Consider the following 72089-nt stretch of genomic DNA (forward strand, 5'->3'; position numbering starts at 1 on the left):
GGATTAAAATGAAAACATATTAATATTTAAATTACAAAAGAGAAAGTATTATTGTTTTCATTGTAAAGATAAATGTTTACATTAGCTTACCAAAAAAAAAAAAGATAAATGTTTACATTGGATCGAGATTAAAATTTTATTTAAAAGCATAATAGTATTTAAATCTTGAAAATAAATATTTATATCTTATACTGATGATGAATGTATGTGAATATCAAAATCACATATAAACACATATTAGTATGTAATCAGCATTGCTTTAATCATTTCCTATATAAATCTTTAAAAATATGAAACAAAGTGAAAATCATATAACGTTTACTAGTGAAAATAAAAAATATATAAACAAAAAATATTTCCTTAAATCAAACCTATCTTATGCCTATGAAACACCGACACTTCAAAAATCCTGATGTGTTGTGTCCGACACTCTCCGACACTCCAACACACGTTATAAAAATTCTAAAGAAGGTTTAAAGGTTGCACTGCGTTGAGTTTTTAGTTTCAACTATTAGATTTGGTGGATTACGATTACCATTTTATTGAGTTTAATATAAATATTTGGAATATCTTATGTTTCTTTACAAAATTGATAAATATTATAAGTTTAGTTTCATTTTTTTTGTTAAATTATTGAATATTAAATACAATATACACTACATAAATTAAAATATTATTTAATATCAAAACGTGTCCTAACGTGTCAAAATCTAACATTTTTTAAAATTAACGTGTCGGAGTGTCGTGTCACGTGTCCCGTGTCGGTATCGGTGCTACATAGCCCTATGCTAACCCGCGTAATCATTTTATGCATCAAAAATAAAATAGATTTAACCATCGTATATGACTATAGTGTTGATATCTTGTTCCTTTAATATGTGCCGGTATCTTTTAGAGATGTGCATGGGTCGAACCGAACCAGATTTTTTGAAAAACCGAACCGAATTGATTTAAATGGTTCGGTTCGGAAGTGGTTCGATTCGAAAGTAGTTCGGTTCGGTTGGAAATAGTTCGATTCGGAACCGGTTCAGAAACGGTTCGGAACAGGTTCGGGTCGACCTTCTTTTGAATAGAAAAAAAATTAAAAATTTAAAAAATAAAGTTATAAAATTCAATTTGATTCAGTTTGAAAACGGTTCGGTTCGATTCAAAATGGTTCGGTTCTTAAACTGATTCTAAAAACCGGTTCGGTTCATGAACTGGTCCTTTAAAAACCGGTTCGGTTCATGAATTGATTTTTAAAAACCGGTTATTTTAAGAGCGGTTCAGGTTCGGTTCATGGTTCGGTTCGATTTTTTGGTTATTCTGCACATCTTAGTATCTTTGAGCTTCCTCATTGCATGCTTGTGTTGTAATACGATAAGTTATTATAATTTTAGAAATAATAAACCATTCACAATATGTAAACAAAAATGTCTGCTATAACTTTCCCCGTTTGTATGGAACAACTTAGATTTAGAGATTCAAATTTATTCTTCACATTTCATTGCAATAAACTACATTTTTAATTGCAATCTATTTCCTTCCCTTCCATGATACATTATCCGCAGCAATGCTAAAAAAGAATATTATGTATCCAATTTAATCATAAAAAAAATGAAACTAGTAATTTTCTAGTTGGAAAATTTTCCATATGTAGTATATCCAGCAATTGTTTTCAGAATAATCTGTTAGAATAGCTTTATACTGCATAAAGTTTAACCCTTAAGTCAAGACTGATAAATGTGGAACAGCAACTCCAGTGCTGAAGGTACAGGATTACAAGCCTTTGTGTGTTTATCCAACTCCATCACCCAAATCTTGGCTAATCAATGAATAAAAGACAAGCTTGCGGACCAGTTGCATCTATTCATCTTTTGAACATAAGCGTTCTGAGCAAAGAAAAAAATTGAAATGCTTTTAGACTAAGCAATATATATATGCATAGAGAAAAGGCACTATGACACATGGGGATTCAAAGTTTGCATATTTATCAAATTTACTAGCCAATAACATTCAAGCAAAAGCCCCATCGGAAAAAGCAAGTCTATAATATTTGCATAAACATGCAAATAAAAAAAATAAAATTGAAAAAGGAAAGCAAAAAAGAAAATTACATTTAATAGGACATTAAAAACAGTTTGTGTACATAGATTGTCACACCACTAGAAAAAAGTGAGATACTCTATAAAGGGAGGTTATACTTACAACCTCTTACTATTATTTTCTTTATCATTGGATCAAAATCAAATCAATGGTTATAAAATGACATTGAATGTGACCGTTAATTTGATTTTTGCTTGCACTAAACCAGAATATACAAACAAATCATCAACATAATCACAAGTGCAGATACACATGAAGAGAATGTAATCAGAGAGGAAGAGTTCTTACTCAGATACTCGTAAGTCAATATCATTGAAGTACCCCACGCTGACATGCTAAAAAATCTTGGACCGAACCCTCTATATAAGCCTTTCCAACCATCTTCAGTGATTAAATCTTTAGCAACTTGTTTTATAGAGCTTCTATTTTCATGTCCCATAACCTGGAAAGCAGAACTATCCAGTCAGAAAAATTAAACGAAATAATAAGGAAAAATAAATAATATAATAATTAAGCAAGTAAAATGCAACTACATAACGTTCATGAAATGCTCTTTTCATACTTTCCTTTCCCTTTTAGTCTTCTTTTGGAGAATGAGGTGAAAATCTATCATCGCCATATTACTCAATGAACTAATGCTGTGTATATACTGAAGCAACAACTGTATTAATATCTCTTCATCTTTACAATCTAGGGCTACAGTTTGAATGATAGCTAGCAAGAACATGCACAGGAAGGGAAGAGAGATGATAGGAGTGGAAAGAAAGAAGATTTATGAACAGAGCTACACATAGAAGGGGAGCCTTGGCATAACGGTTGATGTTATCGCCGTGTGATCCGGAGGTCAGAGGTTCGATTCATGTAATCATCCTCTTGCTAATACAAGATAAGGTTCCCTACCATAGACCCTGCCCACACGGAAAGAGCTTTATAACACTAGGTTTCCCTTTTGTTAAATATAGTAAATTGGTAATTTAAAAATAAAGAATCTTCTTTTAGGAAAGGAGAAACAGAAAAAGAAAGCAGCTTACAATAGCAAACTTCTCATTTATAAGCATCCCTTAGAAGGCACCAGCAATTGTTAAAAGGAAATTGCTTGAAATTTTTCCAAAAACCTAAAATTACTATTTCGAAAACTTAAAGATATAAGAAATACAAGAAATAGCATATACAGTATTGATAAAGAGAAGAATGAACTAAACAAGACAATAAAACATTGTCAACAAAGTTATGCAAACCTGTAACCGTGTCTTGATAGTATCCAACGGGGTTGTAATGCAGGATGAAGTTGCACCAGCAATAATCCCTCCAGAAGCCTGCACTAACATAATCTTCTGCAAACTAGGAGTGCCTTCTTCGTATTCGGCACCATGGTTCAAGAATCTGCCCATGAAACCAGGAGCTAATTGTCTTTAATGGGCAGGCACATGTACTAACAGTTCATTAACCTATTACATAGAAAACTCACCCCTTCAAAAATTAAACTTGAAAAAAAAAAAAAAAAATCCTCACAAACTTGCTGCAAAATCAACTCATCCTTTTCATAGGCTCTCTCAACCAAGAAAAAATTGTAGCTTTCCTGACTTAATACAAACCATACTCTGCATGCAGATGCAGTTACACCATCACATATTTCAACTATTGTAATTCAATCCTATGAGATGGAATTCACTACATTGATTTGACTGAGCAAACATTAAACTTTAAGAACATTTATCAGATTTGAGCAATGCAATATGCCAGTGCTTTTGCAGTTTTTCCATTTCCTTGGAACACAACAAATGTCCATAACTTTAATTTAGATGGAAAAAATTCATGCATACATCATAATTAACAGTTGTGTAGAAGATACCATATATTTTTAATAAAGACTAACTTGATTAATGGATTAATAAGATACATGAACCCTTTCAGCACACTCATACTAATCATGGCATATTAGCCAAACAGTACTGGTCTAAGTTTAAAAGGAGAAGTTGCAAGGTTTCAGTTGATGAATCTCTAAAGTATTGAAATATTCATGTTTAGAGTAAAGAAAGTAGACACCAATTTAGTGTATCAATCATGAAAATTTACATCAAAGTCGTCTAACTCTTTGAAAAAAATAATAATATATATATATATATATATATATATATATATATATATATATATATCAATTGCAAGGTCTAATATTAAATATTAACAATGCTCTAAATAAGACAGAAGGTAAAAGGAGACAAAGTCCTCCCCTGCTATTGAAAACTGAGCAAAGAGAGAGAGAGAGAGAGGCCCTTTAGTTTGATCGGGATAATTTCATTTCTTATCATTTGACAATTGATTGCAGAATAAAAAAAACTGAAAAGGAGGTTACAAAAAAAAAAAAAAAAAACTGAAAAGGTAATGGAACGATAATTCAATATTAAGACATACAAAACAGGCTTTACCATGCCTTACCTCCAAATGTAGCGTTGGCTTGAGCCATAAGTTGCCCACCATACTGCACTAGAAGGTGAATAAGTAATAACAGATAGACCAAAACCTCGATACAATCCCCTGATGCCATCAGACCTTAAAATTTTACGAGCAACATCCAGACCCCCACTATACTGGGCATGGCCTGAGGATCCTTGCACCATCAACTTTTGGCTAACCTGAATATTATTCAATGTGAATTAGACATTAGAATTATCCATATTGTGGTAAGCCAGAAAAGAAACCAGAACAAATCAACAGGATAAAGAACTTCCTCACTGCAACAAAAACAACAAAAAACGAACAAATGGCAAAAACAAAAATAATAAAAAATTAAAAATAACTTTCCTAATTTATCTGAGTATTTGTCATTAACACCATTAAAAAGAAGCATCAGCAGAGCACCATCACAAAGACAAAAGACATTTATAGCACAAATAAACTGAAAATTTTGCTACTTGTAAAATCTTGCAGCATGCTGCAATGGTATACACCATAAGTCTGCAGACAAAACATATCAGTGCAAAACCTTGCTTTGCATCCTTCTTACAAATAAAATTTTCGGATATTTAAGCTTTATAGAACCAACCATTGCATTTTAATTATGTGTCCTACGTCCTAACTATAAAAAACAGAAGCATTAACCACCAAGTGAGAGTTTGATTTAGAATAAATAAGAGTATAGAATAGTGTATAAAATAAACACCGAATATTGCTTTAAAAAACATAAATAAATATGAGTAAATAAACACTTATTTTGAATTTCAGCAGACATGGGATAGAACATCAGCAAACAAACAAGTTCCATTACTTGCATTGCATCAGTAAAAGATAAGCATAATAGATTGCTGAGCTCTCTAAAGAGCTTGTTTAACAGCAGAGCAGATGTATTTGACTGTACCACCATATCCATATGTATATGTAAGGCTGTCAGTTAATCCAGAATAATGTATTATGAAGTTCAAGGATAAAAACACATGCAGTCAGTCTCCTGTTACATGAATTAGATTATCGTACCACATCAATTGGTACAAACACAGATTGAGCAAAAAGCGATGATGTCATGCCTGCAACTCCATTTGCTATGGCAGCCTGGGTAGTTTCAGATAATCTAAATGGTTCAAGCATTCTGAAGGCAGCCACCTTTGTGGTCTCTAGAGTTGAGAGGAAAATGATTCTGGCAGGAATTGCACCAGTGATAACTGTGCCGAAACCTCTATACAAACCGGGGATGCCATCTGTTTTAAGCAATCCTTTTGCAACAGAAAATGCATTTCTCTCTACAGCATCTTTTGTAGCAACCTGCAGCCTAGTTTTCACTACAGAAACTGGGTAAAGTGCAACAGTAACACCTGTAAAGAGTCCAGCTCCTACGACATAGAACTTAGTTTTATCTAGCCTGCAGAATTGAGTGAACTTAATTAGGATTCAGAGTTTGTAGATGCAAAGTTCATTTTGATATCATGAGCTCAAAGAATCACAATATCAGTAAGATACATTTATATTAAATCAATGCAAGGGCAAGATGGCCTCAATCTTCATGAAGAATTAGAATCCACGGAATAGAAGATAGAACAGCCACAATGCAATCACCTTGAACTTTTATATATAAACTCAACATTGACGTCTTATGGAGTAAATCAACCATATGAATATGAACATAACCCGTTGCAGTGAACTAAAAAATGTCCTATATGTACAGATGGTAGCTTGTATACATTATCAAACAATCTTCACTCTTCAATAGTTCCTATCACATTTCCTATCAAATTGGGAAATTTATGAGCTTTTTCTTTTATTTTATTTTTTTTCCGTTTCTTTTGGAGAGAATTAGTGTACCATCTTAAGGCCTTCGCTTGATTCTCAAGACACAAACAAACCAGAAACAATAATTCTCCAACCCCCAATAAAATTATTAAAAAAAAAAAAAACTTTAGGTGCCAAACATGAACAGAAATAAATCAATCAACAGCATCATTCAGAAAAATAAAGTAAAAATTAAAAAAAAAATTGAAAAAAGGAGGAAAAGATGAGGAATGAAGAGCATAATACTTGTCCCAGTTAATCTCGGTCTGACCGAAAGACTGGGCCATTTGGGGGATCCAAAATTATCCAAAACTCAAAACAAAATCCAACAACACAACATCATCGTCCCTGGCTTTGCCTTGTTTTGTTGATGAAAAAGGAACAACCTTGAATTGAAGAGAGGAAAGGGGAATTATTGTAATTCCAAGTTTCTAACGAAACAACATCTGCTTCAATTTGCAATTGGGGTTGGTTCTTAACAACGTTGTTGTTGTTGTTGTTGGTGTTTTGGATTTGTTGGTGGGAAAGGCTGCGCGTACGCGGAGTTGTGGGAGAACGCACGCCTTCGATGTCAACCTTGACCATTTTTCTATTTTCAATTATATTAATATATTGTATGCAATATGCATCTTCCATTCCGTGCCATTTCGAATGTTCACACTTCGGTGGATGCATCATGCATCCCCCCATTCCTCTCTGTCCATTTCCGTTTTCAGTTATATTTTTTTACACTTACCCAAATATATATTTTCAATTATCTTAACATAGTTGATTTTTGTCAATCAACAGTTATTATTTATTGTGAATTAATAATTAATTAATAAATTTAATTTGCGAAAATCATAACAGTTGATTGATGAAAATCAACGGTGTTAAGATATGTTTGTAAGAGGTTGTAAAAAAAAATGTTAGAAGTATAACCTTCTTCATATAAATTAGGTAATAAAATTTGGGAGAAGATATATTTCCTATTTTTTTTTTTACTACATGTTGTTGTCAAATCTTAAGAGTTAATTTTCGTCAATTTAATGAATATAATTTATTATAAATTAATAATTAATTAACAAGTATGATCCCATAAATTACAATCTTTAAATTGACGAAAATCAATGGTTAAAATTTAAGAATAACATGCAATAAAAAAATAATAAATATAACCTTTTTCATAAAATTTACAAAATTTTATGAATTTTAATTTTTATTATTTTGTCCGTAACATTTATTACGTAATTTCTTAACATTCAACATAAAATTTATTTTTTCAAAAATAATATAATGTTATTTAAAAAATAAATTAATATTTCATATAAAATTATCTCCCCTAATTTCAAAACGATATTATTTTGAAATTTAAAAAAAAATATATAATATTTTAATAAAATTTATTATATAAAGAGAGGTAAAAATTCTAAACTATGCTTTCTTTCTTTTTACTCAAAATGATTTTGAAGTTACTAAAGATAATTTTATCTTTTATGACAAGAAAGATATTTTTCTCTTAAAAAAAAATCTGAACCGATCTCTCCTTCAATAATATATATTTATATAACTCATAATTTAATAAAATAAATGTACAAAAATTTAAGCTTGTTCATTTAAGAGAAATCAATATTTTTAATTTAGACTTGTTCATTAGAGGTGAGTCTAACTTATTAAATTATGAATAAATTAAGTCATCAGTAGCTTTCGAATCAAGAACTAGTAAAGTAACCCATTTTTCACGTGTGATTATTCTTCATGGAAAAGTGTTTGTCCTTTAAAATGATACAATTTGTGTCATTTCACTCTTATAAAGAAATGAGACTTATACTTTTATATTTTTTTGTTCATTTTCCCTCCTCTTTTATCTATCTCTTTTTTTCACTTAAAATAACACAACTTTATATCCTTTAAAATTATACACATTTTTCCCATTCTTTTTTTTTTTTGGTAAAAGATTTTTCCCATTCTTTATTAGTACTAATGAATGCGTCTTCAATTGATTTATAAACAGAATTTCTAGCACCGACATAAATTACATAGGTTTTATATGGGGAAGGCTACTTTACTTTGCATTTGTCATGTGTTTTGACATATTGAATATGTGGATTTAAAAATTATGAATTGTGATTCAAAACATAGTTATGCTATCTAGTTATTGATTTGGTAGTTGATAAATATAAAAGATTAGCCTATTTTCAAGAATGTATGATTCATGTATTTACTAAACTACTTAGATTCGAACCTGAGCTAAAACCTTCCTTGAAAAACCAAAACCTGGTTGATATCATCAGGGGATCATTTATAATATCTTTTGAAGGAGTATATTTTGAATGCAACAGTAGTAGATAATACCTTATTAAAAAGAAAGAAAAAAAGATATAGAAAAAAATAACTATAGAGATAAAGATAATGTAAATTTATTGCTTTTTTCATATTTAATAAAAAAAATATACGAGTGGTCAGAACATCCTAGTGATAATATTTTGGCTTTGGAGAAGGATGCAATATAGTTTCTAACCCAATCTCTGATGCCATGAGAAGTTAGCTTGACGTAATGATGCAAAGCAACTTCAAAATCAGTCTTATGCAGGCCTGGATCAAATTAGGAGGTTGGGTCATGAAGTCTGGTGCGCATATTCCTGGCATTGGGCCTTGCCCAAGTCCCGTATGGTCGTCCAAGTATCAATTGACAAAAAATGTATACTTGTTAGAAATTATGGAAATTAATTTGTCACTTATTATTATTAAAGTGACAGTAAATTAATAATAATAATAATAAAATGATAACAATAATAACACTTTTCTTATAGGGTTTAACTTTTCTTACGTTGTAGGATTGTAGGAGAAAAAAAAAGTAGAGAGAAGTTAAATGTGGGTCCCATATTTTATATTAAAAAAGAAAAGAAAAATTAATTGGCACGGAAAACGAATTTGTGTAGGAAAATAGGAGTATCTCATGTGGCATGAGAGTATTATTTCCCTTTCTTATATACCTTTTTGTTATATTTGACCAAGAAGAACCGACTTTGACAAATAAGGCCCTGTTTGTATTCACTTTTTAAAAAAGTCCTTTTTATCACTTCCTTATTTTAAAAGTACTTTTTATAAAAGTTACGGCTATTTAGATTTTTAGAAAAATATCTGATTTTTGAAAAAAAAATTTGGCTTATGACTTCTGCTTTTTGTAGAAGCTAAAATTTTTAGCTTTCGAAAAAAGTAAGTTTTTGACTTTTTTTATGACTTCTGCTTTTTTTAAAAAACAAGCATACAAACAGACTTTTTTCGAAGAGTGCTTTTTTTTCTTAAAAAAGACAGCTTTTGAAGAAAAAAAAAAGATCATCCAAACGGACGGTAAGACTGTTAGCTTCTGCGGCATATTTTCCACTCTCTCTCTTCCTTTTTCCACACTTTCTCTCTCTTCTTTTTTTCTTTATTTTCTAGTCTTCGCTTCTCTGTCACAGATGTTGAGCCAGCCATTCAGGCAATAACTGAAGCACCAGAATCGCCACAGCACAAACATTTCTTCATCAAGAAAAAATGGGCTTGTCTTTGTTATCAAAAGCAAGTCCTTGCATTTTGTTCTTGTTACTACTCTCTTGCACGTGCTTCCCTTCAACAGGTTCACCCCATTATTATTGTTCTCTTTTTTCTATTCAAATTCTTGATATTTTCATTGATTCTGTGTTTATGTTTCATGGGTTGTCCAGTTTTTCCTTAGCTGCAAAATCTTTTCTATTGTTTGTGTTCTATTACTAGTGGTAGTGGTTATTTTACTTGTGATAACTTTATCAGTTATTTTAGTAGCTATAGCCTTTATGCCTTAAGCTTTAGTAGCTACAGCCTCAGATATAGAAATTAGTTTTCTGTTATAACAAATAGCTTTCGGTTATTTCTTCCGCGCCTTTTTCCCTTTGATTAGATACAAGTACAGTGTGTGTATATAAACATCTGATCTGTATCAGATGTTTATTCCTGTTATAACAGTGTCTGATTGATCGATAGTATGGATGGAGATTGCCTCTGACTTATGGAAGGATCTTAAGTAGCGATCCTTGGCGCCGTTGACGAACTCGGCAAGTGCAAGTGATAAAGTAGAGTTGTCGATCCCACGAGGACTGATGACCAAGCAATAATTTATTTATTTAATCAAAGTTGGATCGATCATTAAAGGGTTTTTTTTTTAGGATATTGTGATTATATTAAAAGCAGAATTTATAAACTTATTTTGGCTTTTAATATTTTAGAAATTTAATTCAGAATTAATTAAAGCTAAAAGAAATTGATTTAAGTTTTCAATAAAAAGGCGTAGTTAGGATTCAACTTCTCCAATGGTTTCTTAACGTGTTTGTCTATTCTTACGATTACGTTCAAGATTGAATTATTAACAATTCTTTCTACTATTGATTAAATCTCAATCCCTTGGTAATCTAATCCAAAGCCTAATCCCTTAGTACTTTCTCATAAAATAAGCATTAACGCAAGAACTCAAGTTATAAAATTCACAAGTCTATCCCTAGATCATGCAAATTCCAGCAATCAACCAATCAGAATCACATACCAATATTCCTATTGTCATATGTGACTCATATGTTTATCTACGAGTGATCAAGTCATAAATAAAACTAATCGTAAATATCAAATTGATTGCATAATTCAAAGACAAGAATATAATTCATAAGAAATAAACAAACACTAACTAAGAACCCTCAGTTCTGTATCTTCCTAACTACTAAAATAATTTAGCTACTCATAATTATAAAGGCAGAATTGAAATAAACAGTAAAAGAAACTGAGTTCATGATAAACTTGTCTAAAAGTGATGATCAATGATGCAGAAGTGCTTCCTTCCTTCTCCTCTGCAACGATCCAGTGTTTTCTTTCGCTTCTTCCTTTGCTTCGTCTCGGTCTCTGACTCTTCCTTCGCGTTCCAGAATACTCTTCACGGCTTCCTTCTCGTTGTATTTAAAGGGTGAAATCTGGGCTTCTGAAATTTGGACCCGCTCGCTGAGGAGCTCGCTGAAGCGAGCACTTTTTGCTAGTCGCTCCATCGGTCGCTTGTGCGAAGACCTTAGCGAGCGTTACAATTTTTTTTATTTATTATTTAATTTCTGATTTTCCCATTGCTCCGCGGATTTCACTGTTGTCTCGTCTTTATCATATTGGCACTTTGTTATTCTAGTTTGAACAACCTGAAACAACAACAAATATTCAAAATCTTCTATTTGTTGACAATTCATTTTGTTTTACTGTTTTATTGTCTATATTTTTAATTATTTTAATAATTATTTGAACTCTTTTTAACCATAAAAACATAGTGTCTTGGACACTTATCAATTCTCACAAACAGATGTCTTTCAAATTGCCAATATTTAGGAAGATATGTATCGATCAACTCAAGGTGATAACACTGTCACTCAGTTCTTCACTAAACTCAAAACCTTTTGGGATGAACTTGATATGTTGCAGCCGTTGCCAAAGTGTAAATGTACTCCAAATTGTGCCTGTGGAGTGATAATGCAAACACACGCAAAAGAAACTAGGGAGAAAGATCGTGTGATTCGGTTCTTGCGAGGACTGAATGATCAATTTGCTCACGTGCGATCTCAAGTCATGCTGATGGAGCCACTCCCAAATATTAATCGAGCATTCTCCCTGGTGACTCAGCAAGAAAGACGAATCAATGTTGAATCAAACACTGAGGCAAAGGCATTCTTGAATATGAATAATCAAAATCAATTTTGTGGTCAAAATTCTTATAGAGGAAGGGGTAGATCAAGCTATGGAAGGGGAAGATCCAATCCTGGGAAGGTGTGCACACATTGTGGTCGCACCAATCACACAATCGAGACATGTTTTGAAAAGCATGGCTTCCCCTAGGCTATAAGATGAACCGAAAAGCCAATCTTGCTACTCATGATGTTGATGATTCCTTCGTATGTGCAGAAGAGACAAAGAATGTAATGGAAGATCAATTCCACTTCACAAAAGACCAATACCAAAACTTGCTGCGATTGATTCAAGGTCCCAGAGAAAATGTGGTACATTCAACTATGTTTCAAACTAATGTTGTATCTTCAAATTCAGGTAAAACGAATTTTCAGTGGATTGTTGATACTGGTGCCACTGACCATATCACCCACTCTCTTGTTTCTCTTTTTTGTCCTAACCAAATTAACCTTATCCCAATCAAACTACCTGATGGTGCTCAGGTTTATGCCACTCATTCTGGATACGTTTATCTGTCATCTTCACTCGCTTTGCTAAACATTTTATATGTTTCAGAATTCCATGTCAATCTTATTTCCATTACTAAATTGATCAGTGATTCAAATTGCCAAGTAGTTTTTCGTTCACTCACTTGTTCCATTATGCAGAACATTACCAGGAGGATGATTGGTACTGCTAGCTAGCAAAATGGTTTGTTCATTCTTGTAGCACAGCCTGAAAGTCTTGTCAAGAACAAACAAGCAGATTCAAATAAGTGTTGCAACAGCATCACAGCTGATCTTAGAATTTGGCATCAATGGCTGGGTCATTGTTCATCATCAATATTAAACACCATGTCAAGAGTTTTCCCTTTCATTTCTTGTAATAATCATGTTGATATATGTGATGTATGCCATTATTCAAAACAAAAACTTCTTTCTTTTGCTTTAACTGTCTCAGAATCTTTGCATTCTTTTGACCTTATACACGCAGACATATGGGGTCCTTATGCACTAACATCCATTCGTGGCCATTCGTGACCACTCACGTTTCACTTGGATTATGCCAATGCAAACCACGTGTAAAGGATTGCATGCATGCATAATGGCATACATCAAACTCTGCCCATGAGTGCTTGCATGCATGGTATGTCCCAAGCCAAGATAAAGGAGGAGGGTTGGCGTCAGGTGTAGCGAACCGGCCATAAAAAACAGCTATATTTTTATGTGATTCGTTCAAATAATGGCCCAGAATTTAACTTGAAAGAATTCTATAGTTCAAAGGGTACAACACATCAAACTTCATGCGTTGAGTGCCCACAACAGAATAGTGTTGTGGAACGCAAATACCAGCACTTGCTAAATACAGCTCGTGCACTATTTTTCCAGTTCAACCTTCACAGAATCTACTGGTGCTATTGTGTAAGCCATGTTACTTATATCATAAATAGACTTGTCACTCCTATACTCAAGAATAAATCACCACATGATTTACACTTTGACACTCCACCATCCTTCACTCATCTCAAGGTCTTTGGTTCTTCACGCCCTGTTGATTTTTGCAATGAATGCTCCTGAAAGATGCATCCTTTGTTCTTTGAATTTGATAAAGGAAGTGGGTTTTCTCCAAACATTGAAACATAGAATACTTTATTAGCTTCTGGCGGCTTTTCCTGTTGATGTCAATTGTTTCAGTTAGAAAATTTGGCGTTTGGCTTCCTTTGTTGCTGTAAAGATTTAGATGTGGAACCAAAAAATAGATGAAATTCGTGTTCTGATTATGTTTTAGCAAGAATTGATTTAGCATTTGAATTTTCATTGAGTCAAGTGAGAAGTATGTAAATGATTTTTTTTTTCATTAATATGTTTAAAGTGGAAATTATGATTGCCTACACGGGATTTGTGCTTAAGAACTCCAAGAATTAGGGACATCATACATGGGTGGGTGCTTACCGATAGTGATCAGTTTTGGCTGTAAATGGAATAATTCATATATAAAGGTCCTCACAGTGTTTAGAATCTGGATATCTTCCAGTTCTTTATCATTAGTATTTAGTATAGGATGTGATTATATTCAAATGGAAGGAGATTATCAGATATCTTGGGTGTAAAGGAAGAAGTTATGAATCATTAATCCCATAGGAATTTAATATGTAAAAATGAAGAATTATAATTTCAGAAACCAGCATTTACTAGAACAATATGTTTGCTTGTTTACTTTCTTTGGTCATATTATTACTTAATCAAGACTAGCAATCGTGTTTGTCTCATAATTTCCATCACAGTTTTCATATGTCTCACCACTTTCTTTCTTGTTTTATGTGTAGAATGTAGTAGGAATATTTTAAATGTTCAACAATTAATTTGTTTTCTTTCCTTTTAATTACTTTCCACTTGCGGCTGGCTGTTTATCTTTCAGATGCTCATGATGCACTTGACCCTAATGGGAATATCACAATCAAATGGGATATTATGAGCTGGATACCTGATGGATATATTGTAAGTATATTCTTTTACATCTTTTGTGATGGATCTGCGTGTTCAGTCAGCTGCATCTCATGTGGTATATCAGTTTTTACTTGGACGGCATAACTACCTGAAAATTTTGTGAAAACAAAATCATTTTGTTCCAATTAGAAATGTGACAGGGTTTGAATTTCTTATCACACTTCTGATCCGCCTTACAAAGGATTTTTAAGTGTCCATTTACTATTTTAAGTTTTTAAATTATTGAATAAAGTTGATAAACTCAAGTATACAAACGAGTTTATTTATATTAGTGGCTATAGCGATCTAAAATGAATTGAGTTTATATTTGTTCTATGGGTCAAGATCATTTTACACCAGTGTAAGTTACACTGTTAATCTTGTTCGTTGATCCCACTTATATCTAAGGGCTCTAATTTTTTAGTAATGTGAGACATTGGATACAAGTGGATCCATGATTAAAATTGAGTTTAAGACTTCTAACTCTTAGACCGGTGTAAGAATATTCTGCCCCTTGTTCCATTAATTGTTTGTATCTCTAAGAAACAATTGAATGGACAGGCTGTTGTTACAATGAACAACTTCCAACAATATCGTCATATCGCAGCACCTGGCTGGTCACTAGGATGGACATGGGCAAAGGAGGAGGTAATATGGAACATGATAGGAGGGCAGACCACTGAACAAGGGGATTGTTCAAAATTTAAGGGAAATGCCCCACATTGCTGTAAAAAGAATCCATTAGTTGTGGATTTACTTCCTGGAACACCTTATAATCAGCAAATTGCAAAATGCTGCAAAGGTGGGGTACTTAGCTCATGGGCTCAGGATCCATCCAATGCAGTTTCATCATTTCAAGTCAGCGTTGGTAGAGCTGGAACCACAAACAAAACTGTCAAACTCCCAGAAAACTTCACCTTGGATGCACCGGGACCAGGTTATACTTGCGGACCAGCAAAACTTGTGAGACCCACTCAATTCATTCAACCAGACAAAAGGAGAGTGACCCAATCACTTAGTAAGTTAAAGGACTCTTTATGTTAATTTTTACAGTTAACAATATGGTTATCTAATTTTCCAGTGCCTCGTACCATCCTCGTACTCTTTCTTCAACAAATCTTCATCCACTAGTTGTAGCTTTTATTGGTGACTAAAATCTGGCACTGGTGTTACTAATTCTATGGCTAAATTTAACACTGATCTATGTTTACAGTTTTTACCAGTAACTATCAACAAACTCCAGCAATTTACTTAAGACCTTAACATTACTCTCATTTATTGCAGTGACATGGAATGTGACATGCACATATTCTTTCTACAATGTGATACGAACCCAATTCAGAAGGTATATATACACGTCAGAGGCATAAGGCCCAAGTTAGCCTTGTTGACTGAGGAGTCGGTTACGGAGGGACAACGGAATGCAGTAACTATCACTGTTATTGTCTAGTTTCTATTGTTGTTATTGTTCTTCCATAATTATATTGTCTCTATTATTGTAATCGTTGCTCAACATTGTATTGTTGGTTCATATTAATACTGTTGGTTCGTATTGTAATTGTTATTTGTTATATGATATGAGATTATAACTAAGGGAAAAGTATTTAACACAACTTATATCCTTTCACTCTCACAAAGAGGTGGGACCCACATCTTTATTTTTTTTGTCAATTTTCTCTCCTTCTTTATCTATCTCTTTCTCTCTCTTAAAATGACACAACTTTACATCCTTTAAAATGACACACACTTTACCCTATAACTAAATACAATGAATCCTGTAGTAGAGGTAACTTTTTCCTCATAAATACTTTCTATTAAAATTTTAAGGCGCTGTTTTTATGAAATATATATTCTAGATAATTGTTTATACATTTTTTATGACTCAATTGATCGTGGATATCATTTAAAGAATCCATACTTTATAAACACATTTCCTCTTTAATCTTTACAAAAACAAATTTTCGGAGAACCAAATAAGTTTGTGACTATTTCAAAAATCACACTCCTAAACTAAAAGTGGGATATATCTAATAATTATTTCGCAACAATAAAAAAGTGAAATACCAAACAGTCTTACATGTGACTGACTTACACGCACACTCTCACAATAGCTGGCGCTCATGTTTCTTTACTCTCACAGACAACATTACAATTTGTCCAAGTTGTGTGGCACTGGCATATGCTTATCACCGTCCAAGTAACTGTTTGGCTGCTTTTCATTGACTTGCACTGAATAATACTTGTACACCATAAAATTTATCTTTTTATTTTATTTTTTAGTTTGAAAAGGAAAAAACATATAAAATATGTTAAATTATGTCTTTTATTTTATTATTTAAGATAAAGTGATGTAAAAATAATATAAAAAATAGCGTGTAAATATTATTATTGTTTAGATATTTTTTACACTTAAAATTTCACATCCAACTAATAAGATTTCAATTATTTTTAAAATAATTATTAATCTATTAATAATAAATTAATAAATAGTTATTGGTTAAAAAATTAAATTAATTAACCTATCAATATATATTATTAGTTAATAAGTGAATGATTGTGCAAGTATATATACCTAAAAAAAAAAAAGCGAATAACACATAACATTTTTTGGGATACTAAGGGAATGAATAAAAACACATAACATTTCAATAACGAAAGTATTTTGCTTGTCAGTTAATGAACCATTGATTTATTTAATTTTTTTTAAATATCTCTGACTTTAATAATCATATTTTATTCTAATTTCACAAAAATAAAATAAAATAAAGAGGAACTGTTTCACTGCGCTTGAAGTGCTTGTACTTTAGGAGAGTCTATTTCTGTCGGTGAGGTGCAATCCCCTAAAGCGAGGGTTCACGATGCATTGCCAGAAGCGAGAGCGATGGTGTAGGAGACCAATGAAACTTTGACACGTGTAATTATGCTAGAATCATTATTCAGAAAACGACAATTTCTTTAATAATTTTGCAAATAAATAAAGAGATATATTTTTCTTATGTTGTAGGAAAAACATTACCTTATGTTGTAGAAATAAAAGTATAAGTGGGACCTACATGTAAGAGGAGAGAGGAAAAAAAAGTGGTGGGACCCAACCTTTTTTGTGTGTGTAGGAGAGATGTTTATCTCGTGTAAAATGAGATAAACATAACCCATAAATAAAACAAGAGAAATTATGGAAGAGTTGACGGATTGGCACGGGTCGCTTTCATTAATCTTCAGACTTAGTTGGTTAGATAATGAAAGGTATTATTAAATTAATACTTAATTTGAATTCGTCTAGTTGTATTGTTTTATATGTAATTGAAAACGATGAGATAAAATCATTGATATGGTAGGTGTAACTAAACTTTTTTTTTAAAAAATGTTGGATTTCTTTGATTAATTTTATAAATAGTTTATATTTCAAAGAAAATGATTGCAAAAGTATATAAACTTGTAAAGTTACAACATATATAGAAAATTACTAAAAATATAAGAATATTTTTGTAAAATGACTTACAATAAGGAAAAACTAATTACTTTTGTAAAAAACTTTGGTACCAGATACGAGTCGCTTGTATTATAATATATTAGTCATAAACTGAGCTTAACTACTCAGCTCGCCACATCTTGCAAAAGGTAAAAGGAAAAATTCAATAAGATACTATTGTCATTCAAATAGTAATATATTTATTTTCTTTAATTGAATATTTTGAGTTTAATTCGAGTAAACAATATTAAAGAAATATTACTATAGTATATAGATCCGAACATGTTTGAACTGAATTAATTAAATTCCTAAATCCTAACGAGTTGGAGAAAAAATCACACATTATTATATTTCAGCCAACACGTTATATTTTTTTAAAGTTTTATCCTCATTCATTTTCTTTTCTATCTAGAATTTTGAATTTTTCACCACTTCAAGGTAAAATATTGGTTTTTGCTCTTTCATGATCTGAAACTCTAATTAAATCAATTCAAAAGGTTGATAGTGTATTTTACTAGCATTTAGCTCTATCTTTTTCTTTTTTTTGATACATGCATTTAGCTCTTTCTACTATTATAGTTTTGCATTTTTTTAATTAATTTATTCAAAATTTGATAATATAATCAAAGGCACTTAATAATGTGTCATAATAAAGAAAAAGATACGGAAGAAGAGGAATTAGTGACGTCTATACTATACAACTTTAGAAGCTTAAAATTTTAAAAATATCTTTCACAAAAAAAAAATGATCTGGTAATTTAACTGGGATCTCGGATTGAAAAATCATGAGTTTGAGAACTGAATAATGGTAATTGTTTTTGATAATATTTAACGCAAAATAAACTAAGTATCCAAATCAATTTAGTTTATTTGATTGAAATTATCTGATTTATCGAATCAGATTGACCCGATAAAAGCGATCTGCTAAATCAAAATAATACAAGCAATTTTGTGCTGAATAACTTTTTTTTTCCCCTGATGCTCATAAAATATTCTTCTTTTGCCTTTTAGAAGGGTAGGCTCTATAAAAACTAATTTTAGACATAATCTTTAATTCTAACTTTTATGTATAGGTAAATGGGAATTATGATAAAAAATAAATATTAAATTGGGAATGAGAAAATTTTATTTCTTAATTTTATTTTATTTTTTTACTATGTCCATAACATTAAGTTCTTTCTCCAAGTTTTTGAAATAAACTCGTGTTGTGCAATCGAATCATGAATGCAATAAGATTCGTTTCATGAGGAAACATATGGTGAGTAGGAAAATCAGGCACACAAAAGTGGTAAACTACATGACAAGTTATATGCATGCATTATCATATTATTATATGTAGGAAAGGTGTGCTATAATTCATTGTACCATATTTTTATCATTTTGGGCTTAAAGAAATCATGCACATTACAAAAGATATTTTTAATTAATTTGATGCAAACAAAAAAATGCAACTTTTCATCCTACCATTTCTTGTTATACCAAACTAAATATTTATAAAGCAAGTGGGAGTCACCTTATTTTTATTAGTTATATAATTCTATGAGATACAAATATTTTTAATCATACAACCAATCATATGCCACTTTCATGGTAATTTTTGCCGGCCACCTCCCCCCTGTTCTTCTTCTTCTTTGTTTGTCTTAGGACAAAATCAATATCCATTTTGTTTGCTTAACGATCGTTAACTTTTATAAAATTGTGAATGATTTTGTTATCACAAATTTGCTAGTAAAAATATTCTTTATGTGCAAAAAAAAAAAAACTATAAATTGAGACATGGAAATGTGAGTTTAATGATATGAAAGTAAGGAATTTTTTTCTTCATGCAACAAGATAACTTTCTCTTGTTATAAAATATCATAATTTGTGCTATCACTTTTTGTTTTTCTTTTAATAAATGATGGATCCTATTATATGAAACATGCAATCTCATTTTACATGAGAAAAAAAATAAGAGCAATCCTTTTCTTATAGGGCGTTTGGTCGAGGAATTTTTTTTGAAATAATAGTGAAATGTAATAGATAGAGAAATGATTGGAAAGATAAATAAAGTGAGATAGGTAGACAAATGTAAAAAAAAGTTGTTTGGTGGGGAAAAATTTTACTGGGAAAATTAGGTAACTTTATGAAATCAACAGTGCATTAAAAGCCAGATTACCGGTTTTCCGAAAAATCCCACCTTCAAATTGGGTTTCTAAACAGTGCGGATATCTATGATTCTCATAAATTCAGACAAATTGGATAGATAGGTTTTTGGTGAAAATACGTTCAAACAAACATGGTATTTCTAAACGCCATACTTGAGAGAAACATAGATATATGCTGAAAAGCTCCCAACCAAACACCACTTTATAGAATACTATGAATTATGTGTTCAATGGTGGGTACAAATTTGATAGAATAACACTTATTCTTATATACCTTTCTTATACTGAAGAACCAACGGGGACAAATAAGACTGTCATCAGCTTCTACCGCATATTTTCCACTCTCTCTCTTTCTTTTCCACACTTTCTCTCTCTTCTTTTTCTTTATTTTCTAGTCTTCTCTTCTCTGTCACAGATCTTGAACCAGCCATTCAGTCAATAACTGAGAGCACCAGAATCGCCAAAACACAAACATTTCTTCATCCAGAAAATATGGGCTTGTCTTTGTTATCAAAAGCAAGTCCTTGCATTTTGTTCTTGTTACTACTTTCTTGCACTTGCTTCACTTCAACAGGTTCACCCCATTATTATTGTTTTCTTTTTTCTCATCAAAGTCCTGATATTTTCATTGGTTCTGTGTTTTTGTTTAATGGGTTGTCCAGTTTTTCCTTGTCTGCAAAACCTTTTCTGTTTTTTTTTTTGTTTCTCTTCACGCCCTGTTGATTTTTGGAATGAATGCTTGTGAAAGATGCATTCTTTGTTCTTTGAATTTGATAAAGAATGTGGGTTTTCTCAAAATGGGGAAACTTTTTATCATTTATTAGCTTCTGGCGGCTTTTACTGTTGATGCCAATTGTTTCAGTTTGAAAATATGGGAGTTTGGCTTCCTTTGTTGCTGTAAAGATTTAGATGTGGAGCAAAAAAAATAGATGAGATTCGTGTTCTGATTATGTTTTAGCAAGAATTGATTTAGCATTTGAATTTTCGTTGGGTCAATTGAGAAGTATGTTAATGATTTTTATTTTTATTTTCTTTAATATGTTTAAAGTTGAAATTAGGATTGCTTACACGAGATTTGTGCTTAAGAACTCCAACAATTGGGGACATCATACATGGTGGGTGGTTACCGATAATGAACTGTTTTTACTGTGAATGGAATAATTCATATATAAAGGTCCTCACAGTGTTTAGATTCTGGATATCTTTCCGTTCTTTATCATTAGTATTTAGCATGGGATGTGATTATATTCAAATGGAAGGAGATTATCAGATATATTAAGTGTAAAGGAAGAAGTTATAATCATCAATCCCGTAGGAATTGAATATGTAAAAATGAAGAATTATAATTTCATAAACCAGCATTGACTTGAACAATATGTTTGCTTGTTTACTTTCTTTTGTTCATGCTTACTTAATCAAGACTAGCAATCATGTGTGTCTCATAATTTCTATTGCATTTTTCATATGTCTCACCACTTTCTTTGTTGTTTAATGTGTAGTATGTTGTACGAATATTTTAAAGATTCAACAATTACTTTGTTTTCTTTCCTTTACTTTCGTTTTAATTACTTTCTACTTGCCGTTGGCTGTTTATCTTTCAGATGCTTATGATGCACTTGACCCTAATGGGAATATCACAATCAAATGGGATATTATAAGCTGGACACCTGATGGATATGTTGTAAGTATATTCTTTTACAAATGGGATATTAATACGAGAAACAAACCATCTGTTGTACAATATGCATGGTGTTGAAATGTTTTTGGCTCCTTTCTTTCTACTGGTTTGGCACATCTTTTGTGATGGATCTGCATGTTCAGTCAGCTGCATCTTATGTGGTATATCTGTTCTTACTTGGACAGCATAACTACCTGAAAATTTTGTAAAAACAAAATCATTTTGTTCCAATTAGAAATGTGACAGGATCTCAATATCTTATCACACTTCTGATCCACCTTACAAAGGATTTTTAAGTGTGTATTTACTATTTTAAGTTTTTAAATTATTGAATAAAGTTGATAAACTCAAGTAACGAGTTTATTTATATTAGTGGCTATAGCAATCTAAAATGAATTGAGTTTATATTTGTTCCATTAATTGTTTATATATCTAAGAAACAATTGAATGGACAGGCTGTTGTTACAATGAACAACTTCCAACAATATCGTCATATCGCAGCACCTGGCTGGTCACTAGGATGGACATGGGCAAAGAAGGAGGTAATTTGGACCATGATGGGAGGGCAGACCACTGAACAAGGGGATTGTTCAAAATTTAAGGGAAATGTTCCACATTGCTGTAAAAAGAATCCGTTAGTTGTGGATTTACTTCCTGGAACACCTTATAATCAGCAAATTGCAAATTGCTGCAAAGGTGGGGTACTCAGCTCATGGGCTCAGGATCCAACCAACGCAGTTTCATCATTTCAAGTCAGCGTTGGTAGAGCTGGAACCACAAACAAAACTGTCAAACTCCCAAAAAACTTCACCTTGTTAGCACCAGGACCAGGTTATACTTGCGGACCAGCAAAAATTGTGAGACCCACTCAATTCATTCAAGCAGACAAAAGGAGAGTGACCCAGGCACTTAGTAAGTTAAAGGACTTTTATGTTAATTTTTGCAGTTAACAATATGGTTATCTAATTTTCCCGTGATTCGTACCATCCTCATGCTCTTTCTTCAACAAATCTTCATCCACTAGTTGTAGCTTTTGTTGGTAACTAAAATCTGGAACTCATGTTACTAATTATCTGGCTAAATTTAAAACTGATATGTGTTTACAGTTTTTATGAGTAACTATCAACAAATTCCAGCAATTTACTTGACCTTAACATTACTCTCATTTATTGCAGTGACATGGAATGTGACATGCACATATTCGCAATTTCTAGCTCAGAAAACTCCTACTTGTTGTGTCTCCCTCTCATCTTTCTATAATGATACTATTGTACCCTGCCCAACATGCGCATGTGGCTGCCAGAGTAACTCATCTCAATCAGGGGGCTGTGTAAAGTAGGTTTCTGTTTCTCATGTTACTTGATTTCCTTCTAGAAACTTAGTTATACACTCATATATTTCTTTCTCTGTGCGGTTACAGTCCAGACACACCACATTTGGCATCAGTTGTTGCTGGCACCGGAAAGAATAGTTTTACACCTTTGGTTCAATGTACTAGTCATATGTGCCCAATCCGAGTCCATTGGCATGTTAAGCTTAACTACAAGGAGTACTGGCGTGTGAAGGTTACTATTACTAATTTTAATTACAGGATGAATTATTCAGATTGGAACATGGTTGTTCAACACCCAAACTTTGACAATCTGACTCAACTGTTCAGTTTCAACTACAAGTCATTAACTCCTTATGGGACAATAAGTGAGTGTGATCCTAACTTGTGTGTTTCAAGTTTCTGAAGTAATAAATTTCTTAAATACTGAGAAACATATTTTTGTTCATTTTTCATCATAAAACATCAAAAATTTTACTCCTTTTGTAAACTAGAAGTCATTACTGATTTAAGCTGCTTTTAACAGATGATACAGCGATGCTTTGGGGAGTAAAGTTCTATAATGATTTTCTAAATGAAGCTGGCCCTAATGGTAATGTTCAGTCAGAGCTACTCTTCCGAAAGGATCAAGCAACTTTTACTTTTGATAAGGGTTGGGCTTTTCCTCGAAGAATCTACTTCAATGGTGACAACTGTGTGATGCCATCACCTGATGCTTATCCGTGGTTACCTAATGCTGGTTCCCGGCAAGAGGTTTCCTTGTTTTCTTTAGTGATGGCTTCTTTTGTAGCCTATGTATTTTATGCATACTCTTAAAGTTCCAATATGTGGTACACTCAAACCTTGTAATATAAAATTTTCAGTCAGACCAGTTTTGACTCATTTGTGATGTCAATTTGGTATTTGAAGCAAAGGGGAGGATGACATGGAGTGGAAATTGAAGATTATGTCATGTGTCCTATGATTTGTTACAAAGGATTCAGCATATTGGTGGTAGAATTTGCTATTGTATTGTTATTTGTGTCTGTTGTAATGCAATGATACATATATTCTTATTGTAACTGTAACTGTAATTATAATAAATATATACAGCAACATATCACGTGAAAATTTAGCATTAATGAATCATATGTGGATTTGAAATGCTAATGGTCTTATTACTTGCAGCTTCCTACTTGGAATCATAATTTATTTTTATTTTTTTGTATCATGCTCAATATTGTCTAAGAGAAACTAAATGAAAGAGAGAAGAGGTATTCATTACAGAATTGCAACACAAGCATTTACATGGTTCAGACAAAATCATTGGTGGGAGTCATACTTAGCATCCGTTTGGTGCTCATGAATCACAACACATACTCATGAGTCTGGCTTGATGTTTTTCAAAGAATGCCTGTAGTCTTCATACCTGCTATCACGTTATCTGTGTGGAGGGATACTTAGGCTTCAAAATTTCACAAAACAATCTCAACTCGCTTATGTACCAATTCACCAAACAGCTAGCAAGACAAGCAAAGAGAAAACGAATGCTGGGAAGTTGAGTAGGTTTACAGGTGAAGAATTAGGGAGGAATGGGTAGGTATCAGGTGGTGGCAGCATGCATTCTTCACCATTAAAGTAGACCTTGCGAGGAAATGCCCATCCCTGCTTGAATGTGAACGTATCCCCGTCCTTCCGAAGAAGCACTTCTGATTGAACATTCCCAGTTGGTCCAGCTTCCATTAAGAGATCATTAAAGTATTTCATGCCATAGAACATACCAGTGTCATCTGCATATAAAATGAGAATACACATGAGTAGTCATTCTTAAAGTTATTGACTTATAAAACACAACATACTTATAAAAGATCTATTCAATGACACTCACTTATAGACTCATAGGGAAGCAAAGGCTTGTAATCAAAGCTGAAAACTTGGGTGACATTGTTAAGATTTGGATGCTGAACAGCAAGAGTCCAGAGGGAGTAATTCATCCTGTAATTGAAATTTGTTACAGCGATCTTGACTCGCCAATAGTCCTTGTAGTTGAGCTTCACATGCCAGTGTACCCTGATTGGGCACATGTGATGTGTGCACTGCAGCAGTGGTTCATTGTCTTTCTTTGGAGTATGAACCCCTTTCATGCTGAGAACTTTAGAGTCAATCCTGCAAACCACACCAACGTGTAAGAAAAAAAATTGGAAATTCTCATTGGTTGTCTAGTTGTTAGATATGAAGAGGTCATTCATTGTTTTGAAATATCAGACTTTACTTGACACAGTTTTTCTTCTTGTTCTGGCAGCCACAGGCACAAGAGGGACAAGGGGTAATGGTCTCATTGTAGAAGGATGACATAGATACACAGCAACTTGGGTTCTTTCTCGCCAGAAATTGTGAGTATGTGCAGGTAACATTCCATGTCACTGCATGAATTAAAACAAATGAAACTTTTGGGAATTGTTGAATGGGGAAGCTGGGGAGGGAAATGATATTGCTAAGATAGAGAACTTACTCAGAGCTTGAGTCTTGCGGCGTTTGTCAGGTGTAAGGAAAGTGGTGGAAGGAACAATCTTGGCAGGGCCACAAGTATAGCCTGGTCCTGGAGCCAAGAGTGTGAAGTTCTTGGGGAGTTTAACTGTCTTGTTTGAAGTACCACCTTGCCCAACACTCACTTGGAAGGATGAGATAGCTGATGAAGGGTCTTGGCCCCATGCTGCCACCACTCCACCCTTACAGCAGTTTGAGAATTGCTGGTTATAAGGTACACCAGGGAGCAAGTCTACAACTGTGGGAGTTTTCTTACAGCAGTGAGGTACATTGCCTTTGAACTTAGAGCAGTCTCCTTGCTCTGTGGTTTGAGCTCCTACCATGGTCCATATAACTTCTTTCTTAGCCCATGACCATCCCAAGGTCCATCCAGGATTCGTTATGTGCCGAAACATTTGGAAATTGCTCATTGTTACCACTGCCTGGTTGAAAATGCAATAAACAGAAACAAGTGATTTTATTACATGAAAGGTTACTTTTTAATTTAGTTAACATCCATTTTACTCGTTGTGCAATAGATTGCATTGACAGCTAATAATATTGTGACATTCTATCCATCTTAGTCTTTTAATTTGATCTTTCAGTGCACCCTTGACATCTATGTCTAGCAATTTGTTGGAATTTTGTTTGGCCTAGAAAATATAAAGCAAGTAACAATAAAGTTTGTAATTACCACATAGCCATCTGGTGTCCAAGACACAACATCCCATTTGATCGTTATGTTTCCGTTTGGATCCAAAGGATCATAAGCAGCTATAACCAGAAAACATCAACAAATTAGTTGAATATGTATATGATAATAAATTAAGTGAAAGTGAAACAAAATCAGCAAAGAGGGTAACTTTTTATCTGACCTGCATAAGAGAATAGCACAAGAACACATAGAGCTGATATGACAAGTCTCATTCCCTGAATATTGTGGTTTTGATGTTATCAACTATGGTAATGGGACTCAAGAGTTAGCAACCTTCTTTCAGTAAGATTGGAGTGTCTTCAGCTGAATGCTATGGAATTGGATGTGTAGTATTGTAGAAACGAGGCCTTGAGGGGAATTCTCTTTGGGGTTCAAGTGATGGCTCACCAAATGGTTGGTAGGTACCTACACATTTATATTTCTATCACTGTCTCACACTTGAGATTTCCTTTTAACTTCCCATATCTTAAAGCAACGGCCACTGACAAGAATAGGCGGGAGATACAAGAGTGAACATAACACTTCAACGGTTGTTTGAAAGGCCATGTGTTTTCTGATGGGTTAGGCTCACCATACTATGAATTTACAGGTGTACCCCTTATTCCATTCAGATAAATTCTTTCAGAAATGGATTAATGTATGAGTTTTATTAATCTCATGTTAAAGGAGATAAGTTATCTCATGTCATAGAGACAAACTTGTGAGGTCTATCACTTGAAAAATAAAAAGAAAAGAAAAGAAAAAGGTGGCACAGCTATCGAAAGATGTGTAGGAGAGAAAACTTATCTCATGTAACATAAGAATGTATTGAGATTCAATATTTAATATGTTTACTTATGCAGACAAATAAAGTCTACAATTTATCCTCAAAATGGCCTTTTTTCTCTTCTCTGATTTTTTTTATATCTAGGTACTTCCCATTTCTTTGAACTTTTTTCTCTAAGAATGATTGGAACACAAAAGGGTAAGAACAAGTTTGGCATGAGACGAAATGAAAATGTGGTATTATGGTCCTGTTGTGTCCACAGTCCACACCACAACTTAATCATATTAGGTAACAACTGTCACTTCTATAGACCTTGCAACTAATTTTGTGAACCTCCTCTTTATGGTCTTGCTTTTGTGTCCACGTTGAGCCAGAGACATGAGTTTGAAGCAAGCAATTGTTGCGTAGGGACAGGTAATGCGTTCCATTCAGATCAAAAGGACACCCCAACTGCTGTTTGCATCTCCATAAAACCTTGAATGCTTCAAGCCTCCAACAGTGAAATTTCTCAAATACCTACTAATTTTGTAGTCTTTTGCCCCGTTAGTTTGTGACCCTTTGTTCATTGAAAAAGGGTCAAATGACATGCAAATTATCCCTTTTTTCGAATAATACAACCAATGTGATTCTTGGATTCAAAGCTGAAAGTGTCATTATCAACTTATCAATATGAATAAATATGAGGAATTTTATATTTAAAATTTTTCTTTTGCTTTTTAATCTCTTACAATTAAATATTAATTGTTGATTTTCACTAATCTGATGGTTATAATTTATTGGGTCACACTTATTAATTAAGTATTAATTTTCAATAAATTATAACTGTCAGATTGACGAAAATCAGTCGTTAATATTTAGTTGTAAGATGTTGTAAATATAACTTTTTTCAATAAATATATCTTATATAATCTATGGCACGATAATGTTGTCATATGTTTAACGTGAATCTTTTTTGGTACATAAGAATTTAAATTAGGAAAAAACATAATCTCTTCGAAGGTAAGAAAAAACTTGACTATACAAGAGCGGATCGACCAATTGTATAAGCCAATCCCAATTAGTGATTTATCGTGAATTTGAATCTAGACTAGCTAGACTCAACTTATAGTTGCAGCTTATGAATTTAAAGAAAACAAATTCAAGCGAGTTCACCTAAAATGCATATGAAAATTATTTGAAATTTTGCTTGGTAGATGCAAAAATAATATAAATAGCTTAGAAGTAACTATAATCCTGGATGATGTAACACAAAATATAGTCAACTCGGTTATGTAATGGTTATAAATTAATAGTGTAACTATTATATAACTAAGTTAATCACATTTCATATCACATCACCTATAAATATAATAAGGAATATGTTATTATGCCTATCTTTATTTTATCTATATTTGTCTATCACTTTCAACACCGTTAGATTACAATTTCATCTAATGGTGAAGATTTACAAGAGAAAATAAACTATTTTACTTCTTTTTCTCTCTCACTCTTTCTCTCTCCTCCTCTTTCTCTTTATGACATCATTCCTTCAAGATTCCACGGTGAAAAGGGCAAAAAATAAGAAGGAATTAAAAGAAAAAAGAATTAGCACACAAAGCAAAAAATCACTAAAAAAAACCTGTGATTGTTGATTGTCAAAAAAAATAAAAGTAATCTAACTCGTTGGCTTTTATCAGTTTTTTCTTTTTTTTAGTAAATTGTTGATTGCCAAAAAAAAAAAAAAAAAAAAAAAAACCTGCGATTGTTGATTACCAAAAAAATAAGGGTAATCTAACATGTGATTGTTGATTAACAAAAAACAAATCAGCCATTACCACAAAAGCTCCTTGATTGCCAAAAAAAAAAAAAAACTGTGATTTGTGATTACCAAAAAAATAATGGTAATCTAACTGTTGTTTTGCAGCAGGTGTATTTTTTTTTTGGGTAGATTGTTGATTGCATTTGGATGGAGTAGCTAGACATTCATGTTGCAATTACTAGACTGTCATTTGTTTCAAGTTCTGTTCAAACTAAATCATTGGTTTTCTATTTATAATTTTGTATTTGCTTCTTTAAATTTTCAAATTTGATGATTCCTGTATTTGATATAGTTGCCTCCTAACAAGCATGAACACGCAAGTTTTTGAAAAATTTGTGTGTCGGATACGTGTCCGACACGCTCCGACACGTTTTTCTGACACGCAGTCAACTTTTTTCGACACGCGGTCAACGTTCGGACACGCTCCGACACAATTTTTTTTTAATCTTAATTTTATTTTATTAACTAAATATAAAAGAAATAATTTATAAATTAATTTTTTTCTGTTATGAAATTTGACATGAAAAATTTAAAAAGTATAAAAAATTATTTATATTTATATTTATGTTATAAAATTTAAATATTTGATTGTTTATATGACTTATTATGGACTGTTACATGTATTAAATATAAATTATATTATATATATTAAAAATTTTATTTAATATCAAAACGTGTCCCAACGTGTCGAAATATAACATTTTTTAGAATTAACGTGTCGGCGTATCGTGTCGTGTCGTATCCCGTGTTTGTGTTCGTACATCATAGGTTGCCTCTTGGTGAAGCTCCTTGAACCTGAACCTGATTCACTCTTGTTTGGGTTTTGCTGATATGGTTGGTGTTTTAGGTTTGATTTTGCTTCATCCCTCACCGTTTTGATTTGGTAGTGATTTTGTGCTTTGTGGGTTAATTATTTTTTCTTTTAATTTCTTTCATTTTTGGCCTAATTCTTCTTCTAATGATCGATTCAACCTTTGATTAAAAAGAGATATCTTGGTTCTATTTTATCTCTTCAACATGTTTAGTAATGAGCATAGTGGCCCTATTGTTCTGGAAGAACCTATGGTTAGTTTTTTGGAAAATTTTCAAACGAACAATTTCAACGAAATATTTCCATTTCTTATTGTACTATGTTCAACTCTATGTATTCCTCTATCCGTAGAGTACATTGAATGTACAAAAATGGCTATAACAAAGTTTATGTTATTTGTATTAACAGCTACTCTAGGAGGAATATTTTTATGCGGCGCTAACGATTTAGCCAAGCTAGTATATGCAGTGAATCCCTCCGTTAAGTAGTCATGCATTACAATAGGAACGCTCAATTCCCTCGCAAATACAGCTCTTTTGATCATCTCTTCACATGTACCTGCAGTAGCATTCAAGTAATGCCTTTTGATTTCTCCTGTTTCGGCATGTGCTTTATAAATTGCTTCAGCACAAAATAAGAAACGGTCTCTCCAACACATAAACGGTTGAGAATTCACATTTTTATCATCTTTCGTAAAATTACACACAAATTTTCACTGTTGAATGAGATTATAATCTAACGAGGTTGAGGTGGGTAGACAAAAGTAATAAAAATAAGGGTTATATATATATATATATATATATATATATATATATATATGGGCAAGATATTCTTACACCAGTGTAAGAGTTAGAAGTCTTACACTCAATCTTGACCATTGATCCACTTGTATCCAATGACTCACATTACTAAAAAATTAAAGCCCTTAGATATAATTGGGATCAACGGACAAGATTGAGAGTGTAACTTATACTGGTGTAAAATGATCATGACCTATATATATATATATATATATATATATATATATATATATATATATAACATGTGTCCTCTTACTTTTTCCGTAATTAGAATCAAATATTCTTAATATAATGGGGTGTATTTCCATGTCCTCTTACTTTTCCCGTAATTAGAATAAAAAATTCTTAATATAATCGGGTGTATTTCCATAATTAATCAAAATTAGAATGTACCCCTGATGCGTGGCTAATGTGATGAGATGTGAAATTCTCATCCTTATCATTATCCGAAATACAAGCCAAGATGAGTTTGTCCCCAAAGCCGAAGAAGCCCTCTCTCTAGGACTGTCATCTGATCCACTCCCTCCTATTAAAGCCTCAAATCCGGAAGAAAGAGCATACGCTTAATTCAACTTCTCTTAACATTACAAGCCGAATCTTGCTCTAATCCTTCTTAGAAAATAGTCTTCTTTGCATTGTGGGCTTGGACTGACCCAAAACTCATGGGTAACAACCACTTCAGGTTTGCAGAGAAGACATACTTAAAATATATATGTATAAAATCATGGGCAACACCACTCCAGTTTTTTTTTAGAGAAGATAAATTATTCTATGCAAGATATAAAAAAGTAGGTGAGACTCAATTTTTTTTCTTTTCTTCTTTTAGTGTATTCTATCTCTTTTTTTATGTGTTGTATGGATAAATTATTTCACGCAACATGATAAAAATCAAACCTTATATATATCCATAAAAGACAACAACCAGCAAGAAAATAAGTGTACCAGTTGCATTTATAACTCCAAGAGCGTGTTTAAATTAATTTTTTTTAAGGTTAAAAGTTACTTTAAAATAAATTTTACATTTTTTAAATAAATTTAAAAGTTATTTGGTAATAATATAAAAAATTTAGCTTAAAAGTTATTTTAGTATTAAAACCAAAAATAATTATTTGGTAAAATAACATTCATAAGCTTTGCTTTTAATTAAAATTACCATAAAAGATATTAAAAAAACCTTTATTATTTAGATAAAAATAAATGTTAAATGAATGAAGGCATCGTCTTCTACGCTCCACGTCTCCATTACCGTTGAATTTGTAAACAAATAGATCAATGACCACCCTTTATAACTTTTAACTTGGGTAACAGGTTATTTCGCTGCAATTGTTTATTACAACTTGGTCCCTCAAAATAGTTTAGCATTTTGCAAAATTATCCCTAACTTATTCTGTCTTTCCTTTTCTAATTAAATTTTAAAAAAAATAAAAAATAAACAATAAAAAGTAAAAACAACCAAGAGTAGATAAAAACAAAAGGATGGATGGTGGTGCTTGAAGCTAGAATAGAAAGTTTCTATAGAAGGAGAAGAGGAAACGAGAGATTTTTATGTGATTATCTGACATCTTAGTTTTACGTAAGATCTCAAAGTTTTTATCGAAGCTAAGCAGTGTTTAAAAATTTGGCTCAGACATTGATCTAGTCGAGACTAGGGGTCACAGATTCAACCGTGAGGTTACATGATCATTTCGCTGACCCAATTTTATATATTAAAAAAATATAAATATATATTCTATATAAAAAATTCAAAAAAATTAAATCACCAATCATCAAAGATTCAAAATATACTTAACATAATTCTACTAATTACATCCACAAGTCAATATTACACAAGCTAGCGAAAGTATCAAAGTATAAAACACATATTTTAATAAAGTCGATGAAAAGTTATATCATCAAACTCTGGTCTTCCTTGTCCTTCTCACGCACCTACAACAGCATGTGGAGGAAGATCTCTTATCCAAGAGAGAAATGTGGACAAGAGGGAGCGACACAATGAATCAACGGTGGGAAGAGAACAATCAGCACGATGGAAAAGAGGGAGATAAGAAGACCCAAGATGATTGGAGGATCCACCACCACAGTAGAGGAGATCACCGAATCAGGGAGACTAGGTATAAGAGAGAAAATGAGAAGAGCATAAGAAGAGGCTAAGAAGAATGAAGATTTCAGATTTAGTTAAATCTAAGCAACAACGAATTTTTGTTTTTTTTTACACGCCAAATGATGTTTTTTCATATGTATTTTTTTTAAATGCAATGATCCTCTTTAACCCGAGAGTCACACGGGTCAGAATGCAGGGTCTAACTGTTGACCCCAACTCTCAGAAAAGGAAGTCAATGACCTGGCAAAATCGATCCAAGGTAGGACGGAGTTTTTAAACACTGCACTAAAGTATATCTTCATTAATGTCATGAAGACTATTATTTAGATTCACATTCTGACAGCATAACAGATACTTGGGCGTTCGTTAGCTGCCTTAGATTTTTTTTTTTTTTTTGGTACATTGCCAGGAGGTATCCCCATTCAACCTTCTCCGGGCACCATGCCCTCGGGGTACGACCCGTTTGGGCTAGCCCCTCATTGTAACAGTGGGTGCACTAAGCTTCGCAACCGGAGAAAGGATGAGACTAATCCCCCAACCGAAGAGTTTTGGCTTATCCTCTGACCCCCAAAGATTTTTCAAAAAACTGCTTGAGGCAGGATTTGATCCCTGCACCAAGCAATCCCTTGAGAGCTCAGCTGCCTTAGTTTTAGTAATATTGTCGAACGATAATTCTGTATTAATACGAGCTTTTAATTTTAGATCTAAAGATAGCGATAATTTCACATAATAAAGAGACATAACAGTTGATTGACCATTTTGCCCCTTTTTAAAATCAATTTGCCCATTTTGTCCCGTTTGACAAAATCCTAGTTCTTGGTAAATTGTTTACCTCTTCTTAAACAACATATTGCCCCCAAACCTTAATTCTTTGTAAGTCATTTATTCCAGTAAATTACACATTTACTTGAGTATGTGTGTCAAACTTTGGTTAAAGGAAAAGATTGGTATATAGTTTGAAAAGAGAGGCAAATTAGTATATAATTTGAAAAGAGAGGTAAAGTAACAATTTAATTAAAACAGGGCAAGATAGTGAATCAAACCAAATAACAACCACAGCTTAAGAAGAGAAAAATTTTGCTTGAGAAAATTTTTGTTTTTGGACTAAAGCAAAATTTTTCTTCTACCATACATAAATTCCAAATTGATTGATATGTTACTTGAAACCTGCCGTTGCTTGTTTAGGGGACTTCAGTTTCAATTTTCCTGCAGTTACTTAAGTAACTGTAATTCTTCATTCAATTGAACTTATTTGTTTGTGATACATCTTGAAAGAGACTATATTTACATACCGTAACAAACACAGGCCTTTATAGATTTGGATGTTTTCAATTTCAAACTAGCATCTGAAGATAGGTCAATATGATTCAAGTGGCACAAACAGTACCAAAGAAAAATCCAAACTTCTGAATACATCAGTTTAAAATTTGATCACTATGGACCTCTACTCTATATAATAAACCAGACATTCATAAATATGCTCTCTATAAGACTTATTTCACATGGAAGCCAATGCTGCCATATGATCTCTACCCATAAAACAGTAAATTAAAAAGAAAGCAACGCCCTAAGACCGTTGTGCTTTATTGTTTCTAAGCTCAAAGCATGAAATTACTAAATAGAATTACAGCTAACAATGCTGCAAATTTTAAGCGGTGTGAATAACACTAAGGTGAAGAAAAAAAATTACAGTATATAAATAGTTTCACTTCAAGTTCTGTGGCTGTTTGCTGTTAAACAAAATTGATTTAAGCTTTGCCATTGGCCAGTGATGCTCCAGCAGGGTTAAGCTCATCCCAAGCTTCAATCCAAGTGACCATAGCATCAGCCAGCTTGTCAAAGTAAGGATCTACCTTGGAAAGTTTTTCCTTGACTTCCTTTGCAAGCTCAATGTAGCACTTCTGGACAGTTGTTGCTTCTTTTGGAAGAACAATACTCTGGAAGAATGGGATAATGTCTTCTTGCCAGAATATGCCTTTGTACTCTTTCCTCAAGTTTACAAATGGGTTACTAGCCTTGCTGTGATAGATATAGGGAAGACCAGTCTTGATTCCCAGTCCCAAGTGATCACAGATTACCTAAACAATCATCATTAAAATATCTCAGTTGTTTTCATGCAATAATATTCATCTAAATATAAGTTTATAGGGTTTAATGTTTCTCGTACTGTAGGAAATAAAATTATCTCCTACACACACATAAAAGCGTGCAGGGCCCGTATGTACAAGATAATTTTATCTCTTACAACAGGAGAGACATTAAACCCAAGTTTACAACTATGAATTGTTTGCACAAAATTGGGATAAAAAAATGAAAAACAAAAGCCAAGAATGGACCTTGCAGCACCAGCCAGCCCACATATCATCGTAGCGTCCAATAGGCTGACCATCACCCATGAGACCAAAGTACATTGCTGCTCCTATAAGATCACGATCGAATGCCAAGTTCATTCCACACATGGGAAATAAAGTGCCTTTTGGTATGGTCAGAACAGCATCCACATACCTTAAAGCATAATAATAATCACAATATTCAGATCAGAATCAGACTTATACAAGTTAATAATTTTGAATTTTTCATAGGTTCGTAAGAGTACAAGTAGTACCTAGTGTTCCTTTCAAGAGGCTTCACAAGCTGAGTAGGAGCATCATAGTCAGGGATGTTAAGCCAAAGACCATGAGAAACTGCAGTTGGTACACCTTCACGGAGACTGAAGGGGTACCCACGAACAAAATCTGCACCTTCACGGAAAGGCTCATAGAGGGTATTGAAAAAGAAGGGTGTGGACGGGCAGAGAAGGTTTTTTATATGCTGCTCAAGTGCATTAATATTATGTCCGGATGGATCAGTAGCAACCTAAGCCACAAGAAAAAATTATAATCAGAATTAAATAATGAATCCTAAAATTTCAAATAAAAGAGTAACAAGTAATATACATCAATGAAATCATTGAATGTAAAACACAATATCAACAGTAGATAACTCTGTAGGACACTTCAGAATCCCATAAATTGCAAATGATTCAATCTATATTATATTATTGTTTATCAAATACAGATCTTTTTTTTTTGTGTGTGCGGATAAAACCACTATCTTGCCGGAGAGACAAACAGGTCCATGATTAAGGCTTTAAACCCCTCCCAAAGACAGAATTAGTGAGGATCAATCAAATACAGATACTAAATCTAACCATATTTACAATTTTTCAATCCAACACCGATGAAAAAGAGTGAAACGGATGAAAGATGAATAAACATCACGGACCAATATTGAAAGCTTTAGAAAAACATCACATCCTTGCAGACAAACTTATCATTACGCAAACAATTTTCAAGACAATGCCTCACTTCTAAATCACAAATTACATAGTGACAAACCGACATTTTGATCATAACATACTATAAAGCCTAAAACAAGATCTAATTCATGGTACGGCCAGGAATAACAGAAGCAGTATCACCAGTTACACTCACAATTCACAAACAATAATTCTAACGACAACATTGAAAATCAACAGAACAAGATCCAAAATTTACATGGCTTAGGAAGAGATCAGCTCTGCAAACCAAAATTCATAACCAAATTCAAAAAACACGTCAAGATCTAGCCAAACACAGAAAAGAAAAACCAACCCCAGATTGTAAATTTTGTATTTTTTTCAAAAAAGAGAGAAGATAAAGCAGTGATTGGAAAAACTCACAAAACAGTCATCATCAATGGTGTAGATGTATTTCTTCTTAGACACCATGTAACCAAAGCAGCGACATGCAGAGTCCTTGAAGGAGATGCAAGAAGCTTTAGGACCCAGAATCCTGTTGATATCATTGCGGTTATAGAGCTCATAATCAAAGCCATCAGGGACCTTGATGACCTTTGAAGGGTCACCATCTTGCACAATGATGAGATGGTACGGCTGAAAGAATGGCCTCCACATCTCGAGGAAATCGAGGTTCCTGATTGTGGGGATCACAATGTCAAGCTCATCCTTCAACAATGGCGTTGGTGATGTAGAAGCGTTAGCCATGGCAGAGAAGAGAAAAGAAAACGTGCGAGTTTCAGAGAGAAACACAGAGTGTGTGTTTTGTTTTGAAGATGAAAAAAGAGAGTGAGATGAGGAGGAGTATCTATAGGAATGTAATATAAATTGTGGCACGTGCGAGTCCGATGTTTCCGGCACGAGTGGTGGATTTTACAGAGATACGTGTCTGAATGTTTAAGGTAAGAAGACTCCTTCAACTTCAAACGTTGGTGGTGGTGAACGCTCAGCACAAATCAGAAATAAAGGCCAATCACATGGAAATAATAATTACGAAAAGAGAGGTTCATGTTTTTTTATTGTATTTTTTATTTTTATTTTCTGTTTTTGTGTTAGGGTTAATGCGTATTAATGGAAGGGAGATTTGTGAGAATCAAATTTTTGTGCGGATTTCCTTATTTTTTGTTTGAAAAAATATATTTAAAAGGATTTTATCCTTTTTATATGGAAATTTTTTTACGAATTTGATCCTCCGTCTCCCTCTATCTAAAATAGTATGGTAAATTAATAGCAGATTTATTTCACTATACTGTTGTTATTTTCTTTTATATGGAATGATCATCAGAATATATGATTTTTGATTAAGCAAAAAAATTTAATGTGTATACTTTTTAGTATCCTTATCTTGGGTAAAATGGAAATTAAATTTGACTAATAATGGAAATTATCTATGTGAGACTGAAATTTATTCTCCTTGTATTTTTTTTTAATTTTTTTTTTTTCGAATTTCTTCCCTAATTTATGGGAAACCTAATAAATTTTAGACTTATATAGAAAATTATATTTTAATATAAATAATTATCTTCTGGCGATTATAAAAAATATTTAATACATCAAAATTTAAAAGCAAATAAATATTTTTCATATTAGATTCATAATGTGATATTTTATATTAAAATATAATCTGATTTGATATTTTTAAATATTTGTATAATAATCGCATGGACACATTATAAGTTTAATTAAAATGGAAAATAATAAGAATATAGAGAAAAAAAATAAGAATCCACTAATTCTTTGATTTATCTTAAAAAATCCTAGTTCGGTGAAGAATATATAAAATTCTAAGATGGCTGCGTGGCTTTTCCGTTATTGTTTTATTTGTTGTTCTTCCTGTGGTAGAGTTCGTCAACGAAGAAAACTCTCTCATTCCTAATTTGTCTCTATAACGTAAATAAAATTTGAAGTACAATTAATCTCAAAGAGATATTATGTCATTTTCTTAGCTCAAAAATGTCTTTTTCCATCATAAGAAGAATCTTTGCATAATGACTTAGTCAAATTAGTAGTTACAAAAAGAGCCAACCTATTGAAACCTTTGAAAGTGATTTATCTCAAACTTAATTTATTTGTTGAATAGTTGTGTTTTCCTTTCATTTTCTTTTCAATTCAATGTGCACTACAAAGTACAAACTAGTCAGAATTGTTTGTGATGATTATGATTTCCCCCTTACGCGGCGAAGACTATTCTCAACTCTTGAATTTTTCTTTTTCCTTCGTCATTAGAAAAAGGTGAAGTGATTTAATTCAAGCCATAAAAGGGAGCTAACTGAGTAAAGCTATCCACACAATAGAAGTTACACAATATATGCGTGTTTAATTCATCTGTTCAAACATTTTCACTAAAACTATGCAATTTTGTATAATTGTAAATGTGACAATCCGTTACTAAAACTATACAACATTATTATAAATAAATGTTTTTAATGAACATTTACAATTGAGTAGTTTATAACCGTATTATTTAAATTTAAAAGCAGTTTCATCTGTCGATATACTTAATTTGTACTGAAGTTAGTCATAATTGCTTTAACCTTAAAAACAGAGAGAATTTCATATTATGATGAACTTTTTTCCTTTCTGAAAATTTTTGAGTATGTAATGGTTTGTCTTACAAATTTTGTATTAAATAAACACATTTTTATAGGTGTAGTCATGCAGGTGGTTAAGTGTTATAGTGAAACGAAGCATTACATTGCGTAAGTCTCACGTGCATCAAATCAAAATATTGCTTGAGACTCCCTGCGTGAGATTTATGAAGAAAAAATAATAGTAATAAAAGAGAAGTTTGTAATATGTAATTGATTTCCAAATAGAATAAAACAGAAGAACCTACAATATTCAAATTTCCAATACCATCACCATGGCACTATCCAGATTCCAAAGAACGGAGGTGACTTACAGATTCAAGTTTTGAGTCTTTTGATGCGGAGAGAATGGCGGAAAAGGGAATTGGAAAGCGTATGCAATTAGGGAGTTACACGTTCGTTCGCGTTCTTCTTTGCGTTAATTAGTGGAATGGGTTTGAAATGAAATTCTTAGATAACAATGCCTGCTATGCTTGCCCAATGTTGACTTTTATATATATATATATATATATATATATATATATATATATATATAATATTTTTTATTTTCATTTCATATTTCTTTAATTTTTTTAATCTCAAACTTAAATATATGTTAATATTCAATCAAATTTTCTTTAGTAACTTAATTTTGCTTCTATATATAACATTTACCATAAATAAAGTTTTTTTCTTTATTTTTTTAGCGGAGTACTAAGATATAAATTTTTTGGATATTACAAAAGCTTAGTAACGAATAAAATGGCTCTTTAACCTATTTGGGGGTTTTATCTCTTTAATTTTTCAATCTGGTATTTGATTCACGATATTTGTCCACAAGGTCGTGTTAAGTGATTCGTGAGAATCTAGCATCACTGAGTGTCGCGACCCTACCCCTGCGTCACTCACACATTCTTTTTTTTTTCTTTTTTCTTTTTCAATTGAGTGACTCCCCTTTCCCGCCGGCACTCATAGGATTGTGCCAAGTGGCACAATCTCTTTTATCTCATTACCGTAAAACTTCGAAAGACCATAATTTTTGATTTGGGTATCCAAATCAGATGATTTTTTTTATTTCACATAACTTTTTGATATCTACGCAATGACACCTCATTTAACATATTTTATCTTCCTTTAACATAGTTCAAATTTTTAACAACAGTTTCACATTTTTACAAATTCAAACTATGTTTGTGAGAGATAAAATATGTTAAATGAGATGTTATTGCATAGATTTCGAAAAGTTGTGTTAAATAAAAAATCACATAATTTGAATACCTAGGTCAAAAGATATGGTCTTCTGAAGCTTTACGGTAACGAGATTAAAGAGATTGTGCCACTTGGCACAATCCTATGAGTGCCGGAGGGGAATGAGCGTCACTCAATTGAAAAAGAAAAAAGAAAAAAAAAAGAATGTGTGAGTGATGCAGGGGTAGGGTCGCGGCACTCAATGACGCTAGATTCTTCAGCATCACTTAATGACCCTCATTGATAAATATCGTGAATCAAATGCCAGATTGAAAAATTAAAGGGCTAAAAACCCCAAATGGGTTAAAGAGCCCGAATAAATACTACCTAATAGCACACACACACACACACAAAATTGACCCGGCGGGCCATCCCACCTCCAACTCGTTTTGATCCGCAACTCGACGGGATGGGTTGAGGCGGGTTGGTAGATTGAGATGTATAACCCAACTCGATTCGTTTTGGCGGGTTAACCCGTCTGGTTCAACTCATATTGCCACCTCTATCATAAATAATCATGCTTTAATATTTTCATGACTAAAATATCTTCTCTTGTTAAAGCCCTAGCCATGATACTTTGCTTCACAAAATCATGAGTTCCTCTCTTCCCTTTCACGATGCCTTTACTGGGTTCGTCTCTAATTCACGTCGTTTTGCTCTGATGACCCCAATGCCATGATCGTCATGTTTCAACATTGAATCGACAACCACGATCACTGTTTCACATCACTTTCCTTTCATGTTCTCGCTCCGGTGGTTTGAGAACAAAATTTGTTTGAGAATGGTCAAATTTGTTTGGAAAATTTGGGTTTGATCTCCAATGTCATGATTTGATCCTTTTGTGACATATCAATTTTTTTTAAAAACTCATCAAATGTTAGTTTTGTAAAATCAGTCCACATTCATAGAAATCATTGACAATCAACCAAATATGTAATTAGTAAACTTAAGCCAACATGCCTTGAATATTTTGACCTACCAAATAACTTTTTGATAATATTTCTGAAAAATTCATTTTCGCAATATATTCACAAAAATCATAATTTTTAGAAGAAAAAATGTTTCTCCTCTATCACTCCAACATGCCCTTTATTTCAAGTTCAAAGTCACTCCAAAAATATATATAAATAAAGGGTGCATCGGATATCCTATTACAGGATATCTTGCAACTCATTTTTAACTATGTACTTCCGAGAATACATAATTATAATATTAAAATTATTATTTTTTAATTGTATACTCTCAAAAATACATAATTAAAAAATAATTGCATAAATTAATAATATCATTTCACATGATTCTTATATTTCCAATAAAAGTTATGCTAACATGTAAAGGATGACTCTACTTGAAGATACCTAAGTCAAACAATAAAAGATAAAGATTATTTGCAATTATTATGAACAGTATGGCCTGTTTTTTTAGAATGGGGCTTTCTGAAAAGACGATTCCATTTTCTAATATTTTAAGGGATAAGTTCATTGTTTTTTTTTTTTTTTGGGTACAATAAAAGGGGCAAAGCAAAAGCACAACAGAAAAGAATAGAAGAAAGGACATCAAGCAGGCCCTAATGCAACTACTAGCAGTAACCCTAAATGCAGAGTACCCAGCACTTTCCCTTCACATTTTTATTATAGGGGTTTGCATTCATAATGCAATATGACATAAAAATGTTTTTTACACACACAATATTTTGTGGAGTTCGTACTTTTTGAAATAAAAAAAAAAACTTAAGACACGCAAAACGAAACTCTATAACATTACACAATCACTTTTCCTACAACATAACTCTTATAAAGCCTTTCATTGTAATAGTTTAATCCTCCTTATATGAATCATTTGAGATCCAAAGATGGTTTATAGTAACTAGTAAGCACCCAGTATGCTTAGTTATAATAATCACATGTCGGTATACCCAACAAGAACATCTTGATCACCTCCTAAGAACTAGTTAAACTATGCAAATTGAAACTTAAAATAATATATAAAGAGGGGATTCAGTCATTTTTTTTTTCATTTATGTGCTTGACAATTGGCATATGATTTATGCACTAGCTAGCTTAATCATCTCCATAATAAAAATGAAATTCTAGCGTTGAACTTGTTTTCTTTTTTTTTTTCCTTTTTTTGGAGATATTTAAATTAGTTTATCGTTTTGCGATTAGTCCGATTTAGAGTGAATTTCAAGATTAAGACTTTAAATCACTTCAAAGACGGTATGGAAAGAATCAAAGATATACTTTTATCTCCACATACTCAGTTATCTAACACCAACTTAACTACCATTATTTGGTGTTGAACTTGTTTTCTTTCTTCGACAATGTTAGCTCAACTTCATATACATTTGGTGGGAATTGCTTCTGCATAGACGTGAGAAGTTGGGAGAAAGCATATTAGCCACTTATTAGGTTAGGCGATTTGTGATGTGAGTCCAAGTGGCATTTAGGCCACTGACCACCCAACCCGTCCACTAACTTAGAATGATGATTTAGCCTAACCACACACACAAATACACTGGTTTCATTCCACAAGCATCCTTTGGAGTTGAAGACCAAGTCTCAAAGCCCAACTTAGGAACAAGAGTAAATGGGTCAATCCACTTTCAGTATGTAGCAGAAGTAAAATTAAACTTGTGTACCCCAAAAAAAAACATGGTTACAAAGCCCATAGACTTTTTACCGCATATAGATTTAGGATAGCAAAAATAAAATGAATTGAAGCATCTTTTAAACTTATAAAAAAGCGAAAATGTTTTGTCATTTAAGTTATGTTTTTTTTATTTCTTTATAACTATGTATTCTGAGGAGTATATAATTATAATATTAACGTTGTACTTTTTGTTTACTTTCCGCGTCAGCCGATAGTTTTTGAAAAAAGAAAAAAAAAGTACAACTTTAATATTATAACTATGTATTTTTCGAAGTATATAGTTATAAACAAGGAAGCACGAACACATTTCTTTTCAAAAAAATGTGTGTCGGACATCAACACGTGTCCAACATGCAATTCACGCTCCAACACGTTTTCCGATACACGGTCAACATTTTTTGACACGTTTTTTTATTTTTTATCCAAATTTAATTTTAATTTATCATTTTAACTAAACATGAAAATTAATTTATAAATCAAATATTTTATGTCGTAGAATTTGACATGAAAATTAATTTATAAATCAAATATTTTATGTCGTAGAATTTGACATGAAAAACTAACAAGGCATGAAAAAATATTTTTGCTTTACATTTATGTTATGAAATTTGAATATTTGATTAGTTATATGACTTATTATAAGTTGCTATATGTATTAATGTAAACTATATTATATATATTAAAACGGTTCATTTTTTCTGCAATAAATGTAGATAAATTATTTGCATTGAGCCCAAATGACATCAATTTGGGATGAAAATTAAGGTATTTTTGTAATTATATTTTATTTCAAGGTTATAATAGTCGTTGTTATTATAATTTTTTAACCTAAAATGATGTCATTTTGTGAATGAATATAGATAACTTTTCTGCATTTACTGTTGAAACATTAAAACCATATTAAAAATATTATTTAATATCAAAATATGTTCTAATGTATCGAAATTTAACATTTTTTAGAATTAATGAGTCGGTGTGTTGCTTCGTGTCGCGTCCCGGTGTCCTTTGTTGGTGTCGGTACAACATAAATTATAAGGGGGTAAAATAACATAACTTAAGTCCTTTAAAAGGCAAATTATTTTCCCTATAAAAAAATGTTAAAATAGTTAACGATACTTGACTAACAAACTATTTGTTAACTAATTGCTCATTTGGTTTAACTTACTGTCATTCAAAAAATCATAATATTAACAAATGACGGTAGCTCAGTTGACACATAGGAGCTGAGCAGTAGGGGTGAGAGCATGTGTTCTATCCTCTTTATTATCATCTTTGGGAAGGGTTTAAAACCTTAATTTTGGAACCTCCCCGAATCGGACTAATCGCAAAGCGTTGAATCAATTGGAATATTTTTAAAATAAAATAAAATAAAAAATCATAATATTTCAAAGTTTAGCCATTTCATAAAAACACAAATTCACTAGTCAAGAGTTAATCATCAAAATTCATATTCAAAGTTATCGATTAAGCCACAGCAAAATAAAAATAAAAATTATCGATTAAAATTTAGTCTGAGGCTATCAGGAGTGAACATGACAACCATCCTTCTCTCAGGGTGTCCTTTTTTTATAGAGATTTTCTTTTACTTTCATGCTTAAGAAGAGTTCATTGAAAAAAGTATATTTAATAATACAATTTATTTCTATTTTCATTAAGAGAAATATATATTAACAAATAATATATTCAATAAATAAAATATATTTAATTCTAATAATTTTTTTTATAATATATGCATTTAATAAAAAGCGTATCTAAGAAACTAAAAAAAAAAATTAAAAAATTGCTTTTTTACTTTTGTCTATTTACATTTTTGTGATACCGATTCATTTTTCAAATAAAATTAAAGGCTATAATGCTATATTACTCTTCCGCAACGAGAATAATTGTCTTCTGGTGGGCCCTATTATTTCTTAAGGGGCATGAGAATTCATGAGTCTACAGGAAAAAAAATTACTGTATAACCTTTGAAATAAATATTTTAGGAAACCCAAAGTCCTTTTACAGATAATTCATGTTTAGCTTTAACTTTTACTATTAAGTCATGTGTATTCTAGCTCAATACTGTTTCCCGTGCGGTTTTGAATTCTGATGCAAGTGTTTTGGTAATCAACTTAATTCCTTTTCTCTTTATCCAATTTCTCCCTTATAACATTAATTGTGTTGCTTTCATGTAACTATCCATCACATGTATCATATAAGAGTTTTATAAAAGTTATGTGGTAGGAAAAGTGATTGTGTAGTGTTATAGAGATTCGTTTTGCGTGCCGTAATTTTTTTTTTTTTTCAAAAAGTGTGAACCCCACAAAATATTGTGTGTAAAAAAATTTATTGTGTCATATTAAATAACAAATGCAAACCCCATCATATAATATCAATTATCACCACTCACTTTCCTCTCCCCTTCCTTTCCCTCTACACTTTTCATGAAAATAAACGGCTTAATATCTAATGTAAGATTATGAATCCAAAAATAACATGAAACTGTTATTACTTTTTAACATTAATTGTAAGAAAAAGTACCATGATTATCTTATCCAAACACAAAAAACTGATCCCCAGTCCTGACTATTGAATTGATGTGCAGGCTTAGACGAGGTATGAGCTTGGAGTCTCAGCCCAAACTATATAGGCCTATGGGGGCCATGTTCTCAAAGTGGGGAATGGGGATCATTTGAAAGCGAAAGGAGCATCCTAGAGGGTGGCACTCTAGGCTCTAGCATTTGACAAAAAACCTGTTTTGAGTCTGGTCCACACTGAGGAACATACCCCCAAAAAGGTTTATTATTTATTAACCATGGGCTAGGCCTGATAGAATTGCCAGAGACCTAAGAAGTCAACTTTCATACTTCAATATCCTTCACGCCCCACATTGAACTATAAATGCTGCTGCTTATAATAGGGTGAAGGGTCTTAATTGGTGCAAAAAGGAAGAAAAACAAAGAAAAATAAAGGACGAGGAAGAAGCTAATTTCATTTTCTAACTTGTTAGAGCATTATCATACAAAAAATACTCCCTACTATTTGCTACATCTCATTACTGTACATACACAATGCCTAGTTAGTAAGATGAGACCCTTATGTGCAGTCCATCTGGTGCTACAACTCTAGGAAATTTCATTAGTTTATCTCCTCCCACTTCTTCCCACCTGCATGAACATTAAATATCATATGTCAGAAGCTGCGTGTAATTATTATATTCTTAATAGCTAACAATTATTGCAAAGGATGTGCACAATCAAAATCCCACACAAGGACACAATTTTGTAGTGTTGAATAGGTAACTAGATCACCTCTCACCTGTATCTAGTTACAAAATAGTGTAAGAAAGTGGAAATTTCTGCTATCCCCAACTCCTTTCCTGGACACTGCCTTGTACCTCCTCCAAATATCAAGAAGTGGCTTTGTGACTCTAGACTGTTACCCTGCATTTTGCAGTTGGTTATTAATTATGCTGAAATGTAAGCTTTTATGCATAAAATAAAAATAAAAAATGAAGAAGTTGAGTAACAAACCAGCCATCTCCATGGGTTGAAAGTTAGTGGCTCATGATACAGAAATGTGTCATAATTGATCTCTCTTGTATATACATAAATCCTCCACCCTTTAGGAATCAAGTAGCCTGAAAACAAAATGCAAAAAAAAGTTTCAATAAGCCTGTTAATAGCAACAAGAAGATACTCACACACATACTACTATCAATAATGGGAACACAAACACTGTTCAGTACAATCCATAAATGCCCCCTTCCTAATTTTTCCAACTAGGACCATAGCATTTAAAGTAATGCTAATAGCCAAGAGGTGTTTAGGGTAAAGACATATCTTTTATGGAAAGCCTGCAATATAGTGGAATGGTCTAGTTGGGGTGTAGAACTGATGGGCAAAAGCCATGTGTAAAATTACTATATCCTAGGGATAAATTTCTTTTCCGGTTATAATGTTTAACAAACTTTATTGATACCGTAAAAGTGACAGAAAGAAAGCCCAAGAAGTCAAAAAAACAGCTCCTTGAGCCCCATAAACTTAAAATACATAGTTGGCCTCTAAAAACTCACCATTCAGTTCCATGTCGTGAGTTGTTTTTCTCAGAACCCCATTAACTATTGTAGCCAATCTCGAGGTCTCAAAAATCACCTGCAAAAGACAGAGATAACAGACAACATCAAAATTTTGATCCAATATTCTACACAATTATTTTCCAATCAAACTGAATAATGTTAATTCAAAAGACACAAACATCTTACCGCGCGAGTAAACCTCATTGCCTTGAGATCATCACAGTCAATTGGATCCTCTGACTTTTTCCTTTCTCTTATGGCAAAATGCTCTTTCTGTAAAAGGAAAGATTCAGTATTATCACAAGTCAGGACAGACAAAAAAAAAAAAAGCAACAGCAAGTTTGAATACTGTTTTCAAAAACAATTTTTTAGTTTTTAAAACAAAAAAACTTGTTTTGTAAGGCTGTTTTTTGTAAAAAAAGTTTTAAAAACTAAATGTTTTTTTGTTTTTAGAATCAAATTTAGAGAACATGTCTGAGTTGTTTTTGTTTTCTGTTTTAATTTTTAACTTTCAAAATAAAAAAAACATAAAAAACAATTGTTTCCATAATTATTCTACAAAATAGTTTTAAGAACAAAAAAAAACCAAAATACAATCAAATCAAACAGACCCAAGAGAATTTTTACACTTACTCTGATTTCTTGGAGAACTTTGGGATGGTCATGGAGGTACTTCACGGCCATCATTGATGTAGTTGAGACAGTTTCATAACCAGAATACAAAATTGTAATAATTAGATCAATGATTTCCTCATCAGTTAGTTTATATCGATTTTCATATCTTCCCATCAAGCAACCAAGCATGTCTACATGGGTATCTTTGGATTCTCTCCTTTCCTCTAGCAACTGACTCAGAATGCTAACAATACTCTTCCTTGCCTGCAAGATACCATGAAGCATATATCAATGTGTGATTGAAGAAATGTAGTGGTCACATGAAAAACTGAAAGGTATCATGCATCTTCATGTCCACAAGACATGGTCCAAATTTTCATAAAACATATTAAGCACCAATGGGAAAAGATCAAGGACCATACCTTCAATCCACGGCGATAATTAGTGCCAGGAAGGTCAATAGGTAGAGAGAGAGTTCCTAAAACCAGCTTGAAGAACTCTGTCATGAAAGGCAGAGATATTGAGCTGGATTCCATACCAGCAATCTGCTTCAGGGATGAGAGAAATGCCATCTGTACCAAATATTTTGAGTATTTGAATTTACATTAGGAAGTTCATTGACAAATCTTGTTTGTTCAGGAATTTTGATTGATGATGATACAAACCTCTTTAGTTTTCTCTTGAATGTTGATGACTTTGTTATCCCAGTCACTTAAGTGAGTTCTCATGAACTCATCAATTTTTGGTAAAAGCTGATCTCTGATTAGGGTAGGGCTAATGATGGAAAGCAGTGCCCCTCTCATGTATTTGTGAGTGGAACCATGAACAGCTGCAATATTGCATTTGCCTAGGATATCTAACATGGATTGTGGGTAACCTGGGACAAGCCCTTTGGATTCATTCATCAGTATGTACCTATTAAGCTCCGGATCCATGGATACAATGGTAGGACAACCCAGTATGTGGGATTTGAAAAAACTGCCATACCTGCCATTGACAAAAGGGTAAAATAAAGTTACAATCATAACTAATGAGGTAAAAGACCAAAAGTACATGAATGAACAGTGACTACCTCACACCCAGTTTAACTAATTTGAGGAAACATCATTAAGAAAAATGTTTTGCCAACTAGGCATTGGGTTTTTCATTCACACACATTAATGATGTGAATGCCATAACCAATATCTATTACTATCTTTTCCTGGGTCTTGATGTGTCTATAGTCCTTCCCCCACTTTCCTCCTCTCTTCACTCCCTACCCCTCCCCAAAGAACATAATATAATTCATTCATTTAATTCTTAACAACTTTTATTGGCATCTCCAAATCCATCACATGATTGAATTCTCTAAGCACCTAACCAAAGACCACAAAAGCTTAATTACTGTAATAAATCACAGTGGCATGCAGGGGATGCTGATGAAACAGCTCTCAATCAGTAAAATGCCAAAAAAAAAAAAATGTAACAAGCTATGCCTACTTCAAAAGGAAAGTCAAGTAACCACGTGGCAAAATGTTTCCAAAGAAACTTTTCCACATATACAAATCAACAGAGGAAAGCTTACAGAACACATGCAGCTAACAATGATGAAACTCATACGAAGTAGTTACCTTGCCCTCTGGTTTTTCATGAAGTTTGGACCTTGCTTAAGGAACTCAGTTGTCTCTCCAAAAATAGGCCACCCCATTGTGCCTGGAGGCAAACCTTTTCTCATGTACCTTACTTCATTCCACCTCAAGAGAGCAGAGCAAAAACAGAGCACCAAGACCGCACCAAGAAATGCAAGGAAAATAGCCATTGCTGCTCCCACTCCAAACCCAACCCACAAACACCGGAAGATGGTAAAAAAAGCTTGCTTCAGTTGGAGTCACCACTAGAGTGCACAAATACACACATATATATAAGCCCTTGAGCTACCACTTGTACATAAAAAGAATAGCCATATGGACAAAAACCGCCACTCTAAAGGGTACTAGCATCCCCTATTTTAGGCCTTGGGAGATTAAAAATAAATAAAAATAAATAAATCCCAAAAAATGAATTCAGAGATTGAAAAAGTGGAAAAAGGAATTGCCTTTTGGGAAGGATTTCGGGGGAGTGAACAACTCAACTCAACTCAACAGACATTTGCAGTGTACAACGATTTATGTATAAAAAATTCAGACACCTACTCAAGCCCTTTAAGATTTTAAGCAGGAAATGTTTGTTGCTTTTTATAGAGGGAAGAGAAGAAATGGGGTGAAGGGTTTGGATGTTGATTGATGATTGTTCAATGAAGTAGATACTGTAAACTATTTATTATTGCAGTTCTTTTTTGTACAAAGTGTTGGGTTTATCTAGGAAACTATTGGAGAATTGTAAAAGAATATACAATTTATACATGCCTTTTTGATATACATAACAATTTAAATCATGATAATTTTTTATTTTATTTTTTTACGGTTGCATGTAATGATATAAAAAAAGCATATCTATAATTTATCGTTAAGGTAGAGAGGGTGGGAAAAGTGTAAATGATTTAAGGAAAAGGCACATGCATAGCACCCCATTGGACCTAAAAGAAAAGGTAGCCCTAGCCACAGCCCAGTGCTTCACATGTCTGTCAATGAGATCTGGTCCTTGAATTACATAATCCCACTACAAGACAGTAGTTTCCTTGGGTTACCATGTGAATATGTGCTGATAGAGAGGGAAATTTGGTTCCCTTTATAATACTAACTGTAATGAAATTTGGTTTCCTTATACTACAAACTGTTAAGTTTCAAACTTTTCAGACTTGCCCTTGTTGCAGTTTCAACTTGTTGGATTGTAATTCCCAGAGAACTATTCAACTGTGCTCTACTGCTCTTGACTTTTTGGTCTGTTAAGTCCTGTGGCCTTCCGCAATGGATGAATCACCAAACAAGTACAGCCAGATCAGTCTCAATCATGTCCATGCAAAAAAAAGTCCGAATACATGGACATGGGATATTATATATATATATATATATAATAAATAAACGAATAGGTTATATTCATAAATTTTTTTGTTTACAAATTCTTACAAATTATACTAAGTATGACCGGTCATACTTTAATCATGCAGTGTACGACCGGTCGTACTTAGTGTAATTTGCAAAAAAAGTTTGTAAACGGATCATATCTCATAAATAAAATTGAAAATATTCTTATTATCAAAAAATTTCACTGCTAACTTATTACTTATTTAATTATTATTGGATCAATATTTTTTCTTTCTTCAATTTTTTTTCAATATTCTCAATCTTTGATCTAATGATGATTAGATAGATAATAAGTTGGTATTAAAGAAATTTAATAGTAAGATAAGTCTTGAAACCTTAACGAAGATAAATATTCATCACAAAATTGTTACAATCACAAGAAATGAACACGTTATAAATTGTACTAATCCAAATCTTATGAGAGAATAAGATAAAAAAAAAAAGTGGAAATTATTCCCCACTCAATAATATCACTTGTCCAATAAACATGAGTAGAGTTTTCAGCATTTGCAGCAGAAAAAGATAAATACTTAATTTTCTGCTAATCACATCGGTCGGTTTAATATGAAATGGACATTTGGATTTTGCCATGGTGCCAAGCCTTAGCAAACAACCCAGAATGCTATATGATTTTTCAAAAATGATCACCTTTTTACTTTTCGCCTCATTGATTACGGAAATTTGCATGGTTGAGAGGTACACAAAGGACATCTTTTACCTTTACATAATGATAACCAAAATTAATGAATTTGTTCGGTGTTTCATGTGGTTGTTTTCAAACTGCAGTAGGTATATCACCTTAATAAAACTTCATGCCCATTGGACAATTTTTTCAAAATAATTTTTTGTATAAAATATTTAAAAAATCATGGTTTGAGGATAAACCGTGAATAACCTCCTTTAGGTAGTGTTTAGTTGAAGGTTTATTTTGGGATTGATGGGAAAGTGTAACTGGATATTGAAAAATACTACGTTTGGTTAGGTTTTTTCAAAAAATACCAGGCAAATAGGATAGATGGAAAAATGACTTTTGTGTTGATTTTTGGATGAAATTCACTGTTACAGAATACCACTTGAAATGTGGTATTTTGAGATAACTGGGGAAGTGAAAAAACAAGTGCAAAGTTTCTTCCGAACATAGATTTTGCATATTTAAATAAATTTTCCTGGTAATATTTGAGTCAACCAAACAACTTTTTTTACATTTTCCTACCAAACTCACTTTCCAACCATTTCCCTATCAATTACATTTTCCTAGTAAAAAAAAATTCTCCCGAACCAAACACTACCTTGGAAGTTAAATATTCCCGGTTCACATATTTAGTAAAATCTGCTTAGGTTTGATTTTCAAGCTTTTTTTTTTCTTAAGTAATATGTAATTTTATTGTACATAACCCTCAAGGATGTTAATGATCTTCCTTAACTTTACTCAAGAACGTGTCTTTTTTTAATCTAAACTTTTATCTATTGACAAAAAAATTAACTTATTCAAAAACTTTCTTTTTCAAAACGTGCAGATTTTTTATGGGAAATAAAAAAATTATCCAAATGAACACTATATTTCTCTTTAAAATTGACCTTTGTCCTGATGATAATCATAAGAACTCGAAACCTCACAAAAAAATTGAAGTTATAACCTTAGATTTTTTTTATTTGGTACAAATAAAAGACGTAGAAGATGAGAACAACTCTAATATATCATTCTAATGAAACATGCGTTTCATCTATGATTTCTGTTTATTATCTCTTCATTTCTCTCCTCAATTTTCATTTTCATTTTTTTTTTTTTTTTACTTGTCTTCAGGTGGCACAAAAGGTAGATTTGATGGTGACCAAAAGAAAAGCGTGGATCCACTAGGAGAAGATTTGACACCAAACAACAAATCAAAATGCAGCCCTTGTTTTCACGTATCATAAGTATAGCTGCTAGGTTATGCATAAATTACCATACTCTTTTTCTTTTCTTTTCTTTTCTTTTTTTGGTCTTTCTCATATGCTTCTTCTCGTTCTCTCTCAGTAGACACTATTTATAAAGGGTTTTATAAGAGTTACGTTATAAGAAAAAATGATTCTGTAATTTTATAGAGATTCGTTTTGTATGTCATAATTTTTTTTTTCTTTTTTTTTCAAAAAGTGTGGACCTCACAAAATGTTGCGTGTGTAGAAAAGTTTGTTGTGTCATATTAAATAACAAATGGAAACCCCATTTATAAAATGCTTCTACAAAAAAATCAAAGTTTCTAACTACGCTGATCCTATGCTTTTGCAATTTACAAATAAGTAATTGTATTCGTACAAGTATAAAACACTAGGTTGGACATAATCAATGTCTTCGGCTAGCTTCAAAATAAATGGATGAAAGGAATTAAAACAAGGAAGGATGGTCCAGCCTTAGATGACGAATTGGAGCAGTGGTAAAATTGTAGGGGGAGTAATTTTGATTTTGAATGATGGTCGAGCCTTCATTTATGTGCTTTTAATTCTGCAGGAGTTTCAATTTATTCTCCCTAGATTTAATTGTAACACCATTTTCTTTCAATTATTATTCATGAAATTAAGTCCAATAAATTAATGCGCGTGAAAAAAGTAATATCGCCTTTTATGATGTCGATCTTATATGAGGTGTGTAAATGGAGCGATATTGCAAAAATAAAATAAAAATAAAAATAAATAAAAAATTGGTGGGACGGAGGTGAGAAAAGAGAGAAAAGGTTGGGAAGAGAGAAGAGAGAAACAAAAATTGATCCAGGTGTCAATTTCTTAGTAGAAGAACCACAGTAATTTTGAACCATATTCAAAAATTCTGTATACATGACAATTTATTTTATATTACATATAGAGGGAGAGTTTATTATTTTTTTTGATAACAGAGAGAGTTTATTTTTTAATTTACTAGTTAGTGAAATATGTAAAATAAAAAAAATACTCAAAATAAATACTTAAAAATTAAGCGGGTCTAATTTGAATTGTTCTGTTAAGAAGCAAAGAGATTCATGGAGCGGTTTGTCTTATTCAGTGACTAGAGATAAAATTATTTTCAATAAAATCTAAATGATGTCATTTTAAAGTTACAAAATTAATAAATTATAATGAGAAAGATTAATATAATTTTATAATAAATTAGAATTATGAAAATACCTTTTATTCAACTTCAAAAAATATTATTTTGGACTTATCTCCATTGACCAAAGATATATTAAACTCATATATATATATATATATATATATATATATATATATATATATATATAGGAAAAATATTTTTCAAGCAAACTTGAGATAAGTTTATCTCCGACTATCTCAAAACTACGTCGTTTTATTTATTTATTTTCTTATATTAATTGATTCACCTTTGAATGGTTATGATTCTCCTTTATCTCTTTTCCCTTATCACCATTGATCCATCTTTATACAGTTATGATTTACTAGTCGGAAATAAGATTATCTAAAGCAGCTTGAAAAACGATAAGCTCATATATATATATATATATATATATACTTTGTCAACATATAAATTTATATCATGATGAGCTAATGAAATGGATATGATTTTTTTTTTTTTTTTTTTTTATAGATTAGCAAGATATGAGTCTCAATGAAAATATACCTATAATATATGTCATTGTAAGCGCACCTACCAATAAGGGTGTCAATATGGGTTGACACGACAAGAATTTTCATTCGTGTCAAAATCTTCAACACTGACACGACACGAATTTTTTGCGGGTTGACACGACACGACACGAATAACACGCAAAATAGGGGACAAAACAGTAATTGACAAAAAAATTTAAAAAAATAGATCGAAAATAAATAAATAAATAATAATTAATAATAAATAAATAAAATAATAATAATTAAAAATAATACGGGTCGACACGAACACGAATTCATAAACACGAACACGACACGAATTTTTTGCGTGTCATTTTTTCCAACACGAACACGACACGAATTTTTTTACGGGTCAACCCGAACACGAATTTTCGTGTCGTGTCGCGGGTCGACCCGCGTGTCAAAACCCATATTGACACCCCTATCTACCAAAGCAGTCAACCAACAAGTTACAAGCATCCTAGTTAAAAGTTATATGGATTAAGAACTAGTGTATATATTTTACGCTTACGTCACATTTTCGTCTAACACACGAATAGTAATAATTTCATTTTTGTCACACAACTATAAAGGAGTCTGGAATATAATTCTAAAGTTTTTCTAGGGGCCTTAAGTTGAGAGGAATAAACTTTATTTTATACAATTTGTTACAACGAATAGAGCTATAAATCATTATAATTGTTTCGTATGGCAAAATAATAAGTAATACACCTCAATTTTTATGGTTGATTTGTTCACATGTAATGATTTAATTTATTAGTTAAATGAACCTTAGATATAAATATAAAATGTGTTTAATGTCTCTCATATGATAGGAGATAAAATTATTTTATAGACACATATAAAAGTATATATAATCTATTTTTTTCTTTATATATACAGGGTCCATATGAACCTCACATACTTTTATATATATGTAAAAGATAATTTTATCTCTTATAACATGATAAATATCAAATCTATATAGAAAACAAAATTATGAGTGCAATTTATATTGATCTAAACTTATTATGTCATATATATATATATATATATATATATATATATATATATATATATATATATATATATATATATACACGTTGCTGTAAACTACTCCATGTAGATTGATATCTTATAACAAACATGTGGACAGGAGAATGAAGAGACAAATGGCGCAACAGGGACCATTTAATGAATCATAATAATTGAGATGAATACTGTCGGATAGTAAACAATTTCTATAGGGGGTAAAGATGGAAAGGAATACTTGATATGAAATTAAGCAATATTGTGTACAAAAATAAATATTTATTTTGAGGAAATTAGAACAAGATAGGAATGCGCATATGGTAGGACCTAGGTGGGTCACAAAGAGATTCGCAGAACTGAATTATAGATAGCATACATATAGACACACGTTAGGGTGGAAGAAAGGTCTCAAATAATTATTGATTTGGTTTGGTTTCGAGAGAGAGAGGGAGAGAGGGAAGGGGGGTCACGGCAATGGTTGCAGAAGAGGTGAGGAATGTCTACCCACACGTACGCATGAAGTAATGCCCTTTCCTTTTGCGTTGATTATCATTTATTTATGATTTAAACTAAAGTTTGTAATGTACATTGAGACATCCAGTTTGCACGAGGGCCTCTATTTTGTTCTCTTGTGCTTTTTTTCTTGTCAGGAATTTTGTACCTTTTCCTTCTTTCCTTCTCCAATCGCAATATTTCTCTCAATAATTGCCATGGGAAGAAGAAGAACTTCTTTCCTAGGAGGAATTTTCTTCCTCTAAGAACATCTCATCCCATCGGATTTTATGATAACCTGAGAAAAAAGTGGTATAAAATTCAACGGTGATTATTCGTTTAGAGTTACAAAAAAATTTACAATGTACCATTTTTTTGCCACTGGATATTTTCTTTATTTTAAGCTATGTATATACACTTGAACACGTGCACAAGTGAGTGACAATCCATGTAAATATGTGATTCAAGGACTATTGTCGGTCGTACCCGGATTTGATAAAGAGTCAACATATTTACCGTACTCCCTTAAACCATTATTTGGGTTTAAGACCTTTCCTTCGTTTAGGTCGATTTTGTGGCTATTCTCTTCTGGTCAATTCTCGTGAGTTTGTCATCAAGTTCTTCACGATGTTCCGATGCATACTTTGAACTATCTCAGTCATGGCTAGGTTGCCCATGATATTACATACGGTTAGCCTTAGTGTGTGTAAAACAAGAAAATATGAAGATGAATATGAAAATAAGTATAAAAACAAAAACATATTGTAAAGAACCTTGGGATACATCACTCCAAAATTAGCTTAAAGAGTGAGAGTGCCTAAGGCCACATTAGTTGTACATACAACCAATGTGGAACTATATATCTCAATACGCTCCTTCACACGAGAGCTCATTGGGCTTGAAGAGTGGACAATGCAACAGCCTACCTGTGCTAAGAAACGCCACAAGAGAGAGTGGAGGGTGGCGAGGGTCTGATACCATGTAAAGAACCTTAGGATACACCACCCCAAAAGCTAGCTCAAAGAGTGGGAGTGTCCAAGGCTACATTAGTTGCACATACAACCAATATGAGACTATATATCTCAACACATATAATAGAGGAACAACACAATGAATAGTAACAAATGCAAAAAAATCAAGCTCAACCGAAGTTGTTCCCTTAAAGGGAATTTACCCTCTCCACCAATGTCGATGAATAGTGGATAATCTTCTTCCTAAGTCATGGCTATGTTGCCCATGATACTATATATTGTTAGTGCCATTGTGTATAAAACATTAAATATAGTATAAGAAAGAAAGAACGTGTGGAGATGAATATGAGAACAAGATAGTATAGAAACTAGAACCTATAACGGAGGAACAACATAGTGAATGGTATACTAATGCACAGAAAATTTGAGCCCAACCGAATTTGTTTCCTTAAAGCAAATTTGCCCTCTCCATTGATGTCGAAAAACACGGCTAAACATGGCTAGTTTTGACATTTTTCAATATATACTAAGGTATTTTGGACAAAAAATTAAAATAATTTTAAATAAAAAATTATTTCTTACAGACTTAACGTCTATATGGTGGTGTGCATATCCACGTATGATGAACCATAAAAGTGAAATAACCCAAGGGGCAATCAAAAGAAGTGAGGTTAAGCCTTATAAAATCTTCTCCTTTTTCCTCCTTTGTGGAAAATTTTAAACCTACACCTTTTATATCCCTTCATTTTCTCCGTTTCCAACTTTTTATTCATCACCTACCCATATAGATGCTGTATATCTCAAACTTTCACCACACTATTGGTGTTAGTTAGAAACATTTATTGATCACTTTGTCTGAATAAAGCCAGTGCATACCATTTTGATCACGGCTCTGTTTTTGGCTGATTCTATCGATTAGTGCCTGTCTAGAAATTTCAAAAGTTTCAGCTCTTCATTTTCCTTCGATAGGTGTACTATAATCATCAACTATTCTTATCTTCTTTTGCACCAAAATTCCCACGATATTTGCATTTTTGTTTTGACATGATGACCATTCATGAACCATCCCATTCAGTTTTTTCAACCAATGAATCCCGGCGCCATCAAACTTTCTGAATTATGTGGTTAGCGGATTGATTTCGCTTTTCACTATTACAGATTCATTTTGACCAAATCATGATGTGCCCCAATATTATCTATGTAAAATGTTGAGAAAACTTAATACTTATTCTTATAAATCAATTCCATACAATATTAAATAATCTGCCATATAGACAAAAATAAAAAAGTAAATAATTTTTTTTTTCTTCTAAAACAGTTACATTAACCTCTTATGAGATATTTTTAAATTAAACCAGAATAATCTCTTCTTCTTTTTTTCCTAATATGATAGTTAACTGTCTTCTATATTACATAAATTTCCCTTATTGCTAGACACAACTTTCTAATATTATTGATTAGTATAAGAGATATTGTGTGTGATCACACACACTTGAGTCTAGTCCAAATGGTACATGAATGTCAGTTTTGACGGGATCAACTGATTGATCTACTATGCAGGATGGATTTCATGGGATGCTGGGACTGAAGCTGGAGAGGAATGTTTGGGGAATAGATGTGAGGTACTTCTAAGTCAGTGTTTCAATAATGAGTTTAACTAAATTAGAATAAAACGATATACTTGAATTTTGAGCTTCTCTTTTATAGTAACGATATGACCTACTTATGCTATTTTACTATAATAACTTGTATTTTTATTGGTGACTTTGACAACTTATCTTGTTTGTGAGATGCTTTTGGTGAGTAATGATGCATAGACTTAACTAAAATCTTTTGTGTCTTACGGCCATTGACTATTGAGGAGGCTTATAAGTACTGTGGGATTGTGTGTACACATTACATACTTGTTTTCTTATTCTTTAAATCTTTATTTTTTAGCTTTTTGGGTTGTTATTGAACTGGACCCTTTAACCCACTTAATATGGGACCAATCAACTATCATATTATAAAAACTTATAACTAGTTCATACAAAGCATGGTTAAATGATAATTATTTCCCTAGATGACACTTCCTTTATGACTGATATTAAAATTTATTTCAAGATAACGAACTACTTAAAAAGTCCATTAAAGTTATCTCATAATCTTGATCATGAATGATCTAACGTTTCATATATGCTTCTCACTTTCATGACAATAAAAAAAAATTCATTAAATGTTTTATTTTAATTCATTTGTTTAACTAAATAAACAAGTTCAGGCTCTAATTTAGGCTTATAAACCGGCTGAATTCAAGTTTTATACCTTGGTCATATTTGTGGTGTTTCGCTGCATTGCCACCGCTATTAGATATAAGGAAAATATTGATTATGCTAGGATATTAATTTTATGTGAAAAACTATAAAAAAATTTTACTATTATCCATCACTTACCTAACTTTCATTTTAAAGATTCACTTTTTTTAATCTTATTTTTTAATATTAAAATTTATGAAAATCAGATAAATAAGTAAAAGATAATCAGATTAAAAATAAATTAAATAAGTTTAAATTTTAATTTTCTAAAATATAAATTTCTATGTTTTAAATTTTTTAAATTTTTTTTGATCAAGTAAAAAAAGTGATTAATCTATTAAGTTAAGCCTGAATTTGAAAGAAGGATTACTTTTCTCAATTATCTCTAGCTTTCCCGCCCAGCACAGTACACACTACACGGAGTGGTACACCACCAACAGCTAAGGCACAAACAAAACGATAGCAGATAGCTGACATGGTCAATTGACTTGGATTTTTTAAAATATCGAACGGAATTAGTTTAAATAGTTTGGTTTGAAAATTGTTGCCTTCACCTTCAAAATTGGTTTGATTCAATTCGGTTCAATCGATTTAGTTTGATTCTCATGAAAATGATTCGGATAGATCTTATTCTGAAAAAAAATAAAAATTAAAGAAATAAAATAATAAAAATCAGTTCAATTTGGTTTGAAAATATTTTGGTTCATCAACAGATTTTTTAAATACCGATTTGATTCATGAATTGATTATTTAAAAATTAATTTTTAAAAATTGATTATTTTAATTACAGTTTAGTTGAATTCAGTTAATTTTTTTTAATTATTTTGCACCTCTCTCGTAAGAAGTACTGCCAAAAATTAACCGAAGATTAAACCCCGTTGAAATCCTCTTCTCCTTGGACAAAAGTTTGGGTGGTCCTAGATCATATGCCCTTTGCCCAAATTTGAAAAAAAAATATTCACTTCACTAATTTTTTTCACTTATATTTTTCTTTATATCTTAAAAATTTCCCATTTTTGAAAAAAGAACATCCAAAATAAGTGCTTTCGGTCCACTTTAAATTTTTCTCTCTCCTTGGAAAATATCTAATACATTGTATGTAAAATCTGACCAATAAATTCTATATGTGATATTTAAAAAAAAAAAAATTATATTGTAATTATGTATTTTTCAAAATATATAATATATAATTTTATTTTAAACTATTGTCATACCTAGTTCTTAGTATAATGTTAATGCTGAATATATTTCTAAAGATATTAAAATTAATTTTTTTCTTTCATAAAAAATATATCAGTTATATTATTATTAACGGGATGTACATACGACACTATATTAGATTTTTATCTCCTTGAGACTTTAAATCTCTGACTCAGTTGCCAGAATAAATATAAAATGAAGTAATTGCATTTTGTGCAGACCTAGGAGTCTAGCACTAGCAGCTAGCCTCAGTTCTCTTGCAGAGATCAGAGTCAGACATCAATGCTTATTTGTTTTATAGTTTTTTACAACTATATTATTCTATTCTTATCACAGTGAGAGAGAAAAAAGTCTATGTGATGATTGAGTACACGTGTGGACGATAGTGTCCACGTGCACCTGTTTGTTTTCTTTGAGTTGATGGTTTTGTCGCTTATTTATTTCTTCTAGTTACCTTTTCTCCATGCCATGGTGGTACATGTATTTCTTTACGTTTCCTTTGTTGCATTTATGTTTATATTATCTTTCAAATAATAAAATAAGGAACACATATTTTAAATTTTGTTTAATAATTGAATATAAAAATAAATAAATTTTTTTCATGTAGAAATATTATTTTTATTTCCATTCCTTTTCATCTCTTATCTGCCACTTCTAACTACTCATGCATCCACTAAAAATATATACTAACGAGGGTTGGCTCAAGTGATAAGGTACTTGGATTCGCTTAAGCAAGGACTCGAGTTCGAAACCTTGTGTATGCAGAAAATCCTCGTTTATTAGACTCACCTGCCAATGCTAGGTAACCTACCCGGATCGAACTCGACATAGTCGAGACGATTCGGACGAAACCCCGAAAATCAGTGGAGCAATCCAAAAAAAAATATAAATAAAATATTCCCGACACATAAATATAAATAGTTATAATTTAATTTTGACCTACTCCAAACTACTTTTATAAAAAAAAAATTAAATTAACAACATATTGAAAACTAAAATCGATCAATTAGAGCATTTACGTGATTTATTTTAATTTTATATATCATATTATTATTTAATTATGTCAGAAAATTTATTAAATAGTTTAACATAATATATAGTTATTATAATAATTATTTTAAAAGTATGGAGCATAATTGGGTAACACTAATAAAAATTTAAAATGGTTTTTTTATTGTAAATAATCTAATTTTGATATATTATATGTAAAGGGCAAAATTATTTTATATGAATGTGAATTATACTAGCAGTATTAGTAGTTGTATATGTTATTAATAAATTTGAGCCGTTAAATAGATTAAATGTTAAAACTATACATATGACTTATTATTTTATTTTATTTTTGAGTTACCCAACTCTAATTATCTCTTTGAGACGAGTTGGCTCCCTCTGGTATTCCCACGAGCTTCGACTCTTTGAGCCGGCTATGAGACTAATCCGGAATGCGGGGGAACAGTGATGGCTAAAGGTTCAGCCCCCTCCCCAAAAATGCATTCAGCGGGAATCGAACACGTATCCAACCCCACTAACTCAGCGCCAAGTTACCAATTGGGTTATGACTTATTATTTTTATACTTTATAAGATAATATTTCCATTTTTATAAATATAAACTCCTTTATATATCCATTTAATTGTATGTTATTATGCATAAAAAAAGAGTGTGCTTCTTGAATAATATATATCATAGTCGATAAATGGAATAAAATTTAGAAAGGAAAAAAAAACTAAGAGTTGCCTTATGTTGTAAATGTAATTATGTGATAAGTCTCATTATTTATTAAAAATGAAAAAAGAGGCATAACAATCTATGGATATATATAAAATTATATTATTTTTACGTAACATGAAAGTAATATAACTCGTAAGACAAAAAACCATTTCTCTCGTGAACCGACGTGCATTCGTAATCGTGTAAAGATCCGAAGAATTTCGATATAAATTTGTGTACACTTTCATCGTGTTTAGCTCTTGGCCTTATCTTTAAGAATTTAATTTTTAAATGTTAGTAAGTATGCATATATAGTTGGATCTGTCGAGTAAGGGTGCTAAACAAATCAGAGTCTTTTGGCTCGGCTTGTGAAGGCCTAAATTTACATGTCTAAATTTGGTTGTTGGCACATGTTTGGATATATATAAAAGCTCGTTTAATAAAAAAGTCTCAGGCTCCAATTCAAAAGCTCAGCCATAAAGCTTCTCAGGCTGGCCTAGTATATTATTTTTTATTTATATTTTATATTTTTTATACTACTTCTAATAGCCATCTCTTTCTCCTCAATCCACTTCACCTTATTTTATTGGTTAAACAGACTTTTTGAATGATTTTGTTCCATATTATGTTGTTTGGATATAAATTGAATTTATGAATATTTATGTAATTACTAGGGTTGTTGATTGTATATTATGTTTGGATAAATTTTTGTTGTCTTATTTTTTTTAACAGGCTAAACAAGGCTTTTATTTTTTGTAAATAAGCTGGGTCACAGGCCGATAATTATATTTATAACAGGTAACATGCTTGGTCAAGCTGACACATTTAAACACAGGCTTAGCCTTTTAAGACCAAAACTCGGCTCGGCCCGTTAACACTCCTACTTTCGAGCCCCTAGGACATATTATTTTTTTTAATAGATAAAAAAGATAATATGTTCATTTATGTTGAGTTGGCATATCTTTCAATTTAAATAATAAAAATATGAAGAATAAAAAAACATATTAAACAATAAATGGGAATATAATGATATTTTTATAGCTAGACTCAGAAAGTAGAATATATTTTTGGTACTACTGTTGCATTAAAGATTCAGTACATTCCACCAATGAGAACATTACATGTCAGTCAAAATTCTATTTCCTATGCCAAATTTTTCTCTCTCCTCTGATGTGTAATACTCTCGTTGGTAGGATGCACTGAATCTAGGTGCAACAGTAGCACCAAAGATTTATTCCAGAAAATAGAGAAACAATTCTAATCTAGAACTGGGAAAAATTTAATATGATCCAGGATTTTGTGGTTGCTCCAATAAAAATATGACACTTGTATTAATTTTTTTTTTCTCTCTTATCTCTTTCCAGCTTTTTTTGTCTTTCTCAATCCTTCGTCCCACCAAATCAAAAGTGTTCTGGAGCACTAAATCCCTACTCCTTGCAACTGACTGATCTGATAAATTACATAATTACTTGTGGATTAATTACATTAACTTTATTAAATTGAAAATTCTAACTGAAACGAGTCAAACGCCTCATCAAATTCAACGGGTACAGCTTAATTAACAATACAAGCTAAATAATCAAGGGGAAAACTTTTCTTCTTTTACATAAATAAAAACCTTATCTACTGTTGAAACAAAATGGTGGGACCATTGTTTTTAAAAAATAATTAAAAATAAAAATAAATTTGACACATAGTTCCATGTATCAGTAAGAAAAAGCTCTTATCACATGTGGCTGAAGACAATCATTGCCCAATAATCAAATGATGATAATTTAATTAATGTATGAAAGCTAGTAGATAGAAATGAGACTACATGTTGGATCATCTGTAATATTATTTTAAAAAATAATTTAAAGTCTTAATCTTAAATTAAATATTTTAATAAAACAATACAAGCTGGGTAAGTATGTAAAGAACATAAATATCATTCGAGTTATATTTATCTTATATTGTAGGAAAATATTTATCTTATGTTATAAAAATAAAATTACAAGTGAGTCTCATGTATAAAAGGAGAGAACAAAATAAATATGAAATCTATCTTTATTTTATGTGTATAAGAAACTTATCTATCTTATATAACATAAGATAAATATAACCTATATCATTTCCGCGCCGGAGGGAGGCAAATTTTTTTAACAGTACAACTAAACCCTGATTCGAGATCGACTCGCCGATAGTTATTAGAGTCGTTACTAAAAAAATCACACGTTGAATGAGCTAAGAGTTAGGAGAAATTATGATTCTTATTTTAATGGGAAGACATTACTATATGTTGTTAGATCAGTGGCAGAGTGGTTGAAGGGTTTCACGTGTGGTGGTCCAAACTGCAAAGGTTCCTGATTTTCTGCAGGGCGTACAGTTTATTGCGCAGACACTTCTGCGCACTTCCCCTTTCAATTTATTCCAAAATGTAATGCACATCACCAACAATATATATATATATATATATATATATATATATATATATATATATATAGAGGATATTCTTATATTAATATAAAAATGATAAATTTTATACTCAATCATGATCATAATCATTAATCTACTCGTATTCAATGATTCACATTATTAAAAAAATTTGAGCTCTTAGATATAAATAAAATCAACGAACAAAATTGAGTGTGTAATTTACACTGATTTAAAATAATCCTGATCCATATACACATATACATATATACATACATACATACAAACATAATAAAATTATATCTAAAGTTAATGTATGTACATCCATGACAGGTGTATGATTATGATTCTCCACATTTAATTCTTTCATTTTTTGTATGATAATGATTTTCCACATTAAATGTTTTAACCTATATACATGGAAAATTTGTCACTGCTGCACATAAAACGGCTGCAGAAAAATCGAACCCATATATATATATATATGGGGTAAACATTTCTACAGCTACTCTAGATAAGGTTATCTACCGCTAACGTCATTTTGATTAATGAAGGGTGTTTCTTTAATTTAAGGTGAATTAATGAAAGGAGTTTCCATAATTTTATTTATTTTTTTATCATATGCATTTTACTAAAACACCCTTCATTAATTCACCTAAAATAACATAAACATCATTTATTAATCAAAATGACGTAGTTTTGGGATAACTGTATATAACTTTATCTAAAGTGGCTGTAGAAATATTTATATATATATATATATATATATATATATTTGGCCAGGTATATTTTATTGTTTTTGAAAGGAAATTTTTTTTCAATGTGAGAGAAATTTTTTTAAAAAAATGATGAATTTTTTTTCTAAATATGAAAAAATATTATACTCAATTGGATACATGCACCAAAGATGTTTCCGCACATCACAATCCATTCAACTGCACCTGAAAACTTGCAGCCATCCACGGAGACACACTGAACTTAGGTACATAAATAGTTAACTCACAATTAAGCAAACCCAACAAACAATGACTTGTGGAGTAATGATCACCGACACCATCTAACTCTGTGTGTGTGTGCGCGCGCTTTTTACCTGATGAGCTAGTATTCTTTGGTCTTGCAAATTTTGATTGTTTAAAATTGTCAAACACCTTAATTGCGCTTGTTTAGAGATGAGTGCAAGCCTTTTCTTTGAATTGATTATAGCCTTGGATTTCACAGGAAAAGTTAAAGATTTAGGATGTGTTGCGGGAGACTTTTAGTTTTTAGAGATGACACATAAGTAGGGGTGTCAATATGGGTTGACACGACACGAATTCGACACGACACAAATACATCAACACGAACACGACACGAATTTTCATTCGTGTCAAAATCTTCAACACTGACACGACACGAATTTTTTGCGGGTTGACACGACACGACACGAATAACATGCAAAATAGGGGACAAAATGGTAATTGACAAAAAAATTTAAAAAAATAGATCGAAAATAAATAAAAAATTAAAAAATAATAATAAAAAAATAAAAAAATAATAATTAAAAATAATACGGGTCGACACGAACACGAATTCATAAACACGAACACGACACGAATTTTTTGCGTGTCATTTTTTCCAACACGAACACGACACGAATTTTTTTACGGGTCAACCCGAACACGAATTTTCGTGTCGTGTCGCGGGTTGACCCGCATGTCAAAACCCATATTGACACCCCTACACATAAGTTTTTAATTTTTTTGTTCAATACTTGTCCCTATGTATTTTCTTGATATTTCAGTTTTGTAGTTCAAAATATTTAGGGATTTACTATTTTGTTTGAAAAGTTACAAAACGTCAATTGAAAATATTTATTTTGTTAATTAGTAGCTTCTATCATCTACCAATAATGATAATTTAAAATTTGATTAAAAACCATAGCAGTGATCTCAAACTGACATTTTTTTAAAATATTAATCAGTACATGAAGTCTGAATGGTTTTAACTAATATACTTTCGGATTTAAGTTTTTTACCCTTCTCAAAAGTTGCGATTTTTAGAAATTGAATCCACTACCCTTTAATCTTTGGGCAGATCTAATCCTAAGATGGAGCTAGACATTACTGGATCAACAACTTCTGAATAAACTAAAATATTTTATATTTAATAGTTTGCAGTTGTTTAACCTTTACAATTATTTTAGAATTTTCAATATAGTTGTGATTTATCTATTTACAAATATTTATTCAGAAAAATATTTCTGCAGTTAATGCAGATAAGTTATCTGTATTTACTTTCAAAATGACGTCATTTTGGAATTATAAGATTACAAAATTATAATTATAAAGAACATAATAATCCTGAAATAAATTAAAATTATAAAAACATCATTATTTCCGTCCAAAATGACATCATATTAGGGTTACTGCAAATAGTTTAACTGCAGAAAAAAATGAAGAGAAAAATGTTTGTTCTTTTAAATGACACAACTTATATCCTTTCACTCTCACAAAGAGATGAAACTTACACCTTTATATTTTTCTGTTCACTCTCTCTCCTCCTTTATTTATCTCTTTCTTTCACTTAAAATGATACAACTTTATATCCTTTAAAATGATACACATTTTTTCCAAAAACGAACTCATATTTATTTTATAAAATCAATTTAATTCGGTTCGATACTGTTAGACTCGGGAGCTGCTGTTGCACTACCATATAACTCAAACTCCATATCTCTATTTAAGAGGAATAAATTACGGCCTAAATCAATAATTGTTGATTTTATTTATAAAGTATTCATGTACTTGATTTTGGACTTGTGTTCTGTGTGATATTCTTTTAAGGGGATATAATTTCTCATGTTATATAAAGTAATTTGTTTTATGTAATATATAAAAAAATAGATGAGATCACTATATTCCCTTACTTTTAAATCAGCAAAACTTTGAAACTTGGAAAATTAATATTAAAAATATTAATTTATTTCATTACTATAAATAAAATTTGGGAATATCAGCTCTCATATCATTGGAGATGGCCTTTTTCATGTTATAAACTCAACCAACGGTGGGGTCCACCAATGGTTTGAAAAATAAAAATAAAAATGGCTGACACGGAAAACAATAGCTCTGCTGAAAAAAAAACATCACCTGTCGCCGCAGAGAGCTTTATTTCCCATAAAATTTACATAAAAAAAATTAATTCTTCGCAAATGATATATAAACTTTGACATTTGAATTTGAGCATATAATTTTTATTTTTATTTCTTTGGATACCAACCTCGGAGCTGGTTATGAGCTGGCTAAATCATTTTTCGTAAGTTTTGATTCTTTAAGTTGATTATAAGACTAATTCTGAATCGTTATTTATTAAAATTTTATGCCATTCTCTATATGCAACCAATATATGCTCTGCTTCGTTTCACAGAGAAACAAACTGCTAATTGTTGTTATTTTTGGTGAAAAAATCATTGCGATATGACCCAATGCCTAATTGAGATGAATTAACTACTGTCATTTAAAAGAAACATAATGGATTAACAACTGTCCATTGCTTGTTTTCTTATAGTTGAAGTGTGTTGCCTCAAAATAGGTTTTTTTTTTTTTTTTTTTTTCTCTGACTCAAAAACACACATGAAAGATCCAATTATGAAGATTTATTTTTCACTCAAATGATTGTGTTCATCACAGAACACACACACACACTCTCTTCCTCTTATCTAATCCAAGACTTAGCCTATAACAAACACTTTACAAAAGATTCTTAGCTTTATGGTGTGTAGCCCTCCACTGCACAATATGAAACACCCCACCCCATGTGTTGAAGGTCCCCTTTCAGTTTGTTTTATAGTCGAGGAGTGCTTTTGTCTTTGCTGTTGTTTCTTTCATTCCCACTGATTCCATTTGTATTAAAATCTTTCATTCCCTTGCTTTCAGCCCCCATTAGGTAACCTTATGTTAGAAAAGATTACCAAAACCCATGTGATCCTGTGACTGCTTGGTCACATTGGGGATGGATGAAGTTCAAGAACTTGTGGGGCTGCCTTGGGACTCTTCTTGTGCCACAAACAACAAGGGAGAATGATGCCTGATTGCATGTTACCCCCTCGTGGGAATATCGTACCTTGGTACCAAATGAAAACCATTGACAAGTACCAGACAGTTACCTTGTGACCCCAGTTACCAAGTTTTGGTACCCCCTTCCAACGACCCCCACCTCAATTCCAACAGAAAATAAAATAAAATGCATACACCTATACTCTGTTGCTACATTTTCTTATTTTTAAAGCTTGAGGTTTACATTTCAATCCATTGACTCAATTGAAGCTATTTATCATCTTATGTGAACCGTTACAAAGAATGGTTATAATTATAAGGACATATTGTTAATTGAGAATTCAGCTTTCAATCATTAAGAGTTCAAGTTTAAATTTTACAAAATAATAACAACACAACAGTGTGCGTGTAGCCCAAGATTTAAATTAACTCAAAAAGGTTTGGTATATCAATCTATATCATAATATAAAAATCTCTCTTGGAAACACTCCCCAGTGGCAACGAATAACATGAAGCCCACTATTCTTGCATATAGCAACCGAATCATCTTTAATGAGAAAGCAAATATTAGGTTAATCATCAGATCCTGTATTCTATGCTTAGTGTTTCAGAAAAAGTTCAAGAGATATTAATGTTTTGTGATTTATTAATTCTTCTAATATTGCTAGCATGTGTGAGATACTTCCTAATCTACCTAATCACATGCTTCATAACAAAATAAATGGGGTGGGGGGTAACTGATTAAGCTGCGGAAAAGGTTATTAGAGATTATAAATGATTGGTATAAAATCAAAGTCATAATAAGCCATCGAAATGTGTGTTTGAATGAGTGCAAATTCACAAGCTCAGGTTGACTTGGTACCTCTTTTTTCTCAAAATCTTGCTACCAGTTTTTTCACATGCTTCATAACAAAATACATGGGGTGGGGGTAACTGATTAAGCAGTTATTAGAGGTTATAAATGATTGGTACAAATCAAAGTTATAAGCCATCGAAATGTGTGTTTGAATGAGTGCAAATTCACAAGCTCACATTGACTTGCTACCTCTTTTTTCTCAGAATCTTATGGGCTCTCTCTGAATCTGTGTCGGTGGATACATTTTCTATGATCACACATATGATATGAATGTCTATTCCCGAGTATTACTTATCTAAGTTAAAGACCTTTCGGAATGATGACCCCAATATATTTGGCTAATCTCCAATGCAAATTCTACTTTCCAATTAAATCTAATTGTACTACAAATTAACGTCCTTTTGTTTCCTAATTCATATTTGAAAATCTTAAAAAGCCTTGTACTACTAGTTTTTTCTTCAAATCAAATTATCAAACAGATCTCTCAAGTCGTGCTTGGTTGAGGCAAAGTTGAAAATGATTCCCTCAATGAAAGTGATATTTCACGTGCATTTGACGATCATGCTTTGATTGTACCTTTTTTTAAAAAAAAAAAAAAACTATTTAAGTCTGAGCAACAGTGTAAGCCTGTGATTCCTTCGACACTGATGGCATTTTTCTTTTCCTAGGAATAAAAAATGAAAGAAAAAGGATTAAACTAAGGTAATGGGATAGCAACCAATAATATTAGATTTGGATGGTGAAATACAATTAAGTTGTTGTAGATTTAAGTCACAAAAAGCATATCCATTGATGATTTTCTATATTAAAAAACTAATAAGGTCTCTCTGTCGGGTCATAGGGTAGCCAGATAAGTGCTCACTGCCAGCAAATGGTGTTGGAGTGAAATGGATATCCATATATTTTTTTGGGATTTTTTGGTTCTATGATTACTTTAGCTTTAAATCATTCCTGGCTTGCAGCCCATTATTCATACAGCAAAACATGGGAGGAGCACAATGGTGTGTATAGTAAGGTATGATTGATCACCATCTCAAATTATCATATACTTTCAATTGTCATCTTGACAATGTACTTTCATGGGTCCTTCCTTAGCAGGTTCTGATGCACGTGCCACTTTATTTGATATTAGCAAAGACATTAATTTTTTTTCCTCCTTTTTTATGTAGAGACTAATTTTATTTTGAATTGGTTTGTTTGAACGTTATCATCCAGCTAGGAATATGAATTTTGCTTAAATATATGAATGAGAGTACATAGGATGTATGAATTTTGTACTGTGCCTGGTATGAAAACTTGGGCCAGTTTCACTTGGTACTGTGCATATATTTGGGCCTGTGGAAATGGGTATTTAAAGTGTGGAGTAAAACAACGTATTTAATAATAGCAAATATAATGGCAAATTAGGTTTTTAAAGCCTATGGCAACAAATCCAATAAACTAAATAGAAGGACCCGAATTTGGGAGTAAGCCCAAGCATACCTATGTTAACAAAAAGGTAACAAGATTGTGTAAGAAAAAAAAAAAGGCGCAGTGGATTACTTGATAAAACATGATTTACTTATAATTTTCTATGAATCTTTCATGAAATTGGTAGAGTCGTAAAGGTGTAACTTCTGTATTAAATGTTAGAAGAATTTAGTTACTCTAAATTAGGAGGTATTTTGTGTGCATGCGTAGGCATCAAATTTGATATCGTGCCATGGATGGGTAGGCATCTATAGATATGCTTAAATTTTATTTTTTTGTGTGCATACATAGGCGTCAAATTTTAGGTGTCAAATTTTATTTCTCAAATTTTATTTGGTAATTTTTTTTTAATACTAAAAAAAAAATCATGGAACACTAGTCTAAAATAAACTTCCACTATGAAATAATTGTTGGAAATCGACAATCACACAGAATCGAGAAAACAGAAAAAGAGATAAGAGTAGAGAGATTGACACGATGATTTACCCTGGTTCACCCAATATAGGCTACGTCCAGCTTGTCTGTACTATATTCACCTCACCGCCACTCGTTACAAGTCTCTCGGTTTTACAAGGCAAACATCATCATGTGAAGTATGAGCCATACCCAACAATAATAGGTTATAAGAAATCAAATTTCATCAATAGTTGTGGTACACTCAAATCTTACATATAATGATGATTCACTCAAGTTTCACCAACAATGATAATATTCTCTTAAACTTGTCTAAAGATGTCTCACTTCAAACTTCTCTTAAGAATTTTTCTCACACAACCTTAGCTCTTCAAATTACAAAAGTTTGCATATGTATATATAGGTGATAGGTGAGGAGGGAATGCCTTGCACAAAGCATTAAAGAAAGGAATGCCTTCCAAGTTCAACCAAGCATCAAAGAAAGGGGTGTCTTGAGTTTTGAACCAAGCAAGAGATGCCTTGAGCCAAGCATTAAAGAAAGGAATGACTTCCCAACATATCTAAGACCAATTTGATGCTACTTTCGTCAGTGTGGCATGTCGAAATTATTATTATTTTCAACATTTTTAGCGTTAGACATATATAATTATAAATTTTTAAAATTAATATATACATAAAATTAACCCTAGTTAGAGGTATATATATATATATATATATATATATATATATATATATATATATATATGGGCAGGATCCTTTGACACCGGTGTCAAAGAAAAAGTTGGACACCTCATCTGAGAGCCGTTAGATTAAAAAAGATTAATGGTGTCACATGCTTACAAATCAGAGTCGTTGATTTTTTTTAATCTAACGGCTCTCAGATGAGGTGTCAAACTTTTTCTTTGACACCAGTGTCAAAGGATCCTGTCTCTCTCTCTCTATATATATATATATATATATATATATATATATATATAATTTATTGATGCTGAAAAATCACTTGTTTACATTTATGTGTGTTTTTAAATTAAATTTTACATGAACCGGTTTATATTTGAAACATTTATCTTAAACTTTAGGAGTATTTGAATATAGTCGTAATCAGAGATGAGAATAATATGCTCATGATTTTAGTTTTTATATTTATTTTTAAATATTTAAATATTAATTGATAATAGTTTAAAAATGCTAATAATAATAATAATAATAATAATAATAATAATAATAATAATAATAATATAGAAGTACTTCGTAAGAGTAGAGACACAATTTTTTTTTTAAAAGCAATTTCAACCAGTAGCATAAATTGAATCAATTCAGATAAAATATAATTAAGAAACGTTATTGTGTACAAGATCCGCACAAATACCATTAGGTTGTCATCAAGTAGTAAATAAATAAGCTCAAGTAGTTGAAAGGTTTAAATTTTTATACGTTCAAACTTATGGAAATGCATTTCGGGGAGGGGTAGCCTATACCTAATAAAAAGATATTAATCTGTATTTATTGAAAAAGATA

The 72089-nt window shown here is 31.8% G+C and overlaps 6 protein-coding genes across 7 annotated transcripts; 2 read left to right on the forward strand and 4 right to left on the reverse strand.

The window, feature by feature from the left end:
• Positions 1–1480: 1480 nt before the first annotated feature.
• On the reverse strand, positions 1481–6887 carry LOC133290221 (uncharacterized). The gene is made up of 6 exons (XM_061488285.1): positions 6592–6887; positions 5557–5938; positions 4522–4718; positions 3324–3468; positions 2374–2527; positions 1481–1871 (listed from the first exon to the last, which is right to left on the reverse strand). Exons 1-6 carry the CDS (start codon positions 6630–6632, stop codon positions 1846–1848), a joined length of 945 nt encoding a protein of 314 aa, XP_061344269.1. The 5' UTR covers positions 6633–6887; the 3' UTR covers positions 1481–1845.
• Positions 6888–9800: 2913 nt separating this feature from the next.
• Positions 9801–16147, forward strand: LOC133290225 (protein COBRA-like). The gene is made up of 4 exons (XM_061488293.1): positions 9801–9946; positions 14452–14531; positions 15081–15537; positions 15804–16147. The coding sequence occupies exons 1-4, from the start codon at positions 9865–9867 to the stop codon at positions 15887–15889; spliced, it is 705 nt and encodes a 234-aa protein (XP_061344277.1). The 5' UTR covers positions 9801–9864; the 3' UTR covers positions 15890–16147.
• A 4314-nt stretch (positions 16148–20461) lies between these two features.
• Positions 20462–24247, forward strand: LOC133290223 (protein COBRA-like). 2 transcript variants are annotated; one of them, XM_061488290.1, is made up of 7 exons: positions 20462–20709; positions 21737–21816; positions 22269–22725; positions 22989–23148; positions 23234–23511; positions 23670–23938; positions 24011–24247. In XM_061488290.1, exons 1-7 carry the CDS (start codon positions 20628–20630, stop codon positions 24065–24067), a joined length of 1383 nt encoding a protein of 460 aa, XP_061344274.1. In that variant the 5' UTR covers positions 20462–20627; the 3' UTR covers positions 24068–24247. The 2 variants fall into 2 exon arrangements, with proteins under 2 accessions (XP_061344274.1, XP_061344275.1); XM_061488291.1 differs by having other exon boundaries at positions 23670–24246.
• A 261-nt stretch (positions 24248–24508) lies between these two features.
• LOC133290224 (COBRA-like protein 4) lies at positions 24509–26596 on the reverse strand. Its single transcript, XM_061488292.1, has 6 exons — positions 26524–26596; positions 26343–26422; positions 25635–26091; positions 25395–25545; positions 25011–25288; positions 24509–24912 (listed from the first exon to the last, which is right to left on the reverse strand). Exons 1-6 carry the CDS (start codon positions 26573–26575, stop codon positions 24632–24634), a joined length of 1299 nt encoding a protein of 432 aa, XP_061344276.1. The 5' UTR covers positions 26576–26596; the 3' UTR covers positions 24509–24631.
• A 7373-nt stretch (positions 26597–33969) lies between these two features.
• Positions 33970–36741, reverse strand: LOC133290184 (probable UDP-arabinopyranose mutase 2). The gene is made up of 4 exons (XM_061488239.1): positions 36340–36741; positions 35245–35495; positions 34976–35144; positions 33970–34717 (listed from the first exon to the last, which is right to left on the reverse strand). The coding sequence occupies exons 1-4, from the start codon at positions 36661–36663 to the stop codon at positions 34388–34390; spliced, it is 1074 nt and encodes a 357-aa protein (XP_061344223.1). The 5' UTR covers positions 36664–36741; the 3' UTR covers positions 33970–34387.
• Positions 36742–45471: 8730 nt separating this feature from the next.
• Positions 45472–48889, reverse strand: LOC133290227 (cytochrome P450 85A). Its single transcript, XM_061488295.1, has 9 exons — positions 48702–48889; positions 47757–48078; positions 47514–47663; positions 47110–47355; positions 46663–46749; positions 46474–46552; positions 45932–46038; positions 45717–45841; positions 45472–45565 (listed from the first exon to the last, which is right to left on the reverse strand). Exons 1-9 carry the CDS (start codon positions 48887–48889, stop codon positions 45478–45480), a joined length of 1392 nt encoding a protein of 463 aa, XP_061344279.1. The 3' UTR covers positions 45472–45477.
• Positions 48890–72089: the final 23200 nt, after the last annotated feature.

The sequence above is a fragment of the Gastrolobium bilobum genome, unplaced genomic scaffold (genome assembly GCF_033153095.1).
Source record: "Gastrolobium bilobum isolate Gb01-03AN ecotype WA unplaced genomic scaffold, APGP_CSIRO_Gbil_v1 utg17055, whole genome shotgun sequence".
In the NCBI taxonomy this organism is placed as follows: Eukaryota; Viridiplantae; Streptophyta; class Magnoliopsida; order Fabales; family Fabaceae; genus Gastrolobium; species Gastrolobium bilobum.

Excerpts from the sequence above, each read along its gene's own strand:
- LOC133290221 (XM_061488285.1), bottom strand. The coding sequence starts at position 6,632 with ATGGCCCAGTCTTTCGGTCAGACCGAGATTAACTGGGACAA. Across the intron at positions 5,939-6,591 it reads ACCGAGATTAACTGGGACAA|GCTAGATAAAACTAAGTTCT; the intron begins GTATTATGCTCT and ends TCAATTCTGCAG. Across the intron at positions 4,719-5,556 it reads TGTTTGTACCAATTGATGTG|GTTAGCCAAAAGTTGATGGT; the intron begins GTACGATAATCT and ends AATAATATTCAG.
- LOC133290223 (XM_061488290.1), top strand. The coding sequence starts at position 20,628 with ATGGGCTTGTCTTTGTTATCAAAAGCAAGTCCTTGCATTTTGTTCTTG. Across the intron at positions 23,149-23,233 it reads CAATCAGGGGGCTGTGTAAA|TCCAGACACACCACATTTGG; the intron begins GTAGGTTTCTGT and ends GTGCGGTTACAG. Across the intron at positions 23,939-24,010 it reads TGGCTTCTTTTGTAGCCTAT|ACCAGTTTTGACTCATTTGT; the intron begins GTATTTTATGCA and ends ATTTTCAGTCAG.
- LOC133290184 (XM_061488239.1), bottom strand. The coding sequence starts at position 36,663 with ATGGCTAACGCTTCTACATCACCAACGCCATTGTTGAAGGATGAGCTT. Across the intron at positions 35,145-35,244 it reads CCTCTTGAAAGGAACACTAG|GTATGTGGATGCTGTTCTGA; the intron begins GTACTACTTGTA and ends TTATGCTTTAAG. Across the intron at positions 34,718-34,975 it reads GGGCTGGCTGGTGCTGCAAG|GTAATCTGTGATCACTTGGG; the intron begins GTCCATTCTTGG and ends ATGATTGTTTAG.
- LOC133290225 (XM_061488293.1), top strand. The coding sequence starts at position 9,865 with ATGGGCTTGTCTTTGTTATCAAAAGCAAGTCCTTGCATTTTGTTCTTG. Across the intron at positions 9,947-14,451 it reads CACGTGCTTCCCTTCAACAG|ATGCTCATGATGCACTTGAC; the intron begins GTTCACCCCATT and ends TTTATCTTTCAG. Across the intron at positions 14,532-15,080 it reads GGATACCTGATGGATATATT|GCTGTTGTTACAATGAACAA; the intron begins GTAAGTATATTC and ends TTGAATGGACAG.
- LOC133290224 (XM_061488292.1), bottom strand. The coding sequence starts at position 26,575 with ATGAGACTTGTCATATCAGCTCTATGTGTTCTTGTGCTATTCTCTTAT. Across the intron at positions 26,092-26,342 it reads GGACACCAGATGGCTATGTG|GCAGTGGTAACAATGAGCAA; the intron begins GTAATTACAAAC and ends ATTTTCAACCAG. Across the intron at positions 25,546-25,634 it reads CCGCAAGACTCAAGCTCTGA|TGACATGGAATGTTACCTGC; the intron begins GTAAGTTCTCTA and ends TAATTCATGCAG.
- LOC133290227 (XM_061488295.1), bottom strand. The coding sequence starts at position 48,889 with ATGGCTATTTTCCTTGCATTTCTTGGTGCGGTCTTGGTGCTCTGTTTT. Across the intron at positions 46,750-47,109 it reads AAGTTCTCCAAGAAATCAGA|AAAGAGCATTTTGCCATAAG; the intron begins GTAAGTGTAAAA and ends TTCCTTTTACAG. Across the intron at positions 46,553-46,662 it reads CAATGAGGTTTACTCGCGCG|GTGATTTTTGAGACCTCGAG; the intron begins GTAAGATGTTTG and ends TGTCTTTTGCAG.